The sequence below is a fragment of the Callionymus lyra genome, chromosome 9, assembly GCF_982586985.1.
Source record: "Callionymus lyra chromosome 9, fCalLyr1.hap1.1, whole genome shotgun sequence".
Classification (NCBI taxonomy): Eukaryota; Metazoa; Chordata; class Actinopteri; order Syngnathiformes; family Callionymidae; genus Callionymus; species Callionymus lyra.
Window position 1 is genome coordinate 5,998,983 of NC_141826.1, and position 60,704 is coordinate 6,059,686.

Here is a 60,704-nt window from a genome sequence, read left to right on the forward strand (position 1 = left end):
ACAGCACCAAAAACATGAATATAATAAAAAACAAGATTTAATTAAGTAAATTGGGTTTAAACTTTAGCGTCACACCAGAGATACTGCCCCCTGCTGGACACCATTAGAAAAACAAAACGGGGAAAAACGGAAAACTACTCCTAAATAAGTTGTTTTCGAGTAATAATGAAAAATTCAATCACAATCGTTGTTTATTAACTAATCTTTATCTACTAGGTTCTGGTAGTGAGTGACACATGTGCGAAAAAATAGGTGAAATAAGGCGGCATTAGCTTAGCTACATGCTAACGTCATGCTACAGAGGTGGGATTAAATAAACGAATAAGCTTCGAAAATAATAAGCCAAATTGATAGATTAATTAAACCATATCGACGATAGTGAGATGTTTATTTCCCCGTGTAGCGACACAAGGATCTCAACAGGATAAAAAGGTTGTCGTGGTCAACGTTGACAAGTGTAACGGCTAGTTTTAGTGTTAGCCGCGTGACAAGTACAAACTTGAATCAAAAACTTCGAAGAGAAGGTAACAAACAAATCTTTTAAGAAATGAAACAAATAAACAACAAAAAACGGTCACTCACGGAACATCGAGTCCTCACCGATGTACGAAAACATGACGGCGATGACACCTGCAAGTGGACGAACGCTCGCTTCTGATTGGCTGACACCTGAACCTGCGTCAATGATGACGTACACGAGGCCTTTAATGCGTCTTTATCGAAGCGATATAAAATGTAATTTCCACCTGGATTTACCGTATTTCGCATCGGACCTTCGGTAAGTATCACCTTTTCCAATTGAGTCCATCATAGTTCTGCTTTAGCCACATTTTTGCTAACAATCCCACAACTGATCCAACGTCACTCAACACACATGTCAATAAAAACTACTTTTAACGTAATTTAAATGTAAATGACTCGTTTGAATTAGGCAGTAACTTAATTACTTTGACATGTTAATTAAAACAGCAAGAAATATTATAAATATAAATGTATTTATTTGTACAAGTAGGAAAATTATTGTACAGTTTATTACCACAGATCAATGTTAGTAACATCACAATAATCCATAATACATAATACACGTTGCCTAGAAAGTGTTGTTTCAACAGTTAAGGTTTATGTTTTAATTATAATTTAATTATATTTCTTAAAGAATTATAAATGACTTTTTTTGTACAGATGATTTCAACGATGGACCTCGTCACTATCGATCTGAGCAGCTTCTCGTCCGATTGGACTGATCCAAGCATGGAGTCGGACACAGTCCACTCCACGTTCCTGTCCATGATCGGGGACCTTCCGTCTGCTCCTGATTTGGACTCTGCTGCTCACGACGATCTGCTCTTGCTCAAACTCATTGAAGAGGTTGATGTCGAGCAGTTGGAGAAGGACTTGACCTCAGAGTTCAAGATGACGACGGCCCCTGAAACCAAACCCTTCCAATGTGGAGCCACGACGGTTCCATCGTTTGGACGAGTGCTGTCAGAGAACACACTAAGGCACTACCATCAAGTCCCAGCTGGGTTGACTTGGGTCAACAGTGGAGTCCCCCCAGGGTTCTGGGTTCAGCCGCAACCAGCTGTGGAAGTCATGAGCCCGCTCGTCTTTTTGTTAGTGTCACACATGTTCATATCCAACTCCACGTCTTAAATATCGTCTTGAAATTAACTTTCCTTTTCATTCTAGCAACAATCAGAACATCAGGTCGACCTCCAGCCGCGCTCCTTCTCCGCCTCAGGCCTGCTGTTCCACGTTAGTCCTCACGTTTGATTCATCTAAATGCACACTTAACTCATAACATAGATCTAATGGCAATGATATGATGTTCCACCAGATGCTGTGGGGCCAGACCGTACGTCAAGAGACCAGCGAACGCCTTCATGGTGTTCATGAGGGAGAACAGGCAGATGGTAAAAAACACCATGAAGCCGAAAGATAGTGCCGAGACCAACACCATCCTGGGGCACATGGTGAGTGTCTAGAACACAGCCAGATTTGAACAAGTCCGAAAAGCTCTTGTTTGACGACCTGTTTTCCCTGTTTCTACAGTGGCGGAAGTTGTCGTCTCCAGACAAGGATTTTTACTATGGGATGGCAAAGGATGAGAGAAGAATGCACGCCGAGAAACACCCAGACTGGTCGGCGGGCAACAATTATGTAAATCACTTTATTTTCTCTCTTTCTCTTTTGGTAAGTGTTTTATTAATCTTTTTGTTTCTCTGTGTGCAGGGAAGGAAACACAAGAGGGAGAGAAAGAAGAAGAATCTTATCATCTAAAGCCGCCGTTTTAACTGCTGTACATATGTTGAGTGTAAATAAATTATTTTTAATCAAAAAGTCTTTTTGAATGCAGCAGATGATGTTGTCTACATCAGGGCTCGACAACCTTTATTGTGTAAAGAGCCATTTACGGGACGTGTCCCGCCAAAATAAAACTCTGTTTGACGGATAAACTGAATGCTAAACAGCTAATAGTCCTATAAAGTATATTTTACAAAAACAGGAAAGAAAATTATGAACTAATAAATGGTCTGTTTTAAACATGTAGCATGTGTCTGAAAGTTTAACTCTTTATACTCTTTATGCAGAAATTAAAAGAGAAATCTGGGGCCATCTTGTTACAAAGAAGTAGACGTTTCCCTCGTTTATGAGTTTAAATATACACTAAAAGTTCAACAGAGGTCCCGTATAAAGAGCTAGCAAGCTAAATGCTAAGTGGCTAACTCTTAATCCAGGACTGTCATATTTTAAGATAAATTAATAAAATAAATAGGAAACTATTTTTATGGACCATGACTGGAATGTGGGGCCATTCCCTGTCCTTCAGAGGGCTTTTCCTCTCCTCCTTTTCCCTGCAGCGGTGATTCTCAGCGGACGTGTTTACAGTAACTTCTGCTTCTGAAGTCTTCGCCAACTCGTCTCGGTTCAGCCATCATTCATAGTAAATAAAAACAAGGAAACAAGTTGGCTGAGAAGGCAGTACATCTTACATTGATGACGTCCAGGTATTGTTCTAGAACGGTGCGTCAATAACAACATTCATTTGACACCTCGGCACATGACATTAGAACTCCTGTTTTTCTTAATGATAATCTTTTAAACTGACTCAACAAGAGAATTTATCTTGTTTTGTAAACAAATGCATAGTATGTTGTGGCCGGCAGCTACACTTTAGGGACACTTGGCGGCGCCAGAAGCAACATTTTAAACCTTATGTATTTTCCCTTTTTAATAAGACTGTGCTTTGAGCAGTAAGATATTCCAAAAGACAGACTTGAACTTGATTTTTAGACCAAGGAAACTAATAAAACTTCAATTTGAAGGCACACGGGCAGGATATGGGACATTTTCCCTTTCTCTTGATTTTAAAAATGAAATGCAAGACAACCCGTTCTCTCTTCTAAAAAAAAAAATATTGTGGCCTCATGAGCAAAAATTAATTAAAATTTCAAGGGATTAATCTGCAGTATTTATTGGAATTTGGAATGATAATTTTAAAGAAGAAAACATGAGTAGGGGACACTTTGATTTCTCTTAACGTATCGTTCAGAATACTTTTCACCGTCTGTCGGTCCTCCCTGGAGATGTTTGTCTTGAGTTTCAGTAGAGCGGACACGTGTTTTTCACTGGAAAGAAATGGACACGATTCGATAAATGGCAGGTTATTCTAGCATGACATCGATCTTTTGGTCTGGACTTTATACTCGTCCTGATAAAGTTTGTATTTTGGTACCTGAGGTCGGGATACGAGGAGGCCAGTGTGACGACTTGCATCTGTATGGCCGGAACATCCTGGAGGCTCAACACTCCCGCAATCATGTCCAGGTATTCCTTCAGCCAGTTTTCTTTGGAACCCTGCACACACATGTTTCAATAAGCTTTTAATTATCTCTTTGAAAAGTTAAATTAAATATATGAATACATCATACATAAAATGCACTTTTTCTTCTTTTTTTTTATTTGACCGAAAAAGAGAAAATATGGGGTTTGAAAATATATTTTTATTTACTAGTTTCAGTGCTGGAGGAGCTAATAATATGTAGCGGGTCCCAGCAGGGCCTTCGCTGACAGATATGATAATCCTGGAACCAGAAACTGTTTCCTTCAACTGATAAAAATCTCTAAACTTAGGAAAATGTTGTCGGAACATGATCTGGAGCTTGTAATCCATGCGTTTGTTTCTTCTCGTCTGGACTATTGTAACAGTTTGTTTCCATGTCTTAACAAGAAGGAGCTGTCTCGCCTGCAGTTGATTCAGAACTCTGCAGCGAGAATTCTAACCCGCTCAAGTAGAAGAACTCACATTTCTCCGATCCTTAAAACTCTTCACTGGTTTCCAGTTTCTTTTAGGATAAACTTTAAAATTCTGGTTCTTACTTTCAGAACTATTCATGGTCAGGCTCCTCCTTACATCACTGATCTGATCCAGCCTTACACCCCAGCTCGGGCTCTGAGGTCTGTGGATCAGAATCTACTTTCTGATATCCATCTAGGAGTTATACAGGAGTTCCACCCAAATCAAAATCCAAATGATATATTTAACAAGTTGTTGTCGGCTAACGTTACCTTCCTCACGCAGTGATTCTCATCGCCTGCCTCTCTCTCTCAACAATGACTGTCTGTCAAATCTGCATCAACTTCCTGCTCCCAGGCTCGACCTTTGACACTGTTGAGTATAAATGTCTGGATACAAACCCACTTTTTATCATAGTATTGGCTCTTTTAAATTGATATAGATATTTATTATTTAAATTGTTGACATAAAGATTATATTTAAATATATTCATCATTCATTTTAACAAATCTAGTTTTCATCCTTGGTGAGATTTTAAATGTATTTGTGATACTCACAAAAGTGTTTTGTTTAGATATTATTATATAATGTTTTCTGTCACTTTTTGGTTTGTTGTTTAGTCCCACTAAGAGGGTGTAATAAAGATAAATGTGCAATGCCATGCAGAAAACGGACACAAGGTGGCAGCACTTGCGGGCGACGGTATTCATGGCAATACTTCGCACAAGTGAAACCCAAGAGACTTGGTTCATGAGCACTTGTGGTCCGGTGTCGTTCATGTCCATTGTAATTCCAGGTTGGTTAAGAACTCTTTCTTTAATTCCTCTTACTTTAAACTGTTTATAAGGATTTTTGATATGACAGTTATGTGTGTGAACATAGAAAGTGCTGCGGTTCATGATCGTGGCGATTACTAAAATGGCGTCCGTGGCCGTAGTTAAATGCTTCTGTGTGTATTTTTCTTTTGACTCCTTGACTTTTGTGCGGTAATATTTAATATGTTAAAATAGTCGTGTGTGTGTGGTGTGTGAGTCTGAATTGTGCATTTGTGTGCTATGAAGTTCAGACCAGTTATAGGAGCCGCCCTGGTTGAAAGCACGCGCAGAAATAAATATGTTATACCGTTTTGGCGAGTTAAACTGCAAAAGAGATTCATTTTGTTTTATTAAGTGTTCACTTATGGCATCTACTGTACATAATGTACGATTATTATTCTTGATGAAAGAATGAAGGGTGTATGTTGGAAGTGAAGGAATGATTGATAACAAGAAAATGATTAGTGATTAAAAGACATGGTTTGTTTTCAAAGGAAAATTGTAAAATTGACATTTATGTAAATGTACTTTGAAAGTGGTTTTTAAACCATTGCTAATGCAAAAGAAAAAGAACAAAGGAAGAGTCACGATTGCAGTTTAATGAAAATATGTGAATAAAGATAATCCAAGAGACTTGGTTCATGAGCACTTGTGGTCCGGTGTCGTTCATGTCCATTGTAATTCCAGGATTATCATATCTGTCAGCGAAGGCCCTGCTGGGACCCGCTACATATTATTAGCTTCTCCAGCACTGAAACTAGTCAATAAATATATATTTTCATACACAATATTTTCTCTTTTTCGGTCAAATAAAAATAAAAAGTGCATTTTAGATGTATTAACTTTTGAATATAATAACTATGATTATAATATTACCCTGAAGGTATAATTTTCAAATCATTCATTTTTGATCCTTGTTTATTTAGATTTACAATATAATGGATAAAAAGCTATGATTTGATTTTTATTTTGTTCATGGAGATAATTAGAGTCTCCAGAACGGGAATTTGAACTAGTGTTGTCTGGGGGTCAAGGTGACCCCGAAGGCCCTAAAACAAATGTGTTTGTGGTATCCCTTGTGTTGTCTCAGGGTCAAGGTGAACAACCTCCACCACTGCATATTTGTTCACTTTTTAAAAGTTATTTTGAAACCGACTACACTGTGGAACATCTTTTCAGTTTTGTCTCGTTTTATTTTCATTTTCTAAAAGGTTGAAAGGAGAAACGACTATGAAGATCTTTTGATTTATTTTTTAAATCAAAGTGAAAAGTCAAGTCAAGGTTAACTTCTTTGAGGGTAGAGGATCTAAACCGAGTCTCAGACGGATAAAAATGCCCCTCAATATAAAAAACGAAATTTGAATGAAAATGAAGTAATAAAATGACATGAAGCTAAAACGAAGATAAATCAAAAATAATAAGGAAAATAAATGCAAAGATATCTTGAAAAAAAAGTTTTTTTATTGACCTTGCATGAAATTAATTAATTGAATTTTTGTTTGACCTGAAACTTTGACTTGGATTTAAATTGTGACCTTTATTCACAATAACACCTGGCAAAGTCATCCAAATGTTGCTGCCCTGGAATGAAGGTGCCGCATGAAAACTAGAAGCATGCTTGTGCAAACAACGAGACAAAAGTGAAGGTGAAAGTACGATGAGTGCGTGGGTGTGTGCACGCAAGGGGTGGGAGGAAAGTGGGAGGAGCCTGTAGCCTCAGAAATCCTCCAACGCTCAGAGGACCAGAGAGTTATTTCCCCGACTGTAACTTCCAGGAGCTCACATCAGCCAAAGGCTGCTTGGAAGAGAATCCTCTCAAAACGAACAAATCTGGTGAGTAGGATGTTTGCGTTAACAATGTGTTTTGAATTTCTGTGTAAATGTAAATGTATTTTAACATAAAATCTGGCTGAGGATAGAAGTTGAAGTTGATAATGTTTGTCAGTTTAGTGCCAATAATTAAATATCAGGCTCTAGATGAGGTTAAAAAATGGCAAATAATGGGTTTTTTTGTTCTTAAAAATGATTGTTCAGCATCTTAAAATATTCAGAAGTGTAAGAAAAAATCATGTATGAATGGAAAAAACCCTTTTGTCATTTAAACGCTGTATTATGGTTTTCCTGCAGAGCAAACGGCTTGAATGAGGCTCCGGTCAAGGTCAGCGGCGTCACACGTGCCACCGATCCCAGAGGGAAGCCCAGCCGGAGGTTGGAGGTTCCCCAAAATATGGCCAGTCAGCAAAGGTCAGAAGGAACGCTCAATATCTAACCACTTATTTGTTTCTCTTCCAGTCGTCTCTTTTGACCAAGACCTGGAGCAATCTCACTTTTACGAGGCAGCACTTCAGCTGGTAGACAAAGAGAAGCTTCTGTTTGGTCAATCAGAGGAAGACAAAAAAGTCCTCAAGCTTGTTTCGGACCAGAAAATCCTGGAGACTCTCGTGATCCAGACCATATAGACCAAGAGTCTCTGAAGGGGGAACAAGAAGCGGCCGTGTTAGTGTCCGCCGTGAAAGCAGTCCAGCTGCAGGAGGAGCAGGACCAACTGGTGGATCAAATGGCCGGGTCGGCGCCATCCTGGAGGCAGAGCAGATGGAGGCAACAACACGACCAAGTGCTCACCAGCCTGGTGGAGGAGCGAATGGAGAACCCGTCGGTCTCAGCAGTCCGGTGAAGCAGAACTGCCTCCAGGCGAAGATCCACAGCATGGGCCTGCAGATGAAGGAGGACCTGCTGACGGTCGTGAAGGTGGTCAAGAGCTGCTACCCTCCGGAGATGGACATCTGTCAGTTCTATGCCGAGCTGTACCACCAGTAAATGAGCAAAGGCTTGGAGGAGATTGCAGAGTTCGGGCTGGGGGATGAGGACTGCAAGTTCCTGCTGCAATGGGTCACTGACTATTATCCTGGGTAAGTTGCCCGTCCAACTCCCCACCAATGCTATTCCTACCTTGAACTTCCTTCTTTGTTTTTAACTGGAAATTAAAGTGATTTTATATTTATCAATATAATCTTCTTATTCTATAAGACTGTTTAAGAACCCTCTTTTGGCGCCAGAGATCAACTTTGAAGGTCTAGGAAGTCTGCTGCCTGACCACATGGTGGCGTCGCTGCAGGAGCAGTACCTGAGCAAACAACAGGTATATTTACACATTAACTACACAGTAATATAAGCTTGTAAAACATTATTGAAGAATAAGATAAAAAAACAAACATTTTCCAAGCATTGTTATTTTGTTTCAGGTGGCCAAGACAAGAAAAAACATGTAATTTACCATTTGTTTATTATAAATATAAGTTGTATAAACTGACTCCACCCCTTACAATATGACTTAATTTAGTAACTAGTGAATCGTTTCATTGAAGACAACTTTGATGGGCAAGACAAAAGTAATTTCCATTCATTATTCATTCATCATCAGGTTTGTCCTGAGAGACAAAACTACACAAAGTTATTGAATTATTTAATACATTTTTAAAAATACTTTCACAGTTAATGAATTGGTTTTTTTACATATAGAGTTTGATATTTTGATTCCAATAATTAAAAAATCTGAATTTCCCTATTCCATAAACCAGGGTCACAAAGCGCTTAAACAACAAAACAATACACAGTTAAAATACCTACAAATTAAAAAAGTATTTAAAAAAAAGTTCTTTCTTAAAACCTTTTTTTTTCAAATGTATTTTCTGTTCGATTGTTGTCATTTTGAACAGGCATGGTTGACTGATTTGACAGCATTGCAGTTATATTTTTCTGACACAGGGGGAGCCAACATTTTTTTTTTCAAACTTACGTATTATGACATTAACAACCTTTGGAACAAATGTTTTTATAGATAAGATGTCTCGGTTGATCTTTAACACTTTTCTATTTATACACCTAAGATTGTAGGATTTAATCATAACTCGTGATTGATAACGTATCAAGCTTTTTTTGGTTTGATCAGGCAGAGATGACGACGTTCATCAGTCAAGTCCTGGCGGAAGCGAGGGAATCGTGGAAAAGCGAGCCGACAAAGAAGGACGGAAGCTTCACCATGTCCTATGACATCATTCAGGTATTTGAAAAAAAAGGATTCTTTTGGCTAAATCTAGTAGCGGTAACGTTTCAAACCATGACTTCATTTTCACACTTCAGCTCATCAACGGAATGCTGACCTCAGCGGGAATGGTCGTGGGTGATAGAGAGAAGGTCCAGTGTATAACTTGAACTGAGCGACTCGCTGTGCAGGTAACGTCTCTCACGTCAAAAGAAAAAAGATTCAAATGAATTAATGTTTTAGTTTCAAGGACTTCCAGGAGGACGTCATGAAGCAAAACAAGTGGAGCAGAAAACCGTTCATCAAAGCCAACCTCGGATGGATTCAACAATTCAGGTGGAGCCTCCGACTTCAGGGTGTGACCGCGAGGTGGTCATGTGACTCAACTGTCATGTGTCTGCAGGGATTTTATTTTGAAGAAGAGCTCCATGATCCTGGACGACGTTCGAGAGAGATGCATGAGCGTCCTGGCCGACATGAAACAATCGGCGCACCAGTTCCTACTGAGCCCGGTCCACCAGGCGCTCAAGGTGAGTGTCAATAACAGACGTACAGGTGATCAAAATAAAAATCCATCACTTGTGTCGCCCCAGCCAAACCACAGAAAGCTTGGAACCCACGATTGGCTGCACTCGTCAACGTTCGACAAGATGATCATCCCCTGAATCTTCTCACCAGGTAATAAAAAAGAGCTAAAAAAAAAAAGGTTTTCACGAGCTAAGACTCATGATCCGTGTCTTCAGGAGTTGATCGGACAGCTGCACCAGGAGGTGACGGTGGAATACGTCAGACGGCTGCTGAAGGGAGACGTGAAGCTGAGGAGTCGGGCTCAGCAGCAGGAGGCCTTCGACAGAGTGACGAGCGACGCCGACACTTTACAACGTTGGTTCAGTGATCAGGTGAGAAACTGTGGTGAAACTATGGACGTAGTTCAGTGACATTAGAATATGTTGAATTTAACCTTAAACTTGTTTTTATTGAAATGTTGTTGTTTAAGCATTTAATTGTTTCTTTTAAATAATTGAATTCAATAATGTGTATATATCGAAAGGTTGATTTTGTGGTTACAATTTTTTGAATACTTTCAAAATTAATTAATTGTTTTTTACTGTAGAGTTTGATATTTTAATTCCAATAATTCAAAAATACATTTTCTGATTTCTTTTTTTATTTTTAATCGTAGCCTAAACAAAACATAAACATTCATTATATTTATAGTTATTTAAAAGGCTACCAATTGAACTATAATATAAATGACCTTTATATGTTGAGTGTATCCTCTCGTCCTCAGTTATCGCCAGAATCTCGCGGGATTTCATTGTCCCTTTGCTGATGACATTATGATTGATGCCATGAAAACCGATATTGTAAAATGAAACAGGGTGTGTTTGGTTTCATGCAATACATTTTTGTAAGAATTCTGACCCACTCTAGTAGAAGAACTCACATTTCTCCAATCCTTAAAACTCTTCAATGGCTGTCAGTTTCTCAATGGCTGCCAGTTTCTTTCAAGATCAATTTGAAATTTCTGGTTCTTACTTTAAGAGCTATTCATGGTCTAGCCTCGAAAAGCGCTTTACAAATAACACTTACTTACTTACTTACCTTTAAATATACTAATTATTGAAAAAGATTTTTCAATTAAAATAAATTCAACTTTTCAATATAAAAAAAACATTTAATTTAACTTTTCAAAGAGATAATTAAAAGCTTATTAAAACATGTGTGTGCAGGGGTCCAAAGAAAACTGGCTGAAGGAATACCTGGACATGATTGCGGGAGTGTTGAGCCTCCAGGATGTTCCGGCCATACAGATGCAAGTCGTCACACTGGCCTCCTCGTATCCCCACTTTATCAGGACGAGTATAAAGTCCAGACCAAAAGATCGATGCCATTTTAGAATAACCTGTCATTTATCGAATCGTGTCCATTTCTTTCCAGTGAAAAACGCGTGTCCGCTCTACTGAAACTCAAGACAAACATCTCCAGGGAGGACCGACAGACGGTGAAAAGTATTCTGAACGATACGTTAAGAGAAATCAAAGTGTCCCCTACTCATGTTTTCTTCTTTAAAATTATCATTCCAAATTCCAATAAATACTGCAGATTAATCCCTTGAAATTGTAATTAATTTATGTTCTTGCTCATGTGGCCACAATATTTTTAAGGGATGATATTTGAAAATAAAAGTGTATATTTCTTAATATAATATTTGCAAATGTTGTGTATTGTTTACAAGGCAACTTGTACATTGTAAATATTTGAAAATACTTATGTTTTTTCTAAATTAAAAATGTTTGGAATAAAGGGTGGACTTTTTTTTTTTTTAGAAAAGAGAACGGATTGTCTTGCGTTTCATTTTTAAAATCAAGGGACAAGAGAAAGGGACAATTTCTCAATTTCTCAGTTCCTTCAAATTTAATAAGTTTAATAAGTTTTCCTGTTTTTGTAAAATATACTTTATAGGACTATTAGCTTTTTAGGATTCAGTTTATCCGTCAAACAGAGTTTTATTTTGGCGGGACACGACCCGTAAATGGCTCTTTACACAATAAAGGTTGTCGAGCCCTGATGTAGACAACATCATCTGCTGCATTCAAAAATACTTTTTGATTAAAAATAATTTATTTACACTCAACATATGTACAGCAGTTAAAACGGCGGCTTTAGATGATAAGATTCTTCTTCTTTCTCTCCCTCTTGTGTTTCCTTCCCTGCACACAGAGAAACAAAAAGATTAACAAAACACTTACCAAAAGAGAAAGAGAGAAAATAAAGTTATTTACATAATTATTGCCCGCCGACCAGTCTGGGTGTTTCTCGGCGTGGATTCTTCTCTCATCCTTTGCCATCCCATAGTATAAATCCTTGTCTGGAGACGACAACTTCCGCCACTGTAGAAACAGGGAAAACAGGTCGTCAAACAAGAGCTTTTCGGACTTGTTCAAATCTGGCTGTGTTCTAGACACTCACCATGTGCCCCAGGATGGTGTTGGTCTCGGCACTATCTTTCGGCTTCATGGTGTTTTTTACCATCTGCCTGTTCTCCCTCATGAACACCATGAAGGCGTTCGCTGGTCTCTTGACGTACGGTCTGGCCCCACAGCATCTGGTGGAACATCATATCATTGCCATTAGATCTATGTTATGAGTTAAGTGTGCATTTAGATGAATCAAACGTGAGGACTAACGTGGAAGAGCAGGCCTGAGGCGGAGAAGGAGCGCGGCTGGAGGTCTTCTGGATGTTCTGATTGTTGCTAGAATGAAAAGGAAAGTTAATTTCAAGACGATATTTAAGACGTGGAGTTGGATATGAACATGTGTGACACTAACAAAAAGACGAGCGGGCTCATGACTTCCACAGCTGGTGGCGGCTGAACCCAGAACCCTGGGGGGACTCCACTGTTGACCCAAGTCAACCCAGCTGGGACTTGATGGTAGTGCCTTAGTGTGTTCTCTGACAGCACTCGTCCAAACGATGGAACCGTCGTGGCTCCACATTGGAAGGGGTGGGTTTCAGGGGCCGTCGTCATCTTGAACTCTGAGGTCAAGTCTTTCTCTAACTGCTCGACATCAACCTCTTCAATGAGTTTGAGCAAGAGCAGATCGTCTTGAGCAGCAGAGTCCAAATCAGGAGCAGACGGAAGGTCCCCGATCATGGACAGGAACGTGGAGTGGACTGTGTCCGACTCCGTGCTGGGATCAGTCCACTCGGACGAGAAGCTGCTCAGATCGATAGTGACGAGGTCCATTGTTGAAATCATCTGTACAACAGATTATTGATCAGATAAAATATGTTTAAACCAAAATTAAAACATAATCCTTAACTGTTGAAACAACACTTTCTAGGAAACGTGTATTATTGTGATGTTACTAACAATGATCTGTGGTAATAAACTGTACAATAATTGTACTACTTGTACAAATAAATACATTTATATTTATAATATCTCTTGCTGTTTTAATTAACATGTCAAAGTAATTAAGTTACTGCCTAATTCAAACGAGTCATTTACATTTAAATTACATTAAAAGTATTTTTTATTGACGTGTGTGTTGAGTGACGTTGGATCAGTTGTGGGATTGTTAGCAAAAATGTGGCTAAAGCAGAACTAAGATGGACTCAATTGGAAAAGGTGATACTTACCGAAGGTCCGATGCGAAATACGGTAAATCCAGGTGGAAATTACCTTTTATATCGCTTCGATAAAGACGCATTAAAGGCCTCGTGTACGTCATCATTGACGCAGGTTCAGGTGTCAGCCAATCAGAAGCGAGCGTTCGTCCACTTGCAGGTGTCATCGCCGTCATGTTTTCGTACATCGGTGAGGACTCGATGTTCCGTGGGTGACCGTTTTTTGTTGTTTATTTGTTTCATTTCTTAAAAGATTTGTTTGTTACCTTCTCTTCGAAGTTTTTGATTCAAGGTTGTACTTGTCACGCGGCTAACACTAAAACGAGCCATTACACTTGTCAACGTTGACCACGACAACCTTTTTATCCTGTTGAGATCCTTGTGTCGCTACACGGGGAAATAAACATCTCACTATCGTCGATATGGTTTAATAAATCTATCAATTTGGCTTATTATTTTCGAAGCTTATTCGTTTATTTAATCCAACCTCTGTAGCATGACGTTAGCATGTAGCTAAGCTAATGCCGCCTTATTTCACCTAATTTTTCGCCCATCAGAACCTAGTAGATAAAGGTTAGTTAATAAACAGCGATTGTAATTGAATTTTGCATTATTACTCGAAAACAACTTATTTAGGAGTAGTTTTCCGTTTTGTTTTTCAAATGGTGTCCAGCAGGGGGCAGTACCTCGGTGTGACGCCAAAGTCTAAACCCAATTTACTTAATTAAATCTTGTTTTTTATTATATTAATGTTTTTGGTGCTGTTTCTTATTGTTAAATAATGTTTGTTTTTTACTATTATTTAAAGAATAATGTCGCTACTCTCAGTCTGAAACGTGTTATGTCCATAAAGATCATTATTATTAATAATCATTGAGAAGCTCGAAAAGAACATGTGAGGAAAGATCGTATTCGGTAAAAAGTTTTTATGTATCTATTACACATTTTTACATCATTTGGCTGCAGCAAACATAGATTAAAAATGTAAAATTACTTCATTTTCAATTTTAAGTAGAGAAACCAAACAGGAACACAACAAATTAGAACCGTTTGAAGATCCAAATGTTTTTTTTCATAAAATAAGAATAACTAAACATGAGGTAAAAGTTGTTTTTGTTGAGAAGAAATGTCTATTTTCTGTTTTGTATTTACTTAATTATCCATTTACCATGAAACCTGAAAATTGAATCTTGTTTTTAATCATATTCCTTTTTTGGTGCTGTTCTGGGTGCTGCTGCTCTCCTGCAGAAGATCCTGGAGGTGGATATAAATCTTCCGGTGGTGAAGGTCGAGCAGATGACCCGCCGCTCCTGATTCCATTTCTGGCGTCAGTCTCACAAGCTTAGTTTGAACGTCAGTCTGAACAGCTAGTAGATGCTTTTCAAGGTTCGTATCATCTTTCACTTCCATCCCTTTGAACTGTTGATCCACAAATGTGTCAATGACTTTTATTTCCTCCTTAGGATCTTCATCATCTGATAGTAGAAATCCTTGTCCTGCGACGACAACTTCCGCCACTGTATAAACAGGAAAACAGGTCGTCAAACAAGAGCTTTTCGGACTTGTACAAATCTGGCTGTGTTTTAGACACTCACCATGTGCCCCAGGAGGGTGTTGGCCTCTGCATCTTCAGGCTTCATCGTGTTTTTCACTTTCTCCCTGTTCTCCCTCATGAACACCATGAAGGCGTTCGGTGGTCTCTTGACATAGGGTTTTCTGGCCCCACAGCATCTGGTGGAACATCAGATCATTGCCATTAGATCTATGTTATGAGTTAAGTGTGGGTTGTTGCTGGAATGAGATAGAAAAATGATATTTAGAATCAGAATTAATATTAAAAAATGTACAAAAAGGAGACAAAACTTGTGTGACACTTACAAAAAGGCGAGAGGGTTCATGGTTGGCACTGCTGGAACATTCTGGAGACACAAACACGAAGAAGGTCATGAACAGCTACTACATCAACAGTTGACAGTTGATCAGCCACTGTCCTGCTGTTGGAAAACAACGTGTTGTTCGTACGTGTTTCCATGTATGAAGGGATGAATCATCATCGGTGGAAGCTGCACCCAGAACCCCGGGGGGGGGGGGGGGGGGCGCCACCGTCGATCCATCTCCCTCCTGTCTGGACCGGATAGTTCTGCCCGACAGTGTTCTCCGACAGCACCGGTGACTCCAGGGCCTCGACTTCATCGAGGAGTTTCATCAACTCCTCAAAGTCAATTTGAGGAGCAGAGTTGGAATCTGACGGAAGATCCCCGAATATTTCCTGGAGCGTTGAGGGTCCACGCCGGAGAGAAACTGCTTGGATTCGGAACAACGAAGTCCATCGTGGAAATCATCCGTGTAATAGTTTGAAAATGTCATTTATAATTCTTTAATAAATACTCTGAGCAGAAACGTGTCTTTACCTTCTTCAGACGTCTGGAGATACAAGGTGTAAAATACTCTGTTGAACCTGAGATGAAGACAGAAAAAGAAATTTAAAATATATTGCCAATGGCTCATAAATTAAAGTGTAAGGTGCTAATTTGACAAGGTTTATATTTAACACTTAATGAACAAACAGTTGAGAGCAGCTAGAAATGCAGTATATGTTGTCAGGTGCATTATTATGGGCTGTTTATGATCCAATCCACTGATAAAAATCTAAATATTATGTGGATTAACACAAAAAACAATGGATAAATATTTATTATTACAGTTCACGTCATTTTGAAAATATATTAGGCTAATAATTCAATCACATGACTTGTTTAATGTTGTTTTTTTATTTTAAAGTAATCAACTTGAATTAATTTTGACACACTTACAGTCTTTATAGTTTATTTCAACCTAATACTGGGGAAATTGACCATTTACAGTAAATAAACACATACAGTGGATCTTTATTGATAAATAAGTACAAATAAGTTTCAGATCAAATATTTTTTAACCAAAATTAAAACATAAACCTTAACTGTTGAAACAACACTTTCTAGGCAACGTGTATTATTGGAATGTTACTAACAATGATCTGGGGTAATAGACTGTACAATTATTTTCCTACTTGTACAAATAAATACATTTATATTTATAATATTTCTTGCTGTTTTAGTTAACATGTCAAAGTAATAAAGTTATTGCGTAATTCAAACGATTCATATACATTCAAAATCACATTAAAAGTAGTTTTTATTGACATGTGTGTTGAGTGACGTTGGATCAGTTGTGCCTAAAGCAGAACTAAGATGGACTCAATTGGAAAAGGTGATACTTACCGAAGGTCTGATGCATTTTATATCACGTCGACACAATAAAGGCCTCCTTCACACTCCCTTTAGCTAAATAACGGACACACACAGCTTGCTGCTCGGTGTTGCCATCTCTAGCCTCAAATCTGCAGGTGGGGTAGTTTAAAGTAACTTACTACGTCAACCAGGTGTCACCTCTCAGTGTCTACTCTCTGTGACATCTCTCTCTGAAGCCCATCAACTTCCATCTCTCTGCCTCCGCACTCCGCTCCACTTAGTCTGAAGCAACATGAAAACATTACTGTTTATTAACGTACAAATATGTACATAGTTCAAATTTTTTATGGTCTTCAGTTTTCCCATGGAATTATAATAACAGTTTTTTTAGTGATTAAAAGACATGGTTTGTTTGTCTAGACAAAGCGGAACAACAGTTACTGGGAGAGATGAAAGTTGATGAGCAAAAGCGGAGGTGAGTTGACTATCAATGAATGATGTCCCAATGTTTTCCTTCTTTTTTTTGCATCAGTCATTTGATGAGGAATATGAGGAAAAAAGAAAAAACTGTCAGTTTCTTACAGAATGCATTTTGATCAGGTGACTTTTTTGTCACAAGGAAGGATGGGATAACTTTGTAAACAGAGCAGCTTTCGCTGTTATTATAATTCCATGGGAAAACTGAAGACCATAAAAAATGTGAACTATGTACATATTTGTATATTTATAAACAGTAATATTTTCATGTTGCTTCAGACTAAGTGGTAGTGCAGAGGCAGAGAGATGGAAGTTGATGGGCTTCAGGGAGAGATGACACAGAGAGTAGACACTGAGAGGTGACACCTGGTTGAAGTAGTAAGTTACTTTAAACTACGCCACCTGCAGATTTGAGGCTAGAGATGGTATATATATACCATATATATATGGTATATATACTTTTAATGTAATTTAAATGTATATGAGTCGTTTGAATTACGCATTAACTTAATTACTTTGACATGTTTATTAAAACAGCAAGAGATATTATAAATATAAATGTATTTATTTGTACAAGTAGGAAAATAATTGTACAGTTTATTACCATAGATAGATCATAGTAACATCACAATAATACATGTTGCCTAGAAAGTGTTGTTTCAACAGTTAAGGTTTATGTTTTAATTTTGGTTAAAAAATATTTGATCTGAAACTTATTTGTACTTATTTATCAATAAAGATACACTGTATGTGTTTATTTACTATAAATGGTCAATTTCCCCAGTATTAGGTTGAAATAAATTATAAAGACTGTATGTGTGTCAAAATGAATTCAAGTTGATTACTTTAAAATAAAAAAACAACATTAAACAAGTCATGTGATTGAATTATTAGCTTAATATATTTTCAAAATGACATCTGAACTGTAATAATAAATATTTATCCATTGTTTTTTGTGTTAATCCATGTAAAATTTAGATTTTTATCAGTGGATTGGATCATAAACAGCCCATAATAATGCACCTGACAACATATACTGCATTTCTAGCTGCTCTCAACTGTTCATTCATTAAGTGTTAAATATAAACCTTGTCAAATTAGCACCTTACACTTTAATTTATGAGCCACTGGCAATATTTTTAATTTCCTTTTTCTGTCTTCATCTCAGGTTCAACAGAATATTTTACACCCATATCTCCAGACGTCTGAAGAAGGTAAAGACACGTTTCTGCTCAGAGTATTTATTAAAGAATTATAAATGACATTTTCTAACTATTTCACAGATGCTTTCCACGATGGACTTCGTTGTTCCGAATCCGAGCCGTTTCTCTCCGGCGTGGACCGATCCCAGCGAAGAGTTGGACACTGTCCTCTCAACGCTCCAGGAAATGTTCGGGGATCTTCCGTCAGATTCCAACTCTGCTCCTCAAATTGACTTTGAGGAGTTGATGAAACTCCTCGATGAAGTCGAGGCCCTGGAGCCACGAAAAGACTCGACCTCCGGACTTGTCGACACGACAACGTACGACATCAACCCGCTACAATGTGGAGCCCCGACAGTGCCGTGTCGTATAGACCGGTGCTGTCGGAGAACACTGTCGGGCAGAACCATCCGGTCCAGACAGGAGGGAGATGGATCGACGTTGGCGCCCCCCCGGGGTTCTGGGTGCAGCTTCCACCGATGATGGCTCATCCCTTCTTACATGGAAACACGTACGAACAACACGTTGTTTTCCAACAGCAGGTCAGTGGCTGATCAACTGTCAACTGTTGATGTAGTAGCTGTTCATGACCTTCTTTGTGTTTGTGTCTCCAGAATGTTCCAGCAGTGCCAACCATGAACCCTCTCGCCTTTTTGTAAGTGTCACACAAGCTTTGTCTCCTTTTTGTACATTTTTTAATATTAATTCTGATTCTAAATATCATTTTCTATCTCATTCCAGCAACAACCAGAACGTCCAGCCGACCTCCGGCTTCGCTCCTTCTCTTCCTCCGGCCTGCACTTCCCAGTTAGTTCTCTCGCTTTTTTTACTTTTCCAAAAATGCAACCTTCACTCATAAAATTGATCTAATGTTGTCAATGATCTGATGCGGTTGTGGCAAAAAACCACCCTACGTCAAGAGACCCTGAACGCCTTCATGGTGTTCATGAGGGAGAACAGGGAGAAAGTGAAAAACACGATGAAGCCTAAAGACAGTGCAGAGACCAACACCATCCTGGGGCACATGGTGAGTGTCTAAAACACAGCCAGATTTGTACAAGTCCCAAAAGCTCTTGTTTGACAACCTGTTTTCCTGTTTCTACAGTGGCGGAAGTTGTCGTCGCAGGACAAGGATTTCTACTATCAGATGATGAAGATCCTAAGGAGGAAATAAAAGTCATTGACACATTTGTGGATCAACAGTTCAAAGGGATGGAAGTGAAAGATGATACGAACCTTGAAAAGCATCTACTAGCTGTTCAGACTGACGTTCAAACTAAGCTTGTGAGACTGACGCCAGAAATGGAATCAGGAGCGGCGGGTCATCTGCTCGACCTTTACCACCGGCAGATTTATATCCACCTCCAGGATCTTCTGCAGGAGAGCAGCAGCACCCAGAACAGCACCAAAAAGGAATATGATTAAAAACAAGATTCAATTTTCAGGTTTCATGGTAAATGGATAATTAAGTAAATACAAAACAGAAAGTAGACATTTCTTCTCAACAACAACAACTTTTTCCTCATGTTGAGTTATTCTTATTTTATAAAAAAAAAACATTTGGATCTTCAATCGGTTCTAATTTGTTGTGTTCCTGTTTGGTTTCTCTACGTGAAATTGAAAATGAAGTCATTTTACATTTTTAATCTATGTTTGCTGCAGCCAAATGATGTAAAAATGTGTAATAGATGGATAAAAACTTATTACCAAATACGATATTTCCTCACATGTTCTTTTCGAGCTTCTCAATGATTATTAATAATAATGATCTTTATGGACATAACACGTTTCAGACTGAGAGTAGCGACACTATTCTTTAAATAATAGTAAAAAACAAACATTATTTAACAATAAGAAACAGCACCAAAAACATGAATATAATAAAAAACAAGATTTAATTAAGTAAATTGGGTTTAAACTTTAGCGTCACACCAGAGATACTGCCCCCTGCTGGACACCATTAGAAAAACAAAACGGGGAAAAACGGAAAACTACTCCTAAATAAGTTGTTTTCGAGTAATAATGAAAAATTCAATCACAATCGTTGTTTATTAACTAATCTTTATCTACTAGGTTCTGGTAGTGAGTGACACATGTGCGAAAAAATAGGTGAAATAAGGCGGCATTAGCTTAGCTACATGCTAACGTCATGCTACAGAGGTGGGATTAAATAAACGAATAAGCTTCGAAAATAATAAGCCAAATTGATAGATTAATTAAACCATATCGACGATAGTGAGATGTTTATTTCCCCGTGTAGCGACACAAGGATCTCAACAGGATAAAAAGGTTGTCGTGGTCAACGTTGACAAGTGTAACGGCTAGTTTTAGTGTTAGCCGCGTGACAAGTACAAACTTGAATCAAAAACTTCGAAGAGAAGGTAACAAACAAATCTTTTAAGAAATGAAACAAATAAACAACAAAAAACGGTCACTCACGGAACATCGAGTCCTCACCGATGTACGAAAACATGACGGCGATGACACCTGCAAGTGGACGAACGCTCGCTTCTGATTGGCTGACACCTGAACCTGCGTCAATGATGACGTACACGAGGCCTTTAATGCGTCTTTATCGAAGCGATATAAAAGGTAATTTCCACCTGGATTTACCGTATTTCGCATCGGACCTTCGGTAAGTATCACCTTTTCCAATTGAGTCCATCATAGTTCTGCTTTAGCCACATTTTTGCTAACAATCCCACAACTGATCCAACGTCACTCAACACACATGTCAATAAAAACTACTTTTAACGTAATTTAAATGTAAATGACTCGTTTGAATTAGGCAGTAACTTAATTACTTTGACATGTTAATTAAAACAGCAAGAAATATTATAAATATAAATGTATTTATTTGTACAAGTAGGAAAATTATTGTACAGTTTATTACCACAGATCAATGTTAGTAACATCACAATAATCCATAATACATAATACACGTTGCCTAGAAAGTGTTGTTTCAACAGTTAAGGTTTATGTTTTAATTATAATTTAATTATATTTTTTAAAGAATTATAAATGACTTTTTTTGTACAGATGATTTCAACGATGGACCTCGTCACTATCGATCTGAGCAGCTTCTCGTCCGATTGGACTGATCCAAGCATGGAGTCGGACACAGTCCACTCCACGTTCCTGTCCATGATCGGGGACCTTCCGTCTGCTCCTGATTTGGACTCTGCTGCTCACGATGATCTGCTCTTGCTCAAACTCATTGAAGAGGTTGATGTCGAGCAGTTGGAGAAGGACTTGACCTCAGAGTTCAAGATGACGACGGCCCCTGAAACCAAACCCTTCCAATGTGGAGCCACGACGGTTCCATCGTTTGGACGAGTGCTGTCAGAGAACACACTAAGGCACTACCATCAAGTCCCAGCTGGGTTGACTTGGGTCAACAGTGGAGTCCCCCCAGGGTTCTGGGTTCAGCCGCCACCAGCTGTGGAAGTCATGAGCCCGCTCGTCTTTTTGTTAGTGTCACACATGTTCATATCCAACTCCACGTCTTAAATATCGTCTTGAAATTAACTTTCCTTTTCATTCTAGCAACAATCAGAACATCAGGTCGACCTCCAGCCGCGCTCCTTCTCCGCCTCAGGCCTGCTCTTCCACGTTAGTCCTCACGTTTGATTCATCTAAATGCACACTTAACTCATAACATAGATCTAATGGCAATGATATGATGTTCCACCAGATGCTGTGGGGCCAGACCGTACGTCAAGAGACCAGCGAACGCCTTCATGGTGTTCATGAGGGAGAACAGGCAGATGGTAAAAAACACCATGAAGCCGAAAGATAGTGCCGAGACCAACACCATCCTGGGGCACATGGTGAGTGTCTAGAACACAGCCAGATTTGAACAAGTCCGAAAAGCTCTTGTTTGACGACCTGTTTTCCCTGTTTCTACAGTGGCGGAAGTTGTCGTCTCCAGACAAGGATTTTTACTATGGGATGGCAAAGGATGAGAGAAGAATCCACGCCGAGAAACACCCAGACTGGTCGGCGGGCAACAATTATGTAAATCACTTTATTTTCTCTCTTTCTCTTTTGGTAAGTGTTTTATTAATCTTTTTGTTTCTCTGTGTGCAGGGAAGGAAACACAAGAGGGAGAGAAAGAAGAAGAATCTTATCATCTAAAGCCGCTGTTTTAACTGCTGTACATATGTTGAGTGTAAATAAATTATTTTTAATCAAAAAGTCTTTTTGAATGCAGCAGATGATGTTGTCTACATCAGGGCTCGAGAACCTTTATTGTTTATAGAGCCATTTACGGGACGTGTCCCGCCAAAATAAAACTCTGTTTGACGGATAAACTGAATGCTAAACAGCTAATAGTCCTATAAAGTATATTTTACAAAAACAGGAAAGAAAATTATGAACTAATAAATGGTCTGTTTTAAACATGTAGCATGTGTCTGAAAGTTTAACTCTTTATACTCTTTATGCAGAAATTAAAAGAGAAATCTGGGGCCATCTTGTTACAAAGAAGTAGACGTTTCCCTCGTTTATGAGTTTAAATATACACTAAAAGTTCAACAGAGGTCCCGTATAAAGAGCTAGCAAGCTAAATGCTAAGTGGCTAACTCTTAATCCAGGACTGTCATATTTTAAGATAAATTAATAAAATAAATAGGAAACTATTTTTATGGACCATGACTGGAATGTGGGGCCATTCCCTGTCCTTCAGAGGGCTTTTCCTCTCCTCCTTTTCCCTGCAGCGGTGATTCTCAGCGGACGTGTTTACAGTAACTTCTGCTTCTGAAGTCTTCGCCAACTCGTCTCGGTTCAGCCATCATTCATAGTAAATAAAAACAAGGAAACAAGTTGGCTGAGAAGGCAGTACATCTTACATTGATGACGTCCAGGTATTGTTCTAGAACGGTGCGTCAATAACAACATTCATTTGACACCTCGGCACATGACATTAGAACTCCTGTTTTTCTTAATGATAATCTTTTAAACTGACTCAACAAGAGAATTTATCTTGTTTTGTAAACAAATGCATAGTATGTTGTGGCCGGCAGCTACACTTTAGGGACACTTGGCGGCGCCAGAAGCAACATTTTAAACCTTATGTATTTTCCCTTTTTAATAAGACTGTGCTTTGAGCAGTAAGATATTCCAAAAGACAGACTTGAACTTGATTTTTAGACCAAGGAAACTAATAAAACTTCAATTTGAAGGCACACGGGCAGGATATGGGACATTTTCCCTTTCTCTTGATTTTAAAAATGAAATGCAAGACAACCCGTTCTCTCTTCTAAAAAAAAAAATATTGTGGCCTCATGAGCAAGAACAAAAATTAATTAAAATTTCAAGGGATTAATCTGCAGTATTTATTGGAATTTGGAATGATAATTTTAAAGAAGAAAACATGAGTAGGGGACACTTTGATTTCTCTTAACGTATCGTTCAGAATACTTTTCACCGTCTGTCGGTCCTCCCTGGAGATGTTTGTCTTGAGTTTCAGTAGAGCGGACACGTGTTTTTCACTGGAAAGAAATGGACACGATTCGATAAATGGCAGGTTATTCTAGCATGACATCGATCTTTTGGTCTGGACTTTATACTCGTCCTGATAAAGTTTGTATTTTGGTACCTGAGGTCGGGATACGAGGAGGCCAGTGTGACGACTTGCATCTGTATGGCCGGAACATCCTGGAGGCTCAACACTCCCGCAATCATGTCCAGGTATTCCTTCAGCCAGTTTTCTTTGGAACCCTGCACACACATGTTTCAATAAGCTTTTAATTATCTCTTTGAAAAGTTAAATTAAATATATGAATACATCATACATAAAATGCACTTTTTCTTCTTTTTTTTTATTTGACCGAAAAAGAGAAAATATGGGGTTTGAAAATATATTTTTATTTACTAGTTTCAGTGCTGGAGGAGCTAATAATATGTAGCGGGTCCCAGCAGGGCCTTCGCTGACAGATATGATAATCCTGGAACCAGAAACTGTTTCCTTCAACTGATAAAAATCTCTAAACTTAGGAAAATGTTGTCGGAACATGATCTGGAGCTTGTAATCCATGCGTTTGTTTCTTCTCGTCTGGACTATTGTAACAGTTTGTTTCCATGTCTTAACAAGAAGGAGCTGTCTCGCCTGCAGTTGATTCAGAACTCTGCAGCGAGAATTCTAACCCGCTCAAGTAGAAGAACTCACATTTCTCCGATCCTTAAAACTCTTCACTGGTTTCCAGTTTCTTTTAGGATAAACTTTAAAATTCTGGTTCTTACTTTCAGAACTATTCATGGTCAGGCTCCTCCTTACATCACTGATCTGATCCAGCCTTACACCCCAGCTCGGGCTCTGAGGTCTGTGGATCAGAATCTACTTTCTGATATCCATCTAGGAGTTATACAGGAGTTCCACCCAAATCAAAATCCAAATGATATATTTAACAAGTTGTTGTCGGCTAACGTTACCTTCCTCACGCAGTGATTCTCATCGCCTGCCTCTCTCTCTCAACAATGACTGTCTGTCAAATCTGCATCAACTTCCTGCTCCCAGGCTCGACCTTTGACACTGTTGAGTATAAATGTCTGGATACAAACCCACTTTTTATCATAGTATTGGCTCTTTTAAATTGATATAGATATTTATTATTTAAATTGTTGACATAAAGATTATATTTAAATATATTCATCATTCATTTTAACAAATCTAGTTTTCATCCTTGGTGAGATTTTAAATGTATTTGTGATACTCACAAAAGTGTTTTGTTTAGATATTATTATATAATGTTTTCTGTCACTTTTTGGTTTGTTGTTTAGTCCCACTAAGAGGGTGTAATAAAGATAAATGTGCAATGCCATGCAGAAAACGGACACAAGGTGGCAGCACTTGCGGGCGACGGTATTCATGGCAATACTTCGCACAAGTGAAACCCAAGAGACTTGGTTCATGAGCACTTGTGGTCCGGTGTCGTTCATGTCCATTGTAATTCCAGGTTGGTTAAGAACTCTTTCTTTAATTCCTCTTACTTTAAACTGTTTATAAGGATTTTTGATATGACAGTTATGTGTGTGAACATAGAAAGTGCTGCGGTTCATGATCGTGGCGATTACTAAAATGGCGTCCGTGGCCGTAGTTAAATGCTTCTGTGTGTATTTTTCTTTTGACTCCTTGACTTTTGTGCGGTAATATTTAATATGTTAAAATAGTCGTGTGTGTGTGGTGTGTGAGTCTGAATTGTGCATTTGTGTGCTATGAAGTTCAGACCAGTTATAGGAGCCGCCCTGGTTGAAAGCACGCGCAGAAATAAATATGTTATACCGTTTTGGCGAGTTAAACTGCAAAAGAGATTCATTTTGTTTTATTAAGTGTTCACTTATGGCATCTACTGTACATAATGTACGATTATTATTCTTGATGAAAGAATGAAGGGTGTATGTTGGAAGTGAAGGAATGATTGATAACAAGAAAATGATTAGTGATTAAAAGACATGGTTTGTTTTCAAAGGAAAATTGTAAAATTGACATTTATGTAAATGTACTTTGAAAGTGGTTTTTAAACCATTGCTAATGCAAAAGAAAAAGAACAAAGGAAGAGTCACGATTGCAGTTTAATGAAAATATGTGAATAAAGATAATCCAAGAGACTTGGTTCATGAGCACTTGTGGTCCGGTGTCGTTCATGTCCATTGTAATTCCAGGATTATCATATCTGTCAGCGAAGGCCCTGCTGGGACCCGCTACATATTATTAGCTTCTCCAGCACTGAAACTAGTCAATAAATATATATTTTCATACACAATATTTTCTCTTTTTCGGTCAAATAAAAATAAAAAGTGCATTTTAGATGTATTAACTTTTGAATATAATAACTATGATTATAATATTACCCTGAAGGTATAATTTTCAAATCATTCATTTTTGATCCTTGTTTATTTAGATTTACAATATAATGGATAAAAAGCTATGATTTGATTTTTATTTTGTTCATGGAGATAATTAGAGTCTCCAGAACGGGAATTTGAACTAGTGTTGTCTGGGGGTCAAGGTGACCCCGAAGGCCCTAAAACAAATGTGTTTGTGGTATCCCTTGTGTTGTCTCAGGGTCAAGGTGAACAACCTCCACCACTGCATATTTGTTCACTTTTTAAAAGTTATTTTGAAACCGACTACACTGTGGAACATCTTTTCAGTTTTGTCTCGTTTTATTTTCATTTTCTAAAAGGTTGAAAGGAGAAACGACTATGAAGATCTTTTGATTTATTTTTTAAATCAAAGTGAAAAGTCAAGTCAAGGTTAACTTCTTTGAGGGTAGAGGATCTAAACCGAGTCTCAGACGGATAAAAATGCCCCTCAATATAAAAAACGAAATTTGAATGAAAATGAAGTAATAAAATGACATGAAGCTAAAACGAAGATAAATCAAAAATAATAAGGAAAATAAATGCAAAGATATCTTGAAAAAAAAGTTTTTTTATTGACCTTGCATGAAATTAATTAATTGAATTTTTGTTTGACCTGAAACTTTGACTTGGATTTAAATTGTGACCTTTATTCACAATAACACCTGGCAAAGTCATCCAAATGTTGCTGCCCTGGAATGAAGGTGCCGCATGAAAACTAGAAGCATGCTTGTGCAAACAACGAGACAAAAGTGAAGGTGAAAGTACGATGAGTGCGTGGGTGTGTGCACGCAAGGGGTGGGAGGAAAGTGGGAGGAGCCTGTAGCCTCAGAAATCCTCCAACGCTCAGAGGACCAGAGAGTTATTTCCCCGACTGTAACTTCCAGGAGCTCACATCAGCCAAAGGCTGCTTGGAAGAGAATCCTCTCAAAACGAACAAATCTGGTGAGTAGGATGTTTGCGTTAACAATGTGTTTTGAATTTCTGTGTAAATGTAAATGTATTTTAACATAAAATCTGGCTGAGGATAGAAGTTGAAGTTGATAATGTTTGTCAGTTTAGTGCCAATAATTAAATATCAGGCTCTAGATGAGGTTAAAAAATGGCAAATAATGGGTTTTTTTGTTCTTAAAAATGATTGTTCAGCATCTTAAAATATTCAGAAGTGTAAGAAAAAATCATGTATGAATGGAAAAAACCCTTTTGTCATTTAAACGCTGTATTATGGTTTTCCTGCAGAGCAAACGGCTTGAATGAGGCTCCGGTCAAGGTCAGCGGCGTCACACGTGCCACCGATCCCAGAGGGAAGCCCAGCCGGAGGTTGGAGGTTCCCCAAAATATGGCCAGTCAGCAAAGGTCAGAAGGAACGCTCAATATCTAACCACTTATTTGTTTCTCTTCCAGTCGTCTCTTTTGACCAAGACCTGGAGCAATCTCACTTTTACGAGGCAGCACTTCAGCTGGTAGACAAAGAGAAGCTTCTGTTTGGTCAATCAGAGGAAGACAAAAAAGTCCTCAAGCTTGTTTCGGACCAGAAAATCCTGGAGACTCTCGTGATCCAGACCATATAGACCAAGAGTCTCTGAAGGGGGAACAAGAAGCGGCCGTGTTAGTGTCCGCCGTGAAAGCAGTCCAGCTGCAGGAGGAGCAGGACCAACTGGTGGATCAAATGGCCGGGTCGGCGCCATCCTGGAGGCAGAGCAGATGGAGGCAACAACACGACCAAGTGCTCACCAGCCTGGTGGAGGAGCGAATGGAGAACCCGTCGGTCTCAGCAGTCCGGTGAAGCAGAACTGCCTCCAGGCGAAGATCCACAGCATGGGCCTGCAGATGAAGGAGGACCTGCTGACGGTCGTGAAGGTGGTCAAGAGCTGCTACCCTCCGGAGATGGACATCTGTCAGTTCTATGCCGAGCTGTACCACCAGTAAATGAGCAAAGGCTTGGAGGAGATTGCAGAGTTCGGGCTGGGGGATGAGGACTGCAAGTTCCTGCTGCAATGGGTCACTGACTATTATCCTGGGTAAGTTGCCCGTCCAACTCCCCACCAATGCTATTCCTACCTTGAACTTCCTTCTTTGTTTTTAACTGGAAATTAAAGTGATTTTATATTTATCAATATAATCTTCTTATTCTATAAGACTGTTTAAGAACCCTCTTTTGGCGCCAGAGATCAACTTTGAAGGTCTAGGAAGTCTGCTGCCTGACCACATGGTGGCGTCGCTGCAGGAGCAGTACCTGAGCAAACAACAGGTATATTTACACATTAACTACACAGTAATATAAGCTTGTAAAACATTATTGAAGAATAAGATAAAAAAACAAACATTTTCCAAGCATTGTTATTTTGTTTCAGGTGGCCAAAACAAGAAAAAACATGTAATTTACCATTTGTTTATTATAAATATAAGTTGTATAAACTGACTCCACCCCTTACAATATGACTTAATTTAGTAACTAGTGAATCGTTTCATTGAAGACAACTTTGATGGGCAAGACAAAAGTAATTTCCATTCATTATTCATTCATCATCAGGTTTGTCCTGAGAGACAAAACTACACAAAGTTATTGAATTATTTAATACATTTTTAAAAATACTTTCACAGTTAATGAATTGGTTTTTTTACATATAGAGTTTGATATTTTGATTCCAATAATTAAAAAATCTGAATTTCCCTATTCCATAAACCAGGGTCACAAAGCGCTTAAACAACAAAACAATACACAGTTAAAATACCTACAAATTAAAAAAGTATTTAAAAAAAAGTTCTTTCTTAAAACCTTTTTTTTTCAAATGTATTTTCTGTTCGATTGTTGTCATTTTGAACAGGCATGGTTGACTGATTTGACAGCATTGCAGTTATATTTTTCTGACACAGGGGGAGCCAACATTTTTTTTTTCAAACTTACGTATTATGACATTAACAACCTTTGGAACAAATGTTTTTATAGATAAGATGTCTCGGTTGATCTTTAACACTTTTCTATTTATACACCTAAGATTGTAGGATTTAATCATAACTCGTGATTGATAACGTATCAAGCTTTTTTTGGTTTGATCAGGCAGAGATGACGACGTTCATCAGTCAAGTCCTGGCGGAAGCGAGGGAATCGTGGAAAAGCGAGCCGACAAAGAAGGACGGAAGCTTCACCATGTCCTATGACATCATTCAGGTATTTGAAAAAAAAGGATTCTTTTGGCTAAATCTAGTAGCGGTAACGTTTCAAACCATGACTTCATTTTCACACTTCAGCTCATCAACGGAATGCTGACCTCAGCGGGAATGGTCGTGGGTGATAGAGAGAAGGTCCAGTGTATAACTTGAACTGAGCGACTCGCTGTGCAGGTAACGTCTCTCACGTCAAAAGAAAAAAGATTCAAATGAATTAATGTTTTAGTTTCAAGGACTTCCAGGAGGACGTCATGAAGCAAAACAAGTGGAGCAGAAAACCGTTCATCAAAGCCAACCTCGGATGGATTCAACAATTCAGGTGGAGCCTCCGACTTCAGGGTGTGACCGCGAGGTGGTCATGTGACTCAACTGTCATGTGTCTGCAGGGATTTTATTTTGAAGAAGAGCTCCATGATCCTGGACGACGTTCGAGAGAGATGCATGAGCGTCCTGGCCGACATGAAACAATCGGCGCACCAGTTCCTACTGAGCCCGGTCCACCAGGCGCTCAAGGTGAGTGTCAATAACAGACGTACAGGTGATCAAAATAAAAATCCATCACTTGTGTCGCCCCAGCCAAACCACAGAAAGCTTGGAACCCACGATTGGCTGCACTCGTCAACGTTCGACAAGATGATCATCCCCTGAATCTTCTCACCAGGTAATAAAAAAGAGCTAAAAAAAAAAAGGTTTTCACGAGCTAAGACTCATGATCCGTGTCTTCAGGAGTTGATCGGACAGCTGCACCAGGAGGTGACGGTGGAATACGTCAGACGGCTGCTGAAGGGAGACGTGAAGCTGAGGAGTCGGGCTCAGCAGCAGGAGGCCTTCGACAGAGTGACGAGCGACGCCGACACTTTACAACGTTGGTTCAGTGATCAGGTGAGAAACTGTGGTGAAACTATGGACGTAGTTCAGTGACATTAGAATATGTTGAATTTAACCTTAAACTTGTTTTTATTGAAATGTTGTTGTTTAAGCATTTAATTGTTTCTTTTAAATAATTGAATTCAATAATGTGTATATATCGAAAGGTTGATTTTGTGGTTACAATTTTTTGAATACTTTCAAAATTAATTAATTGTTTTTTACTGTAGAGTTTGATATTTTAATTCCAATAATTCAAAAATACATTTTCTGATTTCTTTTTTTATTTTTAATCGTAGCCTAAACAAAACATAAACATTCATTATATTTATAGTTATTTAAAAGGCTACCAATTGAACTATAATATAAATGACCTTTATATGTTGAGTGTATCCTCTCGTCCTCAGTTATCGCCAGAATCTCGCGGGATTTCATTGTCCCTTTGCTGATGACATTATGATTGATGCCATGAAAACCGATATTGTAAAATGAAACAGGGTGTGTTTGGTTTCATGCAATACATTTTTGTAAGAATTCTGACCCACTCTAGTAGAAGAACTCACATTTCTCCAATCCTTAAAACTCTTCAATGGCTGTCAGTTTCTCAATGGCTGCCAGTTTCTTTCAAGATCAATTTGAAATTTCTGGTTCTTACTTTAAGAGCTATTCATGGTCTAGCCTCGAAAAGCGCTTTACAAATAACACTTACTTACTTACTTACCTTTAAATATACTAATTATTGAAAAAGATTTTTCAATTAAAATAAATTCAACTTTTCAATATAAAAAAAACATTTAATTTAACTTTTCAAAGAGATAATTAAAAGCTTATTAAAACATGTGTGTGCAGGGGTCCAAAGAAAACTGGCTGAAGGAATACCTGGACATGATTGCGGGAGTGTTGAGCCTCCAGGATGTTCCGGCCATACAGATGCAAGTCGTCACACTGGCCTCCTCGTATCCCCACTTTATCAGGACGAGTATAAAGTCCAGACCAAAAGATCGATGCCATTTTAGAATAACCTGTCATTTATCGAATCGTGTCCATTTCTTTCCAGTGAAAAACGCGTGTCCGCTCTACTGAAACTCAAGACAAACATCTCCAGGGAGGACCGACAGACGGTGAAAAGTATTCTGAACGATACGTTAAGAGAAATCAAAGTGTCCCCTACTCATGTTTTCTTCTTTAAAATTATCATTCCAAATTCCAATAAATACTGCAGATTAATCCCTTGAAATTGTAATTAATTTATGTTCTTGCTCATGTGGCCACAATATTTTTAAGGGATGATATTTGAAAATAAAAGTGTATATTTCTTAATATAATATTTGCAAATGTTGTGTATTGTTTACAAGGCAACTTGTACATTGTAAATATTTGAAAATACTTATGTTTTTTCTAAATTAAAAATGTTTGGAATAAAGGGTGGACTTTTTTTTTTTTTAGAAAAGAGAACGGATTGTCTTGCGTTTCATTTTTAAAATCAAGGGACAAGAGAAAGGGACAATTTCTCATATCCTGCAAGTGTTCCTTCAAATTTAATAAGTTTAATAAGTTTTCCTGTTGTTGTAAAATATACTTTATAGGACTATTAGCTTTTTAGGATTCAGTTTATCCGTCAAACAGAGTTTTATTTTGGTGGGACACGACCCGTAAATGGCTCTTTACACAATAAAGGTTGTCGAGCCCTGATGTAGACAACATCATCTGCTGCATTCAAAAAGACTTTTTGATTAAAAATAATTTATTTACACTCAACATATGTACAGCAGTTAAAACGGCGGCTTTAGATGATAAGATTCTTCTTCTTTCTCTCCCTCTTGTGTTTCCTTCCCTGCACACAGAGAAACAAAAAGATTAACAAAACACTTACCAAAAGAGAAAGAGAGAAAATAAAGTTATTTACATAATTATTGCCCGCCGACCAGTCTGGGTGTTTCTCGGCGTGGATTCTTCTCTCATCCTTTGCCATCCCATAGTATAAATCCTTGTCTGGAGACGACAACTTCCGCCACTGTAGAAACAGGGAAAACAGGTCGTCAAACAAGAGCTTTTCGGACTTGTTCAAATCTGGCTGTGTTCTAGACACTCACCATGTGCCCCAGGATGGTGTTGGTCTCGGCACTATCTTTCGGCTTCATGGTGTTTTTTACCATCTGCCTGTTCTCCCTCATGAAAACCATGAAGGCGTTCGCTGGTCTCTTGACGTACGGTCTGGCCCCACAGCATCTGGTGGAACATCATATCATTGCCATTAGATCTATGTTATGAGTTAAGTGTGCATTTAGATGAATCAAACGTGAGGACTAACGTGGAAGAGCAGGCCTGAGGCGGAGAAGGAGCGCGGCTGGAGGTCTTCTGGATGTTCTGATTGTTGCTAGAATGAAAAGGAAAGTTAATTTCAAGACGATATTTAAGACGTGGAGTTGGATATGAACATGTGTGACACTAACAAAAAGACGAGCGGGCTCATGACTTCCACAGCTGGTCGCGGCTGAACCCAGAACCCTGGGGGGACTCCACTGTTGACCCAAGTCAACCCAGCTGGGACTTGATGGTAGTGCCTTAGTGTGTTCTCTGACAGCACTCGTCCAAACGATGGAACCGTCGTGGCTCCACATTGGAAGGGGTGGGTTTCAGGGGCCGTCGTCATCTTGAACTCTGAGGTCAAGTCTTTCTCTAACTGCTCGACATCAACCTCTTCAATGAGTTTGAGCAAGAGCAGATCGTCTTGAGCAGCAGAGTCCAAATCAGGAGCAGACGGAAGGTCCCCGATCATGGACAGGAACGTGGAGTGGACTGTGTCCGACTCCGTGCTGGGATCAGTCCACTCGGACGAGAAGCTGCTCAGATCGATAGTGACGAGGTCCATTGTTGAAATCATCTGTACAACAGATTATTGATCAGATAAAATATGTTTAAACCAAAATTAAAACATAATCCTTAACTGTTGAAACAACACTTTCTAGGAAACGTGTATTATTGTGATGTTACTAACAATGATCTGTGGTAATAAACTGTACAATAATTGTACTACTTGTACAAATAAATACATTTATATTTATAATATCTCTTGCTGTTTTAATTAACATGTCAAAGTAATTAAGTTACTGCCTAATTCAAACGAGTCATTTACATTTAAATTACATTAAAAGTATTTTTTATTGACGTGTGTGTTGAGTGACGTTGGATCAGTTGTGGGATTGTTAGCAAAAATGTGGCTAAAGCAGAACTAAGATGGACTCAATTGGAAAAGGTGATACTTACCGAAGGTCCGATGCGAAATACGGTAAATCCAGGTGGAAATTACCTTTTATATCGCTTCGATAAAGACGCATTAAAGGCCTCGTGTACGTCATCATTGACGCAGGTTCAGGTGTCAGCCAATCAGAAGCGAGCGTTCGTCCACTTGCAGGTGTCATCGCCGTCATGTTTTCGTACATCGGTGAGGACTCGATGTTCCGTGAGTGACCGTTTTTTGTTGTTTATTTGTTTCATTTCTTAAAAGATTTGTTTGTTACCTTCTCTTCGAAGTTTTTGATTCAAGGTTGTACTTGTCACGCGGCTAACACTAAAACGAGCCATTACACTTGTCAACGTTGACCACGACAACCTTTTTATCCTGTTGAGATCCTTGTGTCGCTACACGGGGAAATAAACATCTCACTATCGTCGATATGGTTTAATAAATCTATCAATTTGGCTTATTATTTTCGAAGCTTATTCGTTTATTTAATCCAACCTCTGTAGCATGACGTTAGCATGTAGCTAAGCTAATGCCGCCTTATTTCACCTAATTTTTCGCCCATCAGAACCTAGTAGATAAAGGTTAGTTAATAAACAGCGATTGTAATTGAATTTTGCATTATTACTCGAAAACAACTTATTTAGGAGTAGTTTTCCGTTTTGTTTTTCAAATGGTGTCCAGCAGGGGGCAGTACCTCGGTGTGACGCCAAAGTCTAAACCCAATTTACTTAATTAAATCTTGTTTTTTATTATATTAATGTTTTTGGTGCTGTTTCTTATTGTTAAATAATGTTTGTTTTTTACTATTATTTAAAGAATAATGTCGCTACTCTCAGTCTGAAACGTGTTATGTCCATAAAGATCATTATTATTAATAATCATTGAGAAGCTCGAAAAGAACATGTGAGGAAAGATCGTATTCGGTAAAAAGTTTTTATGTATCTATTACACATTTTTACATCATTTGGCTGCAGCAAACATAGATTAAAAATGTAAAATTACTTCATTTTCAATTTTAAGTAGAGAAACCAAACAGGAACACAACAAATTAGAACCGATTGAAGATCCAAATGTTTTTTTTCATAAAATAAGAATAACTAAACATGAGGTAAAAGTTGTTTTTGTTGAGAAGAAATGTCTATTTTCTGTTTTGTATTTACTTAATTATCCATTTACCATGAAACCTGAAAATGGAATCTTGTTTTTAATCATATTCCTTTTTTGGTGCTGTTCTGGGTGCTGCTGCTCTCCTGCAGAAGATCCTGGAGGTGGATATAAATCTGCCGGTGGTGAAGGTCGAGCAGATGACCCGCCGCTCCTGATTCCATTTCTGGCGTCAGTCTCACAAGCTTAGTTTGAACGTCAGTCTGAACAGCTAGTAGATGCTTTTCAAGGTTCGTATCATCTTTCACTTCCATCCCTTTGAACTGTTGATCCACAAATGTGTCAATGACTTTTATTTCCTCCTTAGGATCTTCATCATCTGATAGTAGAAATCCTTGTCCTGCGACGACAACTTCCGCCACTGTATAAACAGGAAAACAGGTCGTCAAACAAGAGCTTTTCGGACTTGTACAAATCTGGCTGTGTTTTAGACACTCACCATGTGCCCCAGGAGGGTGTTGGCCTCTGCATCTTCAGGCTTCATCGTGTTTTTCACTTTCTCCCTGTTCTCCCTCATGAACACCATGAAGGCGTTCGGTGGTCTCTTGACATAGGGTTTTCTGGCCCCACAGCATCTGGTGGAACATCAGATCATTGCCATTAGATCTATGTTATGAGTTAAGTGTGGGTTGTTGCTGGAATGAGATAGAAAAATGATATTTAGAATCAGAATTAATATTAAAAAATGTACAAAAAGGAGACAACACTTGTGTGACACTTACAAAAAGGCGAGAGGGTTCATGGTTGGCACTGCTGGAACATTCTGGAGACACAAACACGAAGAAGGTCATGAACAGCTACTACATCAACAGTTGACAGTTGATCAGCCACTGTCCTGCTGTTGGAAAACAACGTGTTGTTCGTACGTGTTTCCATGTATGAAGGGATGAATCATCATCGGTGGAAGCTGCACCCAGAACCCCGGGTGGGGGGGGGGGCGCCACCGTCGATCCATCTCCCTCCTGTCTGGACCGGATAGTTCTGCCCGACAGTGTTCTCCGACAGCACCGGTGACTCCAGGGCCTCGACTTCATCGAGGAGTTTCATCAACTCCTCAAAGTCAATTTGAGGAGCAGAGTTGGAATCTGACGGAAGATCCCCGAATATTTCCTGGAGCGTTGAGGGTCCACGCCGGAGAGAAACTGCTCGGATTCGGAACAACGAAGTCCATCGTGGAAATCATCCGTGTAATAGTTTGAAAATGTCATTTATAATTCTTTAATAAATACTCTGAGCAGAAACGTGTCTTTACCTTCTTCAGACGTCTGGAGATACAAGGTGTAAAATACTCTGTTGAACCTGAGATGAAGACAGAAAAAGAAATTTAAAATATATTGCCAATGGCTCATAAATTAAAGTGTAAGGTGCTAATTTGACAAGGTTTATATTTAACACTTAATGAACAAACAGTTGAGAGCAGCTAGAAATGCAGTATATGTTGTCAGGTGCATTATTATGGGCTGTTTATGATCCAATCCACTGATAAAAATCTAAATATTATGTGGATTAACACAAAAAACAATGGATAAATATTTATTATTACAGTTCACGTCATTTTGAAAATATATTAGGCTAATAATTCAATCACATGACTTGTTTAATGTTGTTTTTTTATTTTAAAGTAATCAACTTGAATTAATTTTGACACACTTACAGTCTTTATAGTTTATTTCAACCTAATACTGGGGAAATTGACCATTTACAGTAAATAAACACATACAGTGGATCTTTATTGATAAATAAGTACAAATAAGTTTCAGATCAAATATTTTTTAACCAAAATTAAAACATAAACCTTAACTGTTGAAACAACACTTTCTAGGCAACGTGTATTATTGGAATGTTACTAACAATGATCTGGGGTAATAGACTGTACAATTATTTTCCTACTTGTACAAATAAATACATTTATATTTATAATATTTCTTGCTGTTTTAGTTAACATGTCAAAGTAATAAAGTTATTGCGTAATTCAAACGATTCATATACATTCAAAATCACATTAAAAGTAGTTTTTATTGACATGTGTGTTGAGTGACGTTGGATCAGTTGTGCCTAAAGCAGAACTAAGATGGACTCAATTGGAAAAGGTGATACTTACCGAAGGTCTGATGCATTTTATATCACGTCGACACAATAAAGGCCTCCTTCACACTCCCTTTAGCTAAATAACGGACACACACAGCTTGCTGCTCGGTGTTGCCATCTCTAGCCTCAAATCTGCAGGTGGGGTAGTTTAAAGTAACTTACTACGTCAACCAGGTGTCACCTCTCAGTGTCTACTCTCTGTGACATCTCTCTCTGAAGCCCATCAACTTCCATCTCTCTGCCTCCGCACTCCGCTCCACTTAGTCTGAAGCAACATGAAAACATTACTGTTTATTAACGTACAAATATGTACATAGTTCAAATTTTTTATGGTCTTCAGTTTTCCCATGGAATTATAATAACAGTTTTTTTAGTGATTAAAAGACATGGTTTGTTTGTCTAGACAAAGCGGAACAACAGTTACTGGGAGAGATGAAAGTTGATGAGCAAAAGCGGAGGTGAGTTGACTATCAATGAATGATGTCCCAATGTTTTCCTTCTTTTTTTTGCATCAGTCATTTGATGAGGAATATGAGGAAAAAAGAAAAAACTGTCAGTTTCTTACAGAATGCATTTTGATCAGGTGACTTTTTTGTCACAAGGAAGGATGGGATAACTTTGTAAACAGAGCAGCTTTCGCTGTTATTATAATTCCATGGGAAAACTGAAGACCATAAAAAATGTGAACTATGTACATATTTGTATATTTATAAACAGTAATATTTTCATGTTGCTTCAGACTAAGTGGTAGTGCAGAGGCAGAGAGATGGAAGTTGATGGGCTTCAGGGAGAGATGACACAGAGAGTAGACACTGAGAGGTGACACCTGGTTGAAGTAGTAAGTTACTTTAAACTACCCCACCTGCAGATTTGAGGCTAGAGATGGTATATACAGTGCCTTGCGAAAGTATTCGGCCCCCTTGAACCTTTCAACATTTCGCCACATTTCAGGCTTCAAACATAAAGATATAAAATTTTAATTTTTTGTCATGAATCAACAACAAGTGGGACACAATCGTGAAGTGGAACGAAATTTATTGGATGATTTAAACTTTTTTAACAAATAAAAAACTGAAAAGTGGGGCGTGCAATATTATTCGGCCCCTTTACTTTCAGTGCAGCAAACTCACTCCAGAAGTTCAGTGAGGATCTTTGAATGATCCAAAGTTGTCCTAAATGACTGATGATGATAAATAGAATGCACCTGTGTGTAATCAAGTCTCCGTATAAATGCACCTGCTCTTTGATAGTCTCAGGGTTCTGTTTAAAGCGCAGAGAGAACCATGAAGACAAAGGAACACACCAGGCAGGTCCGAGATACTGTTGTGGAGAAGTTTAAAGCCGGATTTGGATACAAAAAGATTTCCCAAGCTTTAAACATCTCAAGGAGCACTGTGCAAGCAATTATATTGAAATGGAAGGAGTATCAGACCACTGCAAATCTACCAAGACCCGGCCGTCCCTCCAAACTTTCATCTCAAACAAGGAGAAGACTGATCAGAGATGCAGCCAAGAGGCCCATGATCACTCTGGATGAACTGCAGATAACTACAGCTGAGGTGGGAGAGTCTGTCCATAGGACAACAATCAGTCGTGCACTGCACAAATCTGGCCTTTATGGAAGAGTGGCAAGAAGAAAGCCATTTCTCAAAGATATCCATAAAAAGTCTTGTTTAAAGTTTGCCACAAGCCACCTGGGAGACACACCAAACATGTGGAAGAAGGTGCTCTGGTCAGATGAAACCAAAATCGAACTTTTTGGCCACAATGCAAAACGATATGTTTGGCGTAAAAGCAACACAGCTCATCACCCTGAACACACCATCCCCACTGTCAAACATGGTGGTGGCAGCATCATGGTTTGGGCCTGCTTTTCTTCAGCAGGGACAGGGAAGATGGCTAAAATTGATGGGAAGATGGATGGAGCCAAATACAGGACCATTCTGGAAGAAAACCTGTTGGAGTCATCAAAAGACCTGAGACTGGGACGGAGATTTATCTTCCAACAGGACAATGATCCAAAACATAAAGCCACATCTACAATGGAATGGTTCACAAATAGACGTATCCAGATGTTAGAATGGCCAAGTCAAAGTCCAGACCTGAATCCAATCGAGAATCTGTGGAAAGAGCTGAAGACTGCTGTTCACAAACGCTCTCCATCCAACCTCACTGAGCTCGAGCTGTTTTGCAAGGAAGAATGGGCAAGAATTCCAGTCTCTCTATGTGCAAAACTGATAGAGACATACCCCAAGCGACTTGCAGCTGTAATTGCAGCAAAAGGTGGCGCTACAAAGTATTAGCGCAAGGGGGCCGAATAATATTGCACGCCCCACTTTTCAGTTTTTTATTTGTTAAAAAAGTTTAAATTATCCAATAAATTTCGTTCCACTTCACGATTGTGTCCCACTTGTTGTTGATTCATGACAAAAAATTAAAATTTTATATCTTTATGTTTGAAGCCTGAAATGTGGCGAAATGTTGAAAGGTTCAAGGGGGCCGAATACTTTCGCAAGGCACTGTATATACCATATATATATGGTATATATACTTTTAATGTAATTGAAATGTATATGAGTCGTTTGAATTACGCATTAACTTAATTACTTTGACATGTTTATTAAAACAGCAAGAGATATTATAAATATAAATGTATTTATTTGTACAAGTAGGAAAATAATTGTACAGTTTATTACCATAGATAGATCATAGTAACATCACAATAATACTTGTTGCCTAGAAAGTGTTGTTTCAACAGTTAAGGTTTATGTTTTAATTTTGGTTAAAAAATATTTGATCTGAAACTTATTTGTACTTATTTATCAATAAAGATCCACTGTATGTGTTTATTTACTATAAATGGTCAATTTCCCCAGTATTAGGTTGAAATAAATTATAAAGACTGTATGTGTGTCAAAATGAATTCAAGTTGATTACTTTAAAATAAAAAAACAACATTAAACAAGTCATGTGATTGAATTATTAGCTTAATATATTTTCAAAATGACATCTGAACTGTAATAATAAATATTTATCCATTGTTTTTTGTGTTAATCCATGTAATATTTAGATTTTTATCAGTGGATTGGATCATAAACAGCCCATAATAATGCACCTGACAACATATACTGCATTTCTAGCTGCTCTCAACTGTTCATTCATTAAGTGTTAAATATAAACCTTGTCAAATTAGCACCTTACACTTTAATTTATGAGCCACTGGCAATATTTTTAATTTCCTTTTTCTGTCTTCATCTCAGGTTCAACAGAATATTTTACACCCATATCTCCAGACGTCTGAAGAAGGTAAAGACACGTTTCTGCTCAGAGTATTTATTAAAGAATTATAAATGACATTTTCTAACTATTTCACAGATGCTTTCCACGATGGACTTCGTTGTTCCGAATCCGAGCCGTTTCTCTCCGGCGTGGACCGATCCCAGCGAAGAGTTGGACACTGTCCTCTCAACGCTCCAGGAAATGTTCGGGGATCTTCCGTCAGATTCCAACTCTGCTCCTCAAATTGACTTTGAGGAGTTGATGAAACTCCTCGATGAAGTCGAGGCCCTGGAGCCACGAAAAGACTCGACCTCCGGACTTGTCGACACGACAACGTACGACATCAACCCGCTACAATGTGGAGCCCTCGGAGAACACTGTCGGGCAGAACCATCCGGTCCAGACAGGAGGGAGATGGATCGACGTTGGCGCCCCCCCGGGGTTCTGGGTGCAGCTTCCACCGATGATGGCTCATCCCTTCTTACATGGAAACACGTACGAACAACACGTTGTTTTCCAACAGCAGGTCAGTGGCTGATCAACTGTCAACTGTTGATGTAGTAGCTGTTCATGACCTTCTTTGTGTTTGTGTCTCCAGAATGTTCCAGCAGTGCCAACCATGAACCCTCTCGCCTTTTTGTAAGTGTCACACAAGCTTTGTCTCCTTTTTGTACATTTTTTAATATTAATTCTGATTCTAAATATCATTTTCTATCTCATTCCAGCAACAACCAGAACGTCCAGCCGACCTCCGGCTTCGCTCCTTCTCTTCCTCCGGCCTGCACTTCCCAGTTAGTTCTCTCGCTTTTTTTACTTTTCCAAAAATGCAACCTTCACTCATAAAATTGATCTAATGTTGTCAATGATCTGATGCGGTTGTGGCAAAAAACCACCCTACGTCAAGAGACCCTGAACGCCTTCATGGTGTTCATGAGGGAGAACAGGGAGAAAGTGAAAAACACGATGAAGCCTAAAGACAGTGCAGAGACCAACACCATCCTGGGGCACATGGTGAGTGTCTAAAACACAGCCAGATTTGTACAAGTCCCAAAAGCTCTTGTTTGACAACCTGTTTTCCTGTTTCTACAGTGGCGGAAGTTGTCGTCGCAGGACAAGGATTTCTACTATCAGATGATGAAGATCCTAAGGAGGAAATAAAAGTCATTGACACATTTGTGGATCAACAGTTCAAAGGGATGGAAGTGAAAGATGATACGAACCTTGAAAAGCATCTACTAGCTGTTCAGACTGACGTTCAAACTAAGCTTGTGAGACTGACGCCAGAAATGGAATCAGGAGCGGCGGGTCACCTGCTCGACCTTTACCACCGGCAGATTTATATCCACCTCCAGGATCTTCTGCAGGAGAGCAGCAGCACCCAGAACAGCACCAAAAAGGAATATGATTAAAAACAAGATTCAATTTTCAGGTTTCATGGTAAATGGATAATTAAGTAAATACAAAACAGAAAGTAGACATTTCTTCTCAACAACAACAACTTTTTCCTCATGTTTAGTTATTCTTATTTTATAAAAAAAAAACATTTGGATCTTCAATCGGTTCTAATTTGTTGTGTTCCTGTTTGGTTTCTCTACGTGAAATTGAAAATGAAGTCATTTTACATTTTTAATCTATGTTTGCTGCAGCCAAATGATGTAAAAATGTGTAATAGATGGATAAAAACTTATTACCAAATACGATATTTCCTCACATGTTCTTTTCGAGCTTCTCAATGATTATTAATAATAATGATCTTTATGGACATAACACGTTTCAGACTGAGAGTAGCGACACTATTCTTTAAATAATAGTAAAAAACAAACATTATTTAACAATAAGAAACAGCACCAAAAACATGAATATAATAAAAAACAAGATTTAATTAAGTAAATTGGGTTTAAACTTTAGCGTCACACCAGAGATACTGCCCCCTGCTGGACACCATTAGAAAAACAAAACGGGGAAAAACGGAAAACTACTCCTAAATAAGTTGTTTTCGAGTAATAATGAAAAATTCAATCACAATCGTTGTTTATTAACTAATCTTTATCTACTAGGTTCTGGTAGTGAGTGACACATGTGCGAAAAAATAGGTGAAATAAGGCGGCATTAGCTTAGCTACATGCTAACGTCATGCTACAGAGGTGGGATTAAATAAACGAATAAGCTTCGAAAATAATAAGCCAAATTGATAGATTAATTAAACCATATCGACGATAGTGAGATGTTTATTTCCCCGTGTAGCGACACAAGGATCTCAACAGGATAAAAAGGTTGTCGTGGTCAACGTTGACAAGTGTAACGGCTAGTTTTAGTGTTAGCCGAGTGACAAGTACAAACTTGAATCAAAAACTTCGAAGAGAAGGTAACAAACAAATCTTTTAAGAAATGAAACAAATAAACAACAAAAAACGGTCACTCACGGAACATCGAGTCCTCACCGATGTACGAAAACATGACGGCGATGACACCTGCAAGTGGACGAACGCTCGCTTCTGATTGGCTGACACCTGAACCTGCGTCAATGATGACGTACACGAGGCCTTTAATGCGTCTTTATCGAAGCGATATAAAATGTAATTTCCACCTGGATTTACCGTATTTCGCATCGGACCTTCGGTAAGTATCACCTTTTCCAATTGAGTCCATCATAGTTCTGCTTTAGCCACATTTTTGCTAACAATCCCACAACTGATCCAACGTCACTCAACACACATGTCAATAAAAACTACTTTTAACGTAATTTAAATGTAAATGACTCGTTTGAATTAGGCAGTAACTTAATTACTTTGACATGTTAATTAAAACAGCAAGAAATATTATAAATATAAATGTATTTATTTGTACAAGTAGGAAAATTATTGTACAGTTTATTACCACAGATCAATGTTAGTAACATCACAATAATCCATAATACATAATACACGTTGCCTAGAAAGTGTTGTTTCAACAGTTAAGGTTTATGTTTTAATTATAATTTAATTATATTTCTTAAAGAATTATAAATGACTTTTTTTGTACAGATGATTTCAACGATGGACCTCGTCACTATCGATCTGAGCAGCTTCTCGTCCGATTGGACTGATCCAAGCATGGAGTCGGACACAGTCCACTCCACGTTCCTGTCCATGATCGGGGACCTTCCGTCTGCTCCTGATTTGGACTCTGCTGCTCACGACGATCTGCTCTTGCTCAAACTCATTGAAGAGGTTGATGTCGAGCAGTTGGAGAAGGACTTGACCTCAGAGTTCAAGATGACGACGGCCCCTGAAACCAAACCCTTCCAATGTGGAGCCACGACGGTTCCATCGTTTGGACGAGTGCTGTCAGAGAACACACTAAGGCACTACCATCAAGTCCCAGCTGGGTTGACTTGGGTCAACAGTGGAGTCCCCCCAGGGTTCTGGGTTCAGCCGCCACCAGCTGTGGAAGTCATGAGCCCGCTCGTCTTTTTGTAAGTGTCACACATGTTCATATCCAACTCCACGTCTTAAATATCGTCTTGAAATTAACTTTCCTTTTCATTCTAGCAACAATCAGAACATCAGGTCGACCTCCAGCCGCGCTCCTTCTCCGCCTCAGGCCTGCTCTTCCACGTTAGTCCTCACGTTTGATTCATCTAAATGCACACTTAACTCATAACATAGATCTAATGGCAATGATATGATGTTCCACCAGATGCTGTGGGGCCAGACCGTACGTCAAGAGACCAGCGAACGCCTTCATGGTGTTCATGAGGGAGAACAGGCAGATGGTAAAAAACACCATGAAGCCGAAAGATAGTGCCGAGACCAACACCATCCTGGGGCACATGGTGAGTGTCTAGAACACAGCCAGATTTGAACAAGTCCGAAAAGCTCTTGTTTGACGACCTGTTTTCCCTGTTTCTACAGTGGCGGAAGTTGTCGTCTCCAGACAAGGATTTTTACTATGGGATGGCAAAGGATGAGAGAAGAATGCACGCCGAGAAACACCCAGACTGGTCGGCGGGCAACAATTATGTAAATCACTTTATTTTCTCTCTTTCTCTTTTGGTAAGTGTTTTATTAATCTTTTTGTTTCTCTGTGTGCAGGGAAGGAAACACAAGAGGGAGAGAAAGAAGAAGAATCTTATCATCTAAAGCCGCTGTTTTAACTGCTGTACATATGTTGAGTGTAAATAAATTATTTTTAATCAAAAAGTCTTTTTGAATGCAGCAGATGATGTTGTCTACATCAGGGCTCGAGAACCTTTATTGTTTATAGAGCCATTTACGGGACGTGTCCCGCCAAAATAAAACTCTGTTTGACGGATAAACTGAATGCTAAACAGCTAATAGTCCTATAAAGTATATTTTACAAAAACAGGAAAGAAAATTATGAACTAATAAATGGTCTGTTTTAAACATGTAGCATGTGTCTGAAAGTTTAAAAGAGAAATCTGGGGCCATCTTGTTACAAAGAAGTAGACGTTTCCCTCGTTTATGAGTTTAAATATACACTAAAAGTTCAACAGAGGTCCCGTATAAAGAGCTAGCAAGCTAAATGCTAAGTGGCTAACTCTTAATCCAGGACTGTCATATTTTAAGATAAATTAATAAAATAAATAGGAAACTATTTTTATGGACCATGACTGGAATGTGGGGCCATTCCCTGTCCTTCAGAGGGCTTTTCCTCTCCTCCTTTTCCCTGCAGCGGTGATTCTCAGCGGACGTGTTTACAGTAACTTCTGCTTCTGAAGTCTTCGCCAACTCGTCTCGGTTCAGCCATCATTCATAGTAAATAAAAACAAGGAAACAAGTTGGCTGAGAAGGCAGTACATCTTACATTGATGACGTCCAGGTATTGTTCTAGAACGGTGCGTCAATAACAACATTCATTTGACACCTCGGCACATGACATTAGAACTCCTGTTTTTCTTAATGATAATCTTTTAAACTGACTCAACAAGAGAATTTATCTTGTTTTGTAAACAAATGCATAGTATGTTGTGGCCGGCAGCTACACTTTAGGGACACTTGGCGGCGCCAGAAGCAATATTTTAAACCTTATGTATTTTCCCTTTTTAATAAGACTGTGCTTTGAGCAGTAAGATATTCCAAAAGACAGACTTGAACTTGATTTTTAGACCAAGGAAACTAATAAAACTTCAATTTGAAGGCACACGGGCAGGATATGGGACATTTTCCCTTTCTCTTGATTTTAAAAATGAAATGCAAGACAACCCGTTCTCTCTTCTAAAAAAAAAAATATTGTGGCCTCATGAGCAAGAACAAAAATTAATTAAAATTTCAAGGGATTAATCTGCAGTATTTATTGGAATTTGGAATGATAATTTTAAAGAAGAAAACATGAGTAGGGGACACTTTGATTTCTCTTAACGTATCGTTCAGAATACTTTTCACCGTCTGTCGGTCCTCCCTGGAGATGTTTGTCTTGAGTTTCAGTAGAGCGGACACGTGTTTTTCACTGGAAAGAAATGGACACGATTCGATAAATGGCAGGTTATTCTAGCATGACATCGATCTTTTGGTCTGCACTTTATACTCGTCCTGATAAAGTTTGTATTTTGGTACCTGAGGTCGGGATACGAGGAGGCCAGTGTGACGACTTGCATCTGTATGGCCGGAACATCCTGGAGGCTCAACACTCCCGCAATCATGTCCAGGTATTCCTTCAGCCAGTTTTCTTTGGAACCCTGCACACACATGTTTCAATAAGCTTTTAATTATCTCTTTGAAAAGTTAAATTAAATATATGAATACATCATACATAAAATGCACTTTTTCTTTCTTATTTACTAGTTTCAGTGCTGGAGGAGCTAATAATATGTAGCGGGTCCCAGCAGGGCCTTCGCTGACAGATATGATAATCCTGGAACCAGAAACTGTTTCCTTCAACTGATAAAAATCTCTAAACTTAGGAAAATGTTGTCGGAACATGATCTGGAGCTTGTAATCCATGCGTTTGTTTCTTCTCGTCTGGACTATTGTAACAGTTTGTTTCCATGTCTTAACAAGAAGGAGCTGTCTCGCCTGCAGTTGATTCAGAACTCTGCAGCGAGAATTCTAACCCGCTCAAGTAGAAGAACTCACATTTCTCCGATCCTTAAAACTCTTCACTGGCTTCCAGTTTCTTTTAGGATAAACTTTAAAATTCTGGTTCTTACTTTCAGAACTATTCATGGTCAGGCTCCTCCTTACATCACTGATCTGATCCAGCCTTACACCCCAGCTCGGGCTCTGAGGTCTGTGGATCAGAATCTACTTATGGTTCCTCGCACAAGGTTCAGAACCAGAGGAGAGAAATCTTTTCAGGCTGTTGCTCCTAAGCTTTGGAACAATCTTCCTCTCTCTTTGTGCTTGATGGAGTCTACTGACTCCTTTAATAAACATCTTAAGACGTTTTTATTTGTTCAGGCTTTTCCTTGATTTTCTGGAACTCCTGTTGTGTTATCAGTTTTATCTTGATCTTTAAAATATATACTTTATTGAACATTGTTTTGATTGTTTAAGCGCTTTGTGACCCTGGTCTGGAAAAGCGCTATACAAATAAGAATTACTTACTTACTTACTTACTTACTTACAATGGACATGAACGACACCGGACCACAAGTGCTCATGAACCAAGTCTCTTGGATTATCTTTATTCACATATTGATAGAAGGAATGACGTTAAAGCTAACTTAGCATTAACTTAAGACACACTTATGTTGTCTAGCTAGCTAGGACTTCACTTACCTCTCATTCCTCATTGCTTTATCCCTGCTGCGGACTTTCTGATATCCATCTAGGAGTTATACAGGAGTTCCACTCAAATCAAAATCCAAATGATATATTTAACAAGTTGTTGTCGGCTAACGTTACCTTCCTCACGCAGTGATTCTCATCGCCTGCCTCTCTCTCTCAACAATGACTGTCTGTCAAATCTGCATCAACTTCCTGCTCCCAGGCTCGACCTTTGACACTGTTGAGTATAAATGTCTGGATACAAACCCACTTTTTATCATAGTATTGGCTCTTTTAAATTGATATAGATATTTATTATTTAAATTGTTGACATAAAGATTATATTTAAATATATTCATCATTCATTTTAACAAATCTAGTTTTCATCCTTGGTGAGATTTTAAATGTATTTGTGATACTCACAAAAGTGTTTTGTTTAGATATTATTATATAATGTTTTCTGTCACTTTTTGGTTTGTTGTTTAGTCCCACTAAGAGGGTGTAATAAAGATAAATGTGCAATGCCATGCAGAAAACGGACACAAGGTGGCAGCACTTGCGGGCGACGGTATTCATGGCAATACTTCGCACAAGTGAAACCCAAGAGACTTGGTTCATGAGCACTTGTGGTCCGGTGTCGTTCATGTCCATTGTAATTCCAGGTTGGTTAAGAACTCTTTCTTTAATTCCTCTTACTTTAAACTGTTTATAAGGATTTTTGATATGACAGTTATGTGTGTGAACATAGAAAGTGCTGCGGTTCATGATCGTGGCGATTACTAAAATGGCGTCCGTGGCCGTAGTTAAATGCTTCTGTGTGTATTTTTCTTTTGACTCCTTGACTTTTGTGCGGTAATATTTAATATGTTAAAATAGTCGTGTGTGTGTGGTGTGTGAGTCTGAATTGTGCATTTGTGTGCTATGAAGTGTGAAAAGTATTGTGTGGAGTATATGTAGCATGCTAGCATGACTGCAAGTTCAGACCAGTTATAGGAGCCGCCCTGGTTGAAAGCACGCGCAGAAATAAATATGTTATACCGTTTTGGCGAGTTAAACTGCAAAAGAGATTCATTTTGTTTCATTAAGTGTTCACTTATGGCATCTACTGTACATAATGTACGATTATTATTCTTGATGAAAGAATGAAGGGTGTATGTTGGAAGTGAAGGAATGATTGATAACAAGAAAATGATTAGTGATTAAAAGACATGGTTTGTTTTCAAAGGAAAATGACATTTATGTAAATGTACTTTGAAAAGTGGTTTTTAAACCATTGCTAATGCAAAAGAAAAAGAACAAAGGAAGAGTCACGATTGCAGTTTAATGAAAATATGTGAATAAAGATAATCCAAGAGACTTGGTTCATGAGCACTTGTGGTCCGGTGTCGTTCATGTCCATTGTAATTCCAGGATTATCATATCTGTCAGCGAAGGCCCTGCTGGGACCCGCTACATATTATTAGCTTCTCCAGCACTGAAACTAGTCAATAAATATATATTTTCATACACAATATTTTCTCTTTTTCGGTCAAATAAAAATAAAAAGTGCATTTTAGATGTATTAACTTTTGAATATAATAACTATGATTATAATATTACCCTGAAGGTATAATTTTCAAATCATTCATTTTTGATCCTTGTTTATTTAGATTTACAATATAATGGATAAAAAGCTATGATTTGATTTTTATTTTGTTCATGGAGATAATTAGAGTCTCCAGAACGGGAATTTGAACTAGTGTTGTCTGGGGGTCAAGGTGACCCCGAAGGCCCTAAAACAAATGTGTTTGTGGTATCCCTTGTGTTGTCTCAGGGTCAAGGTGAACAACCTCCACCACTGCATATTTGTTCACTTTTTAAAAGTTATTTTGAAACCGACTACACTGTGGAACATCTCTTCAGTTTTGTCTCGTTTTATTTTCATTTTCTAAAAGGTTGAAAGGAGAAACGACTATGAAGATCTTTTGATTTATTTTTTAAATCAAAGTGAAAAGTCAAGTCAAGGTTAACTTCTTTGAGGGTAGAGGCTCTAAACCGAGTCTCAGACGGATAAAAATGCCCCTCAATATAAAAAACGAAATTTGAATGAAAATGAAGTAATAAAATGACATGAAGCTAAAACGAAGATAAATCAAAAATAATAAGGAAAATAAATGCAAAGATATCTTGAAAAAAAAGTTTTTTTATTGACCTTGCATGAAATTAATTAATTGAATTTTTGTTTGACCTGAAACTTTGACTTGGATTTAAATTGTGACCTTTATTCACAATAACACCTGGCAAAGTCATCCAAATGTTGCTGCCCTGGAATGAAGGTGCCGCATGAAAACTAGAAGCATGCTTGTGCAAACAACGAGACAAAAGTGAAGGTGAAAGTACGATGAGTGCGTGGGTGTGTGCACGCAAGGGGTGGGAGGAAAGTGGGAGGAGCCTGTAGCCTCAGAAATCCTCCAACGCTCAGAGGACCAGAGAGTTATTTCCCCGACTGTAACTTCCAGGAGCTCACATCAGCCAAAGGCTGCTTGGAAGAGAATCCTCTCAAAACGAACAAATCTGGTGAGTAGGATGTTTGCGTTAACAATGTGTTTTGAATTTCTGTGTAAATGTAAATGTATTTTAACATAAAATCTGGCTGAGGATAGAAGTTGAAGTTGATAATGTTTGACAGTTTAGTGCCAATAATTAAATATCAGGCTCTAGATGAGGTTAAAAAATGGCAAATAATGGGTTTTTTTGTTCTTAAAAATGATTGTTCAGCATCTTAAAATATTCAGAAGTGTAAGAAAAAATCATGTATGAATGGAAAAAACCCTTTTGTCATTTAAACGCTGTATTATGGTTTTCCTGCAGAGCAAACGGCTTGAATGAGGCTCCGGTCAAGGTCAGCGGCGTCACACGTGCCACCGATCCCAGAGGGAAGCCCAGCCGGAGGTTGGAGGTTCCCCAAAATATGGCCAGTCAGCAAAGGTCAGAAGGAACGCTCAATATCTAACCACTTATTTGTTTCTCTTCCAGTCGTCTCCTTTGACCAAGACCTGGAGCAATCTCACTTTTACGAGGCAGCTCTTCAGCTGGTGGACAAAGAGAAGCTTCTGTTTGGTCAATCAGAGGAAGACAAAAAAGTCCTCAAGCTTGTTTTGGACCAGAAAATCCTGGAGACTCTCGTGATCCAGACCATATAGACCAAGAGTCTCTGAAGGGGGAACAAGAAGCGGCCGTGTTAGTGTCCGCCGTGAAAGCAGTCCAGCTGCAGGAGGAGCAGGACCAACTGGTGGATCAAATGGCCGGGTCGGCGCCATCCTGGAGGCAGAGCAAATGGAGGCAACAACACGACCAAGTGCTCACCAGCCTGGTGGAGGAGCGAATGGAGAACCCGTCGGTCTCAGCAATCCGGTGAAGCAGAACTGCCTCCAGGCGAAGATCCACAGCATGGGCCTGCAGATGAAGGAGGACCTGCTGACGGTCGTGAAGGTGGTCAAGAGCTGCTACCCTCCGGAGATGGACATCTGTCAGTTCTATGCCGAGCTGTACCACCAGTAAATGAGCAAAGGCTTGGAGGAGATTGCAGAGTTCGGGCTGGGGGATGAGGACTGCAAGTTCCTGCTGCAATGGGTCACTGACTATTATCCTGGGTAAGTTGCCCGTCCAATTCCCCACCAATGCTATTCCTACCTTGAACTTCCTTCTTTGTTTTTAACTGGAAATTAAAGTGATTTTATATTTATCAATATAATCTTCTTATTCTATAAGACTGTTTAAGAACCCTCTTTTGGCGCCAGAGATCAACTTTGAAGGTCTAGGAAGTCTGCTGCCTGACCACATGGTGGCGTCGCTGCAGGAGCAGTACCTGAGCAAACAACAGGTATATTTACACATTAACTACACAGTAATATAAGCTTGTAAAACATTATTGAAGAATAAGATAAAAAAACAAACATTTTCCAAGCATTGTTATTTTGTTTCAGGTTGTAAAATTTGATAATATAAAGTGAATTTAGTTTTTTAAAAATGTGGTCAAGACAAGAAAAAACATGTAATTTACCATTTGTTTATTATAAATATAAGTTGTATAAATTGACTCCACCCCTTACAATATGACTTAATTTAGTAACTAGTGAATCGTTTCATTGAAGACAACTTTGATGGGCAAGACAAAAGTAATTTCCATTCATTATTCATTCATCATCAGGTTTGTCCTGAGAGACAAAACTACACAAAGTTATTGAATTATTTAATACATTTTTAAAAATACTTTCACAGTTAATGAATTGTTTTTTTTACATATAGAGTTTGATGTTTTGATTCCAATAATTAAAAAATCTGAATTTCCCTATTCCATAAACCAGGGTCACAAAGCGCTTAAACAACAAAACAATACACAGTTAAAATACCTACAAATTAAAAAAGTATTTAAAAAACAGTTCTTTCTTAAAACCTTTTTTTTTCAAATGTATTTTCTGTTCGATTGTTGTCATTTTGAACAGGCATGGTTGACTGATTTGACAGCATTGCAGTTATATTTTTCTGACACAGGGGGAGCCAACATTTTTTTTTTCAAACTTACGTATTATGACTTTAACAACCTTTGGAACAAATGTTTTTATAGATAAGATGTCTCGGTTGATCTTTAACACTTTTCTATTTATACACCTAAGATTGTAGGATTTAATCATAACTCGTGATTGATAACGTATCAAGTTTTTTTGGTTTGATCAGGCAGAGATGACGACGTTCATCAGTCAAGTCCTGGCGGAAGCGAGGGAATCGTGGAAAAGCGAGCCGACAAAGAAGGACGGAAGCTTCACCATGTCCTATGACATCATTCAGGTATTTGAAAAAAAAGGATTCTTTTGGCTAAATCTAGTAGCGGTAACGTTTCAAACCATGACTTCATTTTCACACTTCAGCTCATCAACGGAATGCTGACCTCAGCGGGAATGGTCGTGGGTGATAGAGAGAAGGTCCAGTGTATAACTTGAACTGAGCGACTCGCTGTGCAGGTAACGTCTCTCACGTCAAAAGAAAAAAGATTCAAATGAATTAATGTTTTAGTTTCAAGGACTTCCAGGAGGACGTCATGAAGCAAAACAAGTGGAGCAGAAAACCGTTCATCAAAGCCAACCTCGGATGGATTCAACAATTCAGGTGGAGCCTCCGACTTCAGGGTGTGACCGCGAGGTGGTCATGTGACTCAACTGTCATGTGTCTGCAGGGATTTTATTTTGAAGAAGAGCTCCATGATCCTGGACGACGTCCGAGAGAGATGCATGAGCGTCCTGGCCGACATGAAACAATCGGCGCACCAGTTCCTACTGAGCCCGGTCCACCAGGCGCTCAAGGTGAGTGTCAATAACAGACGTACAGGTGATCAAAATAAAAATCCATCACTTGTGTCGCTCCAGCCAAACCACAGAAAGCTTGGAACCCACGATTGGCTGCACTCGTCAACGTTCGACAAGATGATCATCCCCTGAATCTTCTCACCAGGTATTAAAAAAGAGCTAAAAAAAAAAAAGTTTTCACAAGCTAAGACTCATGGTCCGTGTCTTCAGGAGTTGATCGGACAGCTGCACCAGGAGGTGACGGTGGAATACGTCAGACGGCTGCTGAAGGGAGACGTGAAGCTGAGGAGTCGGGCTCAGCAGCAGGAGGCCTTCGACAGAGTGACGAGCGACGCCGACACTTTACAACGTTGGTTCAGTGATCAGGTGAGAAACTGTGGTGAAACTATGGACGTAGTTCAGTGACATTAGAATATGTTGAATTTAACCTTAAACTTGTTTTTATTGAAATGATGTTGTTTAAGCATTTAATTGTTTCTTTTAAATAATTGAATTCAATAATGTGTATATATCGAAAGGTTGATTTTGTGGTTACAATTTTTTGAATACTTTCAAAATTAATTAATTGTTTTTTTACTGTAGAGTTTGATATTTTAATTCCAATAATTCAAAAATACATTTTCTGATTTCTATTTTATTTTTAATCGTAGCCTAAACAAAACATAAACATTCATTATATTTATAGTTATTTAAAAGGCTACCAATTGAACTATAATATAAATGACCTTTATATGTTGAGTGTATCCTCTCGTCCTCAGTTATCGCCAGAATCTCGCGGGATTTCATTGTCCCTTTGCTGATGACATTATGATTGATGCCATGAAAACCGATATTGTAAAATGAAACAGGGTGTGTTTGGTTTCATGCAATACATTTTTGTAAGAATTCTGACCCACTCTAGTAGAAGAACTCACATTTCTCCAATCCTTAAAACTCTTCAATGGCTGTCAGTTTCTCAATGGCTGCCAGTTTCTTTCAAGATCAATTTGAAATTTCTGGTTCTTACTTTAAGAGCTATTCATGGTCTAGCCTCGAAAAGCGCTTTACAAATAACACTTACTTACTTACTTACCTTTAAATATACTAATTATTGAAAAAGATTTTTCAATTAAAATAAATTCAACTTTTCAATATAAAAAAAACATTTAATTTAACTTTTCAAAGAGATAATTAAAAGCTTATTAAAACATGTGTGTGCAGGGGTCCAAAGAAAACTGGCTGAAGGAATACCTGGACATGATTGCGGGAGTGTTGAGCCTCCAGGATGTTCCGGCCATACAGATGCAAGTCGTCACACTGGCCTCCTCGTATCCCCACTTTATCAGGACGAGTATAAAGTCCAGACCAAAAGATCGATGCCATTTTAGAATAACCTGTCATTTATCGAATCGTGTCCATTTCTTTCCAGTGAAAAACGCGTGTCCGCTCTACTGAAACTCAAGACAAACATCTCCAGGGAGGACCGACAGACGGTGAAAAGTATTCTGAACGATACGTTAAGAGAAATCAAAGTGTCCCCTACTCATGTTTTCTTCTTTAAAATTATCATTCCAAATTCCAATAAATACTGCAGATTAATCCCTTGAAATTGTAATTAATTTATGTTCTTGCTCATGTGGCCACAATATTTTTAAGGGATGATATTTGAAAATAAAAGTGTATATTTCTTAATATAATATTTGCAAATGTTGTGTATTGTTTACAAGGCAACTTGTACATTGTAAATATTTGAAAATACTTATGTTTTTTCTAAATTAAAAATGTTTGGAATAAAGGGTGGACTTTTTTTTTTTTTAGAAAAGAGAACGGATTGTCTTGCGTTTCATTTTTAAAATCAAGGGACAAGAGAAAGGGACAATTTCTCATATCCTGCAAGTGTTCCTTCAAATTTAATAAGTTTAATAAGTTTTCCTGTTGTTGTAAAATATACTTTATAGGACTATTAGCTTTTTAGGATTCAGTTTATCCGTCAAACAGAGTTTTATTTTGGTGGGACACGACCCGTAAATGGCTCTTTACACAATAAAGGTTGTCGAGCCCTGATGTAGACAACATCATCTGCTGCATTCAAAAAGACTTTTTGATTAAAAATAATTTATTTACACTCAACATATGTACAGCAGTTAAAACGGCGGCTTTAGATGATAAGATTCTTCTTCTTTCTCTCCCTCTTGTGTTTCCTTCCCTGCACACAGAGAAACAAAAAGATTAACAAAACACTTACCAAAAGAGAAAGAGAGAAAATAAAGTTATTTACATAATTATTGCCCGCCGACCAGTCTGGGTGTTTCTCGGCGTGGATTCTTCTCTCATCCTTTGCCATCCCATAGTATAAATCCTTGTCTGGAGACGACAACTTCCGCCACTGTAGAAACAGGGAAAACAGGTCGTCAAACAAGAGCTTTTCGGACTTGTTCAAATCTGGCTGTGTTCTAGACACTCACCATGTGCCCCAGGATGGTGTTGGTCTCGGCACTATCTTTCGGCTTCATGGTGTTTTTTACCATCTGCCTGTTCTCCCTCATGAAAACCATGAAGGCGTTCGCTGGTCTCTTGACGTACGGTCTGGCCCCACAGCATCTGTTGGAACATCATATCATTGCCATTAGATCTATGTTATGAGTTAAGTGTGCATTTAGATGAATCAAACGTGAGGACTAACGTGGAAGAGCAGGCCTGAGGCGGAGAAGGAGCGCGGCTGGAGGTCTTCTGGATGTTCTGATTGTTGCTAGAATGAAAAGGAAAGTTAATTTCAAGACGATATTTAAGACGTGGAGTTGGATATGAACATGTGTGACACTAACAAAAAGACGAGCGGGCTCATGACTTCCACAGCTGGTCGCGGCTGAACCCAGAACCCTGGGGGGACTCCACTGTTGACCCAAGTCAACCCAGCTGGGACTTGATGGTAGTGCCTTAGTGTGTTCTCTGACAGCACTCGTCCAAACGATGGAACCGTCGTGGCTCCACATTGGAAGGGGTGGGTTTCAGGGGCCGTCGTCATCTTGAACTCTGAGGTCAAGTCTTTCTCTAACTGCTCGACATCAACCTCTTCAATGAGTTTGAGCAAGAGCAGATCGTCTTGAGCAGCAGAGTCCAAATCAGGAGCAGACGGAAGGTCCCCGATCATGGACAGGAACGTGGAGTGGACTGTGTCCGACTCCGTGCTGGGATCAGTCCACTCGGACGAGAAGCTGCTCAGATCGATAGTGACGAGGTCCATTGTTGAAATCATCTGTACAACAGATTATTGATCAGATAAAATATGTTTAAACCAAAATTAAAACATAAACCTTAACTGTTGAAACAACACTTTCTAGGAAACGTGTATTATTGTGATGTTACTAACAATGATCTGTGGTAATAAACTGTACAATAATTGTACTACTTGTACAAATAAATACATTTATATTTATAATATCTCTTGCTGTTTTAATTAACATGTCAAAGTAATTAAGTTACTGCCTAATTCAAACGAGTCATTTACATTTAAATTACATTAAAAGTATTTTTTATTGACGTGTGTGTTGAGTGACGTTGGATCAGTTGTGGGATTGTTAGCAAAAATGTGGCTAAAGCAGAACTAAGATGGACTCAATTGGAAAAGGTGATACTTACCGAAGGTCCGATGCGAAATACGGTAAATCCAGGTGGAAATTACCTTTTATATCGCTTCGATAAAGACGCATTAAAGGCCTCGTGTACGTCATCATTGACGCAGGTTCAGGTGTCAGCCAATCAGAAGCGAGCGTTCGTCCACTTGCAGGTGTCATCGCCGTCATGTTTTCGTACATCGGTGAGGACTCGATGTTCCGTGAGTGACCGTTTTTTGTTGTTTATTTGTTTCATTTCTTAAAAGATTTGTTTGTTACCTTCTCTTCGAAGTTTTTGATTCAAGGTTGTACTTGTCACGCGGCTAACACTAAAACTAGCCGTTACACTTGTCAACGTTGACCACGACAACCTTTTTATCCTGTTGAGATCCTTGTGTCGCTACACGGGGAAATAAACATCTCACTATCGTCGATATGGTTTAATAAATCTATCAATTTGGCTTATTATTTTCGAAGCTTATTCGTTTATTTAATCCAACCTCTGTAGCATGACGTTAGCATGTAGCTAAGCTAATGCCGCCTTATTTCACCTAATTTTTCGCCCATGTATCACTCACTACCAGAACCTAGTAGATAAAGATTAGTTAATAAACAGCGATTGTAATTGAATTTTGCATTATTACTCGAAAACAACTTATTTAGGAGTAGTTTTCCGTTTTGTTTTTCAAATGGTGTCCAGCAGGGGGCAGTACCTCGGTGTGACGCCAAAGTCTAAACCCAATTTACTTAATTAAATCTTGTTTTTTATTATATTAATGTTTTTGGTGCTGTTTCTTATTGTTAAATAATGTTTGTTTTTTACTATTATTTAAAGAATAATGTCGCTACTCTCAGTCTGAAACGTGTTATGTCCATAAAGATCATTATTATTAATAATCATTGAGAAGCTCGAAAAGAACATGTGAGGAAAGATCGTATTCGGTAAAAAGTTTTTATGTATCTATTACACATTTTTACATCATTTGGCTGCAGCAAACATAGATTAAAAATGTAAAATTACTTCATTTTCAATTTTAAGTAGAGAAACCAAACAGGAACACAACAAATTAGAACCGATTGAAGATCCAAATGTTTTTTTTCATAAAATAAGAATAACTAAACATGAGGTAAAAGTTGTTTTTGTTGAGAAGAAATGTCTATTTTCTGTTTTGTATTTACTTAATTATCCATTTACCATGAAACCTGAAAATTGAATCTTGTTTTTAATCATATTCCTTTTTTGGTGCTGTTCTGGGTGCTGCTGCTCTCCTGCAGAAGATCCTGGAGGTGGATATAAATCTGCCGGTGGTGAAGGTCGAGCAGATGACCCGCCGCTCCTGATTCCATTTCTGGCGTCAGTCTCACAAGCTTAGTTTGAACGTCAGTCTGAACAGCTAGTAGATGCTTTTCAAGGTTCGTATCATCTTTCACTTCCATCCCTTTGAACTGTTGATCCACAAATGTGTCAATGACTTTTATTTCCTCCTTAGGATCTTCATCATCTGATAGTAGAAATCCTTGTCCTGCGACGACAACTTCCGCCACTGTATAAACAGGAAAACAGGTCGTCAAACAAGAGCTTTTCGGACTTGTACAAATCTGGCTGTGTTTTAGACACTCACCATGTGCCCCAGGAGGGTGTTGGCCTCTGCATCTTCAGGCTTCATCGTGTTTTTCACTTTCTCCCTGTTCTCCCTCATGAACACCATGAAGGCGTTCGGTGGTCTCTTGACATAGGGTTTTCTGGCCCCACAGCATCTGGTGGAACATCAGATCATTGCCATTAGATCTATGTTATGAGTTAAGTGTGGGTTGTTGCTGGAATGAGATAGAAAAATGATATTTAGAATCAGAATTAATATTAAAAAATGTACAAAAAGGAGACAAAACTTGTGTGACACTTACAAAAAGGCGAGAGGGTTCATGGTTGGCACTGCTGGAACATTCTGGAGACACTAACACGAAGAAGGTCATGAACAGCTACTACATCAACAGTTGACAGTTGAAAAGCCACTGACCTGCTGTTGGAAAACAACGTGTTGTTCGTACGTGTTTCCATGTATGAAGGGATGAATCATCATCGGTGGAAGCTGCACCCAGAACCCCGGGGGGGGGGGGGGGGGGGGGGGGGGGCGCCACCGTCGATCCATCTCCCTCCTGTCTGGACCGGATAGTTCTGCCCGACAGTGTTCTCCGACAGCACCGGTGACTCCAGGGCCTCGACTTCATCGAGGAGTTTCATCAACTCCTCAAAGTCAATTTGAGGAGCAGAGTTGGAATCTGACGGAAGATCCCCGAATATTTCCTGGAGCGTTGAGGGTCCACGCCGGAGAGAAACTGCTCGGATTCGGAACAACGAAGTCCATCGTGGAAATCATCCGTGTAATAGTTTGAAAATGTCATTTAGAATTCTTTAATAAATACTCTGAGCAGAAACGTGTCTTTACCTTCTTCAGACGTCTGGAGATACAAGGTGTAAAATACTCTGTTGAACCTGAGATGAAGACAGAAAAAGAAATTTAAAATATATTGCCAATGGCTCATAAATTAAAGTGTAAGGTGCTAATTTGACAAGGTTTATATTTAACACTTAATGAACAAACAGTTGAGAGCAGCTAGAAATGCAGTATATGTTGTCAGGTGCATTATTATGGGCTGTTTATGATCCAATCCACTGATAAAAATCGAAATATTATGTGGATTAACACAAAAAACAATGGATAAATATTTATTATTACAGTTCACGTCATTTTGAAAATATATTAGGCTAATAATTCAATCACATGACTTGTTTAATGTTGTTTTTTTATTTTAAAGTAATCAACTTGAATTAATTTTGACACACTTACAGTCTTTATAGTTTATTTCAACCTAATACTGGGGAAATTGACCATTTACAGTAAATAAACACATACAGTGGATCTTTATTGATAAATAAGTACAAATAAGTTTCAGATCAAATATTTTTTAACCAAAATTAAAACATAAACCTTAACTGTTGAAACAACACTTTCTAGGCAACGTGTATTATTGGAATGTTACTAACAATGATCTGGGGTAATAGACTGTACAATTATTTTCCTACTTGTACAAATAAATACATTTATATTTATAATATTTCTTGCTGTTTTAGTTAACATGTCAAAGTAATAAAGTTATTGCGTAATTCAAACGATTCATATACATTCAAAATCACATTCAAAGTAGTTTTTATTGACATGTGTGTTGAGTGACGTTGGATCAGTTGTGGGATTTTTTAGCAAAAAAGTGCCTAAAGCAGAACTAAGTTGGAAAAGGTGATACTTACCGAAGGTCTGATGCATTTTATATCACGTCGACACAATAAAGGCCTCCTTCACACTCCCTTTAGCTAAATAACGGACACACACAGCTTGCTGCTCGGTGTTGCCATCTCTAGCCTCAAATCTGCAGGTGGGGTAGTTTAAAGTAACTTACTACGTCAACCAGGTGTCACCTCTCAGTGTCTACTCTCTGTGACATCTCTCTCTGAAGCCCATCAACTTCCATCTCTCTGCCTCTGCACTCCGCTCCACTTAGTCTGAAGCAACATGAAAACATTACTGTTTATTAACGTACAAATATGTACATAGTTCAAATTTTTTATGGTCTTCAGTTTTCCCATGGAATTATAATAACAGTTTTTTTAGTGATTAAAAGACATGGTTTGTTTGTCTAGACAAAGCGGAACAACAGTTACTGGGAGAGATGAAAGTTGATGAGCAAAAGCGGAGGTGAGTTGACTATCAATGAATGATGTCCCAATGTTTTCCTTCTTTTTTTTGCATCAGTCATTTGATGAGGAATATGAGGAAAAAAGAAAAAACTGTCAGTTTCTTACAGAATGCATTTTGATCAGGTGACTTTTTTGTCACAAGGAAGGATGGGATAACTTTGTAAACAGAGCAGCTTTCGCTGTTATTATAATTCCATGGGAAAACTGAAGACCATAAAAAATGTGAACTATGTACATATTTGTATATTTATAAACAGTAATATTTTCATGTTGCTTCAGACTAAGTGGTAGTGCAGAGGCAGAGAGATGGAAGTTGATGGGCTTCAGGGAGAGATGACACAGAGAGTAGACACTGAGAGGTGACACCTGGTTGAAGTAGTAAGTTACTTTAAACTACGCCACCTGCAGATTTGAGGCTAGAGATGGTATATATATACCATATATATATGGTATATATACTTTTAATGTAATTTAAATGTATATGAGTCGTTTGAATTACGCATTAACTTAATTACTTTGACATGTTTATTAAAACAGCAAGAGATATTATAAATATAAATGTATTTATTTGTACAAGTAGGAAAATAATTGTACAGTTTATTACCATAGATAGATCATAGTAACATCACAATAATACATGTTGCCTAGAAAGTGTTGTTTCAACAGTTAAGGTTTATGTTTTAATTTTGGTTAAAAAATATTTGATCTGAAACTTATTTGTACTTATTTATCAATAAAGATCCACTGTATGTGTTTATTTACTATAAATGGTCAATTTCCCCAGTATTAGGTTGAAATAAATTATAAAGACTGTATGTGTGTCAAAATGAATTCAAGTTGATTACTTTAAAATAAAAAAACAACATTAAACAAGTCATGTGATTGAATTATTAGCTTAATATATTTTCAAAATGACATCTGAACTGTAATAATAAATATTTATCCATTGTTTTTTGTGTTAATCCATGTAATATTTAGATTTTTATCAGTGGATTGGATCATAAACAGCCCATAATAATGCACCTGACAACATATACTGCATTTCTAGCTGCTCTCAACTGTTCATTCATTAAGTGTTAAATATAAACCTTGTCAAATTAGCACCTTACACTTTAATTTATGAGCCACTGGCAATATTTTTAATTTCCTTTTTCTGTCTTCATCTCAGGTTCAACAGAATATTTTACACCTTGTATCTCCAGACGTCTGAAGAAGGTAAAGACACGTTTCTGCTCAGAGTATTTATTAAAGAATTATAAATGACATTTTCTAACTATTTCACAGATGCTTTCCACGATGGACTTCGTTGTTCCGAATCCGAGCCGTTTCTCTCCGGCGTGGACCGATCCCAGCGAAGAGTTGGACACTGTCCTCTCAACGCTCCAGGAAATGTTCGGGGATCTTCCGTCAGATTCCAACTCTGCTCCTCAA

The 60,704-nt window shown here is 38.4% G+C and overlaps 3 pseudogenes; all 3 read left to right on the top strand.

Annotated features, from left to right (window-relative positions):
- The first annotated feature begins 4,673 nt into the window (after window positions 1-4,673).
- LOC148071566 (tumor necrosis factor alpha-induced protein 2-like) lies at window positions 4,674-18,857 on the top strand (annotated as a pseudogene).
- A 5,871-nt stretch (window positions 18,858-24,728) lies between these two features.
- Window positions 24,729-31,516, top strand: LOC148071567 (tumor necrosis factor alpha-induced protein 2-like; annotated as a pseudogene).
- Window positions 31,517-39,985: 8,469 nt separating this feature from the next.
- LOC148071568 (tumor necrosis factor alpha-induced protein 2-like) lies at window positions 39,986-53,694 on the top strand (annotated as a pseudogene).
- Window positions 53,695-60,704: the final 7,010 nt, after the last annotated feature.